The 72,089-nt window shown below is 33.7% G+C and overlaps 2 protein-coding genes and 2 long non-coding RNA genes across 4 annotated transcripts; 3 read left to right on the top strand and 1 right to left on the bottom strand.

Moving 5' to 3' along the window:
* The first annotated feature begins 30,240 nt into the window (after positions 1 to 30,240).
* LOC128557940 (pancreatic triacylglycerol lipase-like) lies at positions 30,241 to 34,613 on the top strand. The gene is made up of 5 exons (XM_053546617.1): positions 30,241 to 30,463; positions 31,755 to 31,868; positions 32,250 to 32,348; positions 33,791 to 33,902; positions 34,532 to 34,613. The coding sequence occupies exons 1-5, from the start codon at positions 30,241 to 30,243 to the stop codon at positions 34,611 to 34,613; spliced, it is 630 nt and encodes a 209-aa protein (XP_053402592.1).
* Positions 34,614 to 41,329: 6,716 nt separating this feature from the next.
* LOC128557568 (uncharacterized) lies at positions 41,330 to 46,726 on the bottom strand. Its single transcript, XR_008371249.1, has 5 exons — positions 45,656 to 46,726; positions 45,094 to 45,193; positions 44,496 to 44,594; positions 44,002 to 44,086; positions 41,330 to 43,337 (listed from the first exon to the last, which is right to left on the bottom strand). It is a non-coding gene; the product is annotated as an uncharacterized LOC128557568 (long non-coding RNA).
* Positions 46,727 to 53,630: 6,904 nt separating this feature from the next.
* On the top strand, positions 53,631 to 61,661 carry LOC123549715 (pancreatic lipase-related protein 2-like). Its single transcript, XM_045338032.2, has 5 exons — positions 53,631 to 53,766; positions 53,969 to 54,146; positions 55,539 to 55,770; positions 59,770 to 59,883; positions 60,038 to 61,661. The coding sequence occupies exons 1-4, from the start codon at positions 53,633 to 53,635 to the stop codon at positions 59,838 to 59,840; spliced, it is 615 nt and encodes a 204-aa protein (XP_045193967.2). The 5' UTR covers positions 53,631 to 53,632; the 3' UTR covers positions 59,841 to 59,883; positions 60,038 to 61,661.
* A 64-nt stretch (positions 61,662 to 61,725) lies between these two features.
* Positions 61,726 to 67,266, top strand: LOC128557567 (uncharacterized). Its single transcript, XR_008371248.1, has 3 exons — positions 61,726 to 64,556; positions 65,462 to 65,638; positions 66,335 to 67,266. It is a non-coding gene; the product is annotated as an uncharacterized LOC128557567 (long non-coding RNA).
* The last annotated feature ends 4,823 nt before the right edge of the window (positions 67,267 to 72,089 follow it).

The raw sequence follows: 72,089 nt of genomic DNA, 5'->3' as shown, positions 1-72,089 counted from the left end.
CACAAGACCAGAAGGAAAATGTCATTGCACATGTTTTATCTATCGCAAGCGATACTCTGAGATCTATGGTACCGATCGGGAAAATATATTCGTCCATTTCAAACGTGCATTTCTCACATAAAACGCGCAGTTTGGAAAATTGGTACTATGCATATTAAATAATCGGTAATTTATCTTCTATCGTATATGGGTCACATTTTTCAATGTTTCGTATTGCAGAGACACTCCGTGTATTTTATATTTTCATCAGTTATATAGAAGAAATTGGTTAAATTTCCCTACTTTCCGATGGGATGTTGGCCAAAATTAATCGTTCTGTGACCTATAAAGACACTTTGTATTCCATAATTAACATGGTCATTTTTCAATGAATGTCGCAAGCGAGAAAGGTTTTATACGTGACCGTAATTCCGATTTAACCTTTTCATATTTTTCAATCACAAGGCCTCCCCATATAAATGTATCAATGTCCTATTAACTACAACTCAAAATTAACAAAACAAGGAAAAGACGTGGAAAAAGGAGACAACATGTTGTGCAAATTTGTAACTTTCATGCACTCGGCAGAAATGCTGCAGCAAATCAATGATTTTAAATTTTATTACAGCATCTTAAAACTAAAAAGAATTAGAGATTTAGAAAGATTAAGTATGCTAATACAAAAACTGGAAAAGGAATGCCTTGACCAATACACAAATTAAAAGATCGTGGAAAATTCTTGGGTTTTCTTTTGGTAGATTGAAATATTTTCAGATAATTGATTTTAACGAAAAAGAAAATATCTCAAATACAATGTACAGTGTACACGTAAGCTAGAATCACACTGCCAAGGATGGGCTAGCGGATGAGTTCCGGATTTTTAACCTTATTAGAACCTGAATAAAACCATAAAAGCTCATTTGTTTTTACCAAAGTGGTTATCAAAACAATGAATCATACCCCCTCATAACTTTGAGTAGATATAAAAAGATGAAAAGGCATCCAAATTGTTAGCTTTATGTACCGGAGATAATTGGATCAGATAAATCCTTAGAGCTAAGGATTCAGAATATATTATATTATGTATATCAAATGTATTTAGCGTCCTTTTCATGATAAACATGTTCAAAGGCGTTTTACATAGTCAAGTCATCGTCTACTAGTATAGACACAGAGCGACTGTGAAAATACATAAGGCAAAGGCCAGTTCGGCTAACTAAGCCTAGCTTTTTGCAAAAAGACAGTCTTGGTCATTATCGTGTCCGGTGTATAGCACCGGTATTTCCTAGGAAGAACCAATATTGACCTCTTAGGTGAAAGATACACGTAGAATATCATCCATGTATAGCGTTATATATGAGCAAATGTAGTCAATATCGGAAAAAAACCGACACAAACAAAACAACAACAACAACAAAAAAACAACAGATCTGCATTGGTTCCAACATTAATACCAATTTCCTGTCGAAAAGGCGCATTTTGTGCGTGCTACTACTTGTTTGCCTGATGCAATCTTATTAATAATCTGCAGACAACTTTCAAGATTACATTCTGGCCTAAAGTAATGGCAGTGTATATTGAAGGAGTTGATTACCATCCTAAGCCGTAAGAATATATGGAAGTTGCTTTATTTGGCGATATTTCATTTAAAAAGGGTGACATTGCGTGAATACTTTTGAATGGTATTAATGATGTCTATGTGATTTTGAAGCATCTAGGGATACTATTTAATCAGCAAGCCTTATTGCAATCTTCTTACCCAGATTAGTTTGAATGAAGAAGTATTAAGTGCAATCAGCGGAACATTCTGTAGTACGGATTATATATTCTTCCGTCCAGAAACACGTTTACATTACAATAAATAACAAAATAAACTAAGACAAGTATTGGTTGTCTTTGAAACACTTCAAGGATCTAATTTTCAGGAATTTGACATCAAAAAATAAAATAATTATTCTAAATACGGATGCACACTCAAGGACATTCCGGCGGGTCAGGATTGAGGATGTGGTGTGGAGGTGAAATACAACCGGTGCGTGTGCGTTTTTCCCTAAAATCAGGAGAGCATGCATTTTGATAGCCTATTACCGGGACATCAGTGATTTTAATCAAAATAACTCAGCAATATCTAAGTGTGCAAAATGTAGTTTATACTCGACTGATATGTGCGCGTTGAATATGTATTACTTTTACATCGAACGATATTTGTAAACATGCCATTTAACATCAATCCCTATGTTATCATGGGCGAATTGGTCATTAATGAACTGACTGCTTACGCCAGTCTACAGTACTGTTGAATATAAGTGACTGCAAAGGTTGTGCATGCGGTCGCTTGCCATGGAAAACAGAAACAAAATGACAGATGCCCGGAATTGGTTGCAAGGGGTGTTCGAAATGTAATCTGACTTTGTCTGTAGTTTGCAAACATGTTCATTTTGTTAATAATTCCTGTTTAGTTTGGCTTAACGATGGCTCGTCTCCTTGTGTGAAATATCTCAGCACATCAGCTGAAAGGTGTCATTTTGACCCCCTTTTCGGTAAAAGGAGTAAATTGTTCCAAAATTTCAAAAAGTTCTTGGGTGTTTTTTAATCAAATTCCTATTAAAGAGCGCCTCTTTTCGGTTTTAAAATGTTGATTTTTAGGGATATTATTTACATTTTTACTGTATCAACTTGTATTTCAGCGTTATCAAGATTCATATTTCGCTACTTAAAAACGTCAAGTTCTGAAAATCAAAATAAATTAGCAGTTTTATTTTCAGAACGGATAGTTACGGCTGTTTACTTTTCATTCCTAAGATATTCATCTGCGAAAACTCGTGTTCGTTTTTAATAAATTTCACTACCTATGTTTAGAGTCAATGTCAAATTTCGGTGAGCTGTCACGAATATACAGACAATTTGATATAATTTACAGAGACACAATTACATAATGGCACTTAATTTAATACAACATTTTTTAGCCAGTGCGCCGTTTCAGCTGGTAATTCATACTACCTTTTATTGCTGGTGGATATCAAACGTATGTAGCAAAGTAGTTTGATTCCGATGATACAAATCAAATATGGTCTGTCCCAGTTCTTTATTTAACTTAAAAGAGACTGTGACAATCTCTCTAAGAGATAGATTTTATGCTAACGGTATAGATTTATCTTGCATGAATTTGTACGCTACTACTTACAATAAATCTTTATGTAAAAGTGATTTCTATCACTTTCAATTCATGTGTCTTCCGTGATATGACAAATCAAACAAGCAACTAATATATATTTCTTTTTGAAAATTATCAAGTGGTTTCAGTTTTTTAAACATGCCAATATGGCATTATCGTATTTTCAACTTTTGTCAACATATTGACCGAAACAACAAGAAAACAAAGCATTCTGTTAGAAGTTGCTTTTCATGGTCTCTTTGTCTGATTATGTCAGCTCATATGGAGACAATTTTGGTGTGCTCATATGTTAGATTAACATGCACTGTAAATTTGACAATGGTCGGGAGAGCTAGGAAATGAAGACTAGGGTTTCGATTTCTGGCTTCTCCTAATGCGATATTGCTATAGCCTCAGTGGGCCAATCTGTAAATAGGTACCAGCAAATTGTTCGGGGTTAGGTGTGATGGGTCCAAACTGTTTTTAAGATAGGGTCGCTTAAAAGCTCTGCAGAGCTGATGTTCATCGTTCAACGAAGCGATATTAAACAAAATTTACCTTTACATTTTTATCTGAATTAGTATTTTGCAAGTGAATATCGTAAGGTTATACAATGTATATAATATGCATACTTTTGGAAATGTAAAATTAAGACATTTATCAAAGGCGTAGCATATCTGTTTGAAAGTAAATATGCACGTGCTCGCAATCTCCTTAATTAACGCTGCCCCAACAATTTATTTATGTACTGCTTTCTTTTGACATGACGTGGTAAAAAAGTAATTTCTTTTATTTTTAATGTAAAATTTATTCTGTTGAATGTTTTTATCTCTTAATGACTTTTAAGTCTTTCATTCTTTACAATTTTATAACAGTGCAAAGATTCAGTTTTTGAAATATTATCATCCTCTGGCATTTAAATTTAGATTTGCATTGAATTCTTATATTTCATTTTATATTGGAATGAATTTGTGTATTTCATGCAAATTTAACGATAATTCATCTCAAATCGACTTATGAATAACATTATAGTGATAAATGTAACAAAAAACAAAAATACATGGATAAACCAAATTTATATGGTACGACGTGCTGAGATGTAAATAAAGCTTGGATGCATATACAAGACTTTATTACACATCTTATTATACAATATACTATACTAACAAAAGTGCAGAGGACAAAATCCAGCAACCAAGCCATATAACCGGAAGCAGGCATTATAACCGGAAGTGGGCATTATAACCGGTAGTAGGCATTATAACTAGATATTTAACCGCAATAGGTGAGTGATTTTACCATGTTTCGTCAAGGTAAAAATTTCGTTTACTTCGATATTCTATATGGATTTAAGCAATCGAGTAAAACCGTTATTACATTAAGGTGTAACGATTACTGAATGCATAAAGGGAAGTAATTGCATTAATATGCAAATTTGTAAACCTGTCAATTGTCACTGGAGTGAAATGACAGTATATATGCACATTAAATCACCTTTGGTGATGAGCTAGCTTTTCACCGACGGGATGATTTGTGTGGCACTTAAACGTTACAAATGGTGGCAGCGGTGGGATGAAGTCAACTGCCGGACTGGAGTTGCCTTACCCATGAATTTCCTAGGCCAAATCTCGGGACGAGATTTCTCGGAGGGGAAAGTAATGTAACGATTACTGAATGCATAAAGGGAAGTAATTGCATTAATATGCAAATTTGTAAACCTGTCAATTCTCACTGGAGTGAAATGACAGTATATATGCACATTAAATCACCTTTGGTGATGAGCTAGCTTTTCACCGACGGGATTTGTGTGGCACTAAAACGTTACAAAGGTATATAATAAACAACGCATCAAACGGCAATCGGACGTTCCTTTCATGATTATTAACAATTCTATACCTATCTTGGCACTCAAGCTACCCTTGTGCAATATAGATTTAGTCGTGCTACCGATTTAGTCGTGCTACCACTTCAGGCCCGCCATTTATAATAAATATAGATATTAAAGTTGATATTTGATTTGAGCCTTATAAAAGTTGTTTATGCTATCGTGAAATATGTGAGCAAGTCAGTTGTTGAAGTGTTTTGATGCATATTCTATCTCATAATGATCTTTGGATACACTAGTAGAAGAAAAATCACAATCAAACAAATTCTTGAAAATTATATTGAAAAATTGTTGATAGAATGGCATACCATATATTGATGGCTTCAATGATAACATTATGGCAAGATTCTCTAGTTTCCATAACAGAATGAGTTGCCTTTTAACTCTGAATAAAAGATGTTATTTCTTTGTTTAGTTTAAACATATTTTATTGCTTATAATACATGTATTTATATCATTACATCAACATAATTATGGATATTAACAATCGATTGAATTATAGCAATAGGATCGGACCACAAATTCTGCCAACATTAGTAAACGGCCCTTCCCTCGAAAATTAACTATTGCATAAAATTAATTACTTTTACGAAATAAACAATTATAACATGTATTACAAAAGTTTGAATGAAGAAAAGACTAAAGTATGACTGAAAATAAAATAGAAAGAAAAAATAGCTAGTTTAATGTTATATATGATGTTGATATTGCTATTTTTCATCATGGATCTGTTTCCCAGAAGCTAGGCAAGGGCAGGAGTAACTGTATTCGTTTGCGATAAGTTGAGGTTTGATTAATAATCAATATCAAATGTTAGGTACCGGTAGAAATTACAAGTCAAAGCTATTCTCACTGAAAACGATTAGAATTTATGATAAATTTATGCACCACCAAAGTAATTATTGTATTGGTTTCGTCTGAGTACATGATCCAAATAATAGCAGCGTATCATTTAAAGGATGAAAAGTTCTGGTTTCGTGAAATAGGTCGATTCTTTGTTCTCTAAATTTCATACACTGAAAGAAATAATGTTCAGCATTCTGTATGGGATACCCACAGTCACAACTGGGATTATCTCTTAAATGATTCCTGTATAAATCGTTATTCAGATTACTGCATCGGTTTCTTAACCTTGCATGTAATATTGAGGGCAGTCTTTTACCAATCAAAAAGTGTTTGGGGATTGTTGGTGCTCTGAACAAATCTTTTAGCCTTGATTTAAATATTTCTTTGTTTCCTTTGTTATGTAATATATCTCTCTCAAAAGTTTGACAATTTATTCGTGAAAATGTGAAAATTGTCTCATGTCGATGCAAGATATATTCAACAATCATTTTGTTTTTATTTTATCCCTTATTATATTGTAATATACAATTTGCAAAAATTATAATCTCAGCGCGGGAAACAGTGTCGCGAAAACAGAAAGTATGTCCAACGTTTGTGACGTTAAAAAGACGCACACGACATATTTTTCATTCAGTTATTTGTAGTCAAACATGATCGATTTCTCTTTATCACATAATTGACGTCGCGGGGGAAAAATAAAGCCATTACATAAAATTGATAATACATAGAGGATATTTGTTTGCTTTAGTGTAAGATCGAAATATATTTCACCAAGTGTACACTATATTGCAATATTTTCACGAGTGGCGCAGCCACGAGTAAAAATAAAGAAATAATAAGTTCCCAAACGTGGTTTATCATAGAATAACCCGTGTTTTGAGTTCTTATGCGTAAGAATATATCACGAAGGCCGTAGGCCGTAGGCCTGAGTGACATATTGTTTCGCATAAGAACGAAAAATTCGGGTTATTCAACGATAAATCACACTTGGGAACTTATTATTTCGATTCTAAGACGACATTCTAGTATCAACAGTGTTAGAAAAATGGTAACTACTTTTTACGACCGTGCTACTCACCTGGATCGGATGACGTCATTGCACGCGAGTGGTTTATTGCATAATAACCCGAGATAGATTTTGCTCTACATGTATATAGGTTATTTGCTGGTCGTGTTAGAATGTAAATTATGGTGTCACGAGTGAAATATATTTCGATATTACACTGAAACAAACAAATTTGCTATTTATTTTATGCATTTTAAATGGTTTTAACCAAATTATATTCAGTTTTTCCGCGCAACGTCACGTGCATCGCATCATAACGTCATAATGTCGTGAAGTCAGGATGTCTTTGTGGAAAAACTATAACTAGTTCTATTACGTTTCCAGATTTCTTTTACATTTTATTAAGATAAAATGTAAATATTTATTATCCTTTTATAGTTCCTATACATCATTACCTTTATTAAGAACATTTTGCAAGGAATTTCCTATCATCTTAAATCATTAGTTCCGAATTGCATAAATGTAGTTTCCGTACCAGTGAATAAATATCTTCAAAATGAATTTCACTATTATACAGTAAAATATACATGAAAATAAATTTATTTCACTGCTAAATTTCAGTATTTCACAGAAGAGCATAAAATAAACTAGTGTAATATAGCTTTGACGTCGTTTAAAGTATAGGAGACGTTCGTCAAATTGACTTGATTATAATTATAGTTAAACAAAAGCAGAACTTTTTATGTTTTCGACGGAAAAGCTTACTTGTAATAAAAGAATATTGCATTTTTGACTTTCCACACTCTTAGAATAAAATGATTAAAATGCTCGACAGCTCTGTCATCGTAATCAACTCGTTTAACAAATTCAATATGAAAAGACACACATTTGATATCTTTTATATCTCACTGATTAAACACATTACTTCATTAGTTAAAATAATAAAACAGAAAATACATTATTTTAATTTGAAATCGTTTGTTATTACAGTCAAGCATGCTTTAGAATTCTGCAAGTCTCTTAAGATATGCGAATGGATGTGGCACTCAAAAGCTGTACGCAGGTAATGTTGATTTAAAACATAGACAAGCCGGTTTATATTCCAGCAGCATTTCCAGGCTGCTTAGACATAAAACACGAAAGACATTCTGCTGTCTGTGAACTCACCAAATTGTAGAAGAGTGGCAGCAGTGTTTCCATCGAAGTGAAATCTAAAGGCCGGATATAAGCTGTATTTTGAAAAGCATGCACATTTTCACTAAAACCCGGAAATATGGATGTCACATCGCTATATTATGTGCTGCCGTACAGATGCCAAGATAAATCGCGGTCAAATTTGATCTATTTCTTTATGTCTAAGACGTTTAAGAATCGACTGAAGGGTGTTTCACTCTGAATCGATTATCAGGCGCGCAAAATAGCACACTGAAATCTTTCAGGATGCTAACAATTGCGGAGATGTAGCAAGGCGTTAAGATTCATTCCTTTGTAGGAAAGATCATTATTCATCATAGTAAAATGTATTGGCCTTGAAATATCAGCATCAAACCATATCTTAAAACCATTTTCGTTCCATCAAAAAGTTGCTAAATATGCCGGTTTCACATAAGGCGAATGTAGCATTTTGAGGGTTACTCGCCATCTCGGTATTTCAAAACGAGGCACAGACTGTTAGATTGAAACCACGTGATAAAAATTAAACAGGATAATTATGTTTACAATATATTGACAACAGGAAAGTCATTGTTCTTGAAATTCTTGTACATTAGAGCAGATGTCAATTTATTTATCATTATTTGCAGACGACGCGGTGTTGTTCTCTTTTAGTACAGAGAGGTTACAACAGTTATTGGACAATTAAGAAACTTATTGTAAGAAATGGAATTTAAATGTGAACTTAGAGAAAAACAAAAATTGTCGTTTTCAGAAAAGATGGAAGATTAAGGGAAACCTTTAACTGGTATTATGCTGAAAGGGAAATAAAAATTATTAACACTTTCAGTTACTTAGGGGTTGTTTTTTCAAGTGGTGGGTCTTTTATTCATGCCACGATAGCATTAGCCGGAAAAGGTCTACGAGATCTGAATTCTCTGTTTAGAGTCACTGAATATATTGAAGTACCTGTAAATATAATGTTTAACTTGTTAGATTCATATGTTTTATCTGTGTTAAACTGTTGTTGTGAAATATGGGGATTTTTAAAAGCAGACAACATAGAACACATTCATAAAATGTTTTGCAAATGGCTGTTAAATATAAAACGATCAACCAACACTATGCGGAACTAGGTAGATTTCGACTATATGTTAATCGTCAAACTAGAATTATAAAATACTGGTTGAAACTATATGGCTGCAAACAAAATAATTGTATCATAAAAACTAGTGTATACTTACCAACCATAATATTACAAATTGCTCGACAAAGGTACGAAATATTTTGCAAACCCCAGGGTTTCCAGATACTGTAGAATCTCGTAAATAAGCGCATATTCGAATATAAGCGCATATCAAAAATAAGCGCATGCGGCCTTAACGTTATTCCGTATGGGATAATAAGCGCATATCATTACCTTACCATAATTTTGTCCCGAAAGTAGGCGCATATCCAATTATTGGTAGTCAAATAACATACTAGTATGCAAAAAAGTCGTAATTATCGGTATTATACCGTGATAATTATTTATCATGAAACACAGATGACAAGTATTATTACCTGTTACATAGCCGATAGGTGTTAAAAGTTTATAAAGTCTATTGTCATGTGAAACGTTAATCGTTCAGGATAATCATGCTTTTTTAATAGCAAATGCTCTAAGTAAATGAAAATAAAAGTTTGATTACCAGAAAAGTTGTTTGCGTTGTCATTACAGTTTGTCATTTTTGTGTAAATCAGTTCCCTGATCTGGAGTCGGATGATGATCTTGACGTTGACGTAGTTCACTGCGCATGTCCATGTTTTACTTTCGTTTTCTCAACCAAGGTAAGCACTGTCAATTTCCCAAATATATAAAAAATAAGCGCATATGGCTTGTCTATAAGCGCATATTAAAAATAAGCGCACAGTATTTGGCATAAGTATAAGCGCATATCAAAAATAGGCGCATAAAAGTGCCACAAAAATTATTATAAGCGTATACGCTTATTTACCAGATTCTACAGTATATGGTTATTTCCCGAATCAGTTAATATAAATGTCTTTATTCCTTTGTTAAATAATCGACTTAGATATATATATATATATATCAGACGTTGGAGTTTAAAGCAGCATGCCTCCAGATCGTTCGACAACAAAAATGATGTCTTGAAATAAATGCTTATTTCTTAAGAAGGCTTTAAAACTTAATTACTGACAAACTTTCTGTTGCGGAAACACTTGAGAATTTGCTGATTTTACTACTTTTTACGATGAAAATTGAAAAGCGTTTGTCACGCTTTTACTCTAGGTAAGCTGTCTCGATTATAAATATCTATATGTTGATACGCCTCAATTTCTATTATTGATAGTTTATCTTGTCTTGTTTGTTTGTTTGTCTTTTTTCTGTGTTTGTTTGTTATCTGTGTTTGTTTAAAACTTTTGACATGTATATTCATATATACATGTATTTGTAATGTGTAGTATATTGTTTTTGTACATAACCATATAAATCTGTAAATTTTGTATATAGAGCAAACTTAAATTTGACGCCTTTTGCAGGTCTAATTTCATTTTCGCTTTCGGTATTAGGCTTGCCTTTTCATTAAGGTGTTAAATAAATGATATCTCTCTCCATTAAAAGTTCACAATATATTCCATATTTAAAACTCTACAGTTTCTAACCATTAATCAGTATTGTGAAACTGTTATAAAAACTCATCTGATGTTTCCTTTAATCATATTTATAAAAGTAATTTTCACTGATACTGTTCTCTTGCAACATGTTTTCTTTAATCATACTTATTACAGTAATTTTCGTTGCTACTGTTCTCCAGTAACATGTTTCCTTTAATCATACTGAACAGTACTTTTCATTGCTACTGTTCTCCAGCAACATGTTTCCTTTAATCATACTTATAACAGTAATGTTCATTGCTACTGTTCTCCAGCAATATGTTTCCTTTAATCATACTGAACAGTAATTTTCATTGCTACTGTTCTCCAGTAACTGTTATACATGTAGTTTAAAATTTTCATTTATTACTCATTATACATGTATTATCGAATTAGAGTTAAAAAAAAAAAAAAAAAAAAAATTATGGAAGACAATAACAATGGCCGTTTTCCAATGTGTCACTGTTTGTTAAATGTATGTATTTGTATATATTATATGCTGTTAATGCTGCCCACATAAGTGGGACTTAACATTTGCTTGAATAAACTTGAAACTTGAAGTCATTATTCACTACTTCAGCTATACCGCTATTGGTTACGACGACGGGAAAATGTCTTTATTGCCGCGGCGGTCCGGGGTTCGATTCCCGACGCGGTCATCTTTGTTTCTTGATTTGGAACTTTTAGAATATGTTAGAAACAAAAATTCATATTCTAATGTTCATAATATGATTAAACTTCAATTTGAAAGAAAGATTATTTTTTAGCCAAATCTGGAGGCATGCTGCTTTAAGCAGGTTCTTGTTTGTTACTTTATAGACATATCAGTACTAAAGTCTGTCCCACTTATCTGGTTAACATCATTTTTAAAATTATGATATGCGTTATGATGCCTAAAATATGTTTTTATATAGCGCAGATCCATATCTCTAGGCACTTTTTTCATTTTTCAAAAAAAAAATTTTTTAAAGTTGATATGTTCAATTTTGTATTTTTCTCCATAGACCGTAATGCTAAATGACGTCGCGTTGCTTCTTGTATATAAACAATATGGCGGCGCCCAGTAATACTTTTTTTAGGGGACAACTCAAAATTATCGACGTTTAAATGTATTAGAAAAAACTCGGGCCGAGTTCACACTGTATTGCTAAAAAAGTCTCACTGTTGTTTTATGAATTCAAATAAATGTTATTAATAAAAGATGATACGGGAACAATTGGCATGTTTAACTTCCAGTACGTGTTACAGAGTAATTTAAACATATTTTTGATGTTTGAGTATTAATCGTTAGTAGATCAAAATGTTTTTGTTTTAAGATTAATGTTAGGGTACCGTAAAGCAGAAAAAGGTAGAATATCTTACCCTTTCTCATGCCCAGCTTAATTTTCCCTCGTGCGTAACTGGGATATTTTTTTTTTTAAAGAAAGACAAAAACAGAAGAACATATCTTAGATGATGCCGTATCAGGAAGGCGGTACACGATGTTGAAAGTTCAGACTTTGATGATGAAAAGCCGAACCTACGATGATAAAAAGTCCAAAATACACTGATGAAAAGTCGAAAGTATGCTGGTGAAAACTCGAAACTACGATGATGAAAACTCGAAACTACGATTGTGGAAAGTCGAAACTAAGATGCTAAAAAGTCGAAACCGCGAAACCAAGATGGTGATAATACGAAATGATTTCGACTTTCAGCATTATAGTTTCGTGGTTTCGACTTTTAAACATCGTAGTCTCGTTCTTACGTTGCTTCGAGCTCACATACGTAATGTAGCGCATACGTTATGTGGCGATGGCCCTACCGGAACCGTTCCGTGACCGTGCGTAAACATCATGCGCGGATCCAGCCATTTTTCTCAAGTGGTGTTCCGACCGAACCCTTACCATGGCAAACATGTGTCTGTTTATATTGAGGTTATTTATGTAAATGGTAGCCGTTTAGAAATAAAGAGTTGTCAATAAGTATTTGTTGAACATGCTAAGAGGAAATAGCGGGGCATACTCCCCCTGAATATTTTGAAATTCAGCGCTTCATTTGCGGCATTCTGGGACGTTTTAGAAGCATTTAATAACATATTTTCCATTGCCGTTGAATATACAATATACCCCTTATTTTCACATTTTTATGAGCTCACCTGTTAAATCAAAAGGTAGAATTATTCGTATCTTTGAGATAATTAACATAAATATGAATCAGCGCTCTACGTGAAACAGCCTCATACACTTTGAATGCGGTCCCTAATGTTGCCTTTTCGAAAAATCATTTTCTTTCCTTCTTCTCATCTTTCCTTTTTTTTAGGATTTTCCAAGAGGTCCGGACTACCGGATCCTCCCCCTTCTGGAGCCGCGCTTGGTAAAGCTTACCATTTTTACCATAAAAACAAAATTTCGGCTCCATTTAAACATTTTGGTAAAATTAAATATTTTCGAAATTGTGATTTTAGAGCGCTATTTACACAAGAAAAAAATTTGACAATATTAAAACTATAAAATTATGAATTATTTTAAACTTTCAAAACCCTTAGAGATGTTTAAATGGTGTAGATCTACATTCTAAATCGATCTGGCTCTATGTACAGCATTTGACCCGCGATTCACGCTCTGAACATTATGGAGTTATAGTTGGCTGGAGCGTAGCTGGCTTTTTCATCCTGAACAAAAGTTTGTGCATAAAAATAGTCTGAACCACGGGAAGACGTAGCCATATACCTTTGCTTTTTTATCGTTAAATTTGTTTTATCAGTTGTCACAAGTTCAAACGAAGATGAAATGCAGACGGAGAGAACTTTGCTTGAATATAGCTTTAAGTCACGATCTAGTATCTCAGATGTGAAACCGTTGATCCCATCTTATTTGTAAATACACTTTATGTGTGTGTGTTTTTTTATCACGTTTCTTTAAAAACAGTTTCGATTTCGCTAATGCACGGGATCCCTCGCAGTCGGCGAAATTTGCCTGTTTGTCTAACAGGATCTCTCTTAACTCCCTTCACCCGGCACGGGAACCCTCCCTGATACAATTTTCTATCAGCACCGGCGCCCTCTCAATTTAACTTTAATGTTAAAATTATGAGATAGTATTCATATTATATGCACAATAGTGTAGACTTACAAGTGTGGCCCCTCTTTGTATCAAATCAAATTGTACAAAATCTAGTTTAAGTGATTTAAGTATCATTCTAAAATATTTTTAACATTTTCTTTTTATAAACAAAGAAGGATTTTACCGTGTAGTGTTTGCCGATTAAACATGTTTCACAAAATGACCTGCAAGCACTGTCTATTTTCCGAAAGTTGCAGAGCGATATTTTGCGGGGCCGTGGTATACGAGCGAGATAATAGTTAAACTACTGGTATCTGTTTTTATTAATCATTGAAATAAAATTAATAAGCTCTAATTACATGTTCAATACGGGTTTTTAGATTACCATAAGCTCCTATAGCCTTACCCCTCTTACCATTCCATTTTTATTGCATATTTAGCATTTTTATTTTTCGTTTTCTCGGGTATCTGCAGGCCAAGGCCTGCAGTACCTTATAGAAGCTACGCCACTGGTTGGATGGACAGTAAGGCAAGTCTACTGTGACGTCATTCAGTTTTATGTCATTTGTGATGTCACTTTCAAATCGGACGCGATAGAAAAGTGAAGTAGATTCTCTAGTTTTATGGAAATTAATTTTGGAAAGGGTGATATATCGAGGATAAATCTTTGAAATACATAGGATGGATTTTTAAATCGTAGAATACAAGTTATTTTTTGAGCCATGCGTATGAAAAATGGTGTAATCAACGCATTGTTTCATATGTATGGTGCAATTGGTGCCTGAATATCATCTAGAGTGCCACTGACTGAGTGTAGTTGTTCGAAATAGAACAGAAATGAAGTTGTATTCCGACTGGACGGTGGAAAAATAAATGGGGAATTGATAATTTGTAAATCGGACCTTGGGATACAGCATACAGTTAACTTGCAATTTGCAAGTTGCATGTGAGTAAATGTGTCTTTCTTGCATTTGAAATTTGTTTTGAATATACGAACTGTTCAATCTGTTGATCTTTCAAGGTTTTTCAGTACAAAAACGACGATTATTCATTTTTAAATCCATTTTGAGCTGCTCCCTAAGTAATTCACGTGAACTTTCATGTCCTCCTCCTTTTTAGAGAGTAAACGCCAATGGCGACCGATTTTTTACAACAGTGAGCTGCCGTTGGAAAAATATATGTGGCATTCATTTAGCAATTCGAGTTCTTAGAGAAAAATTCTTGAAATTCTCGAGGGTGACTTTTTGAAGTTTAACTAACGCTAGTTACTTTACCGATAGCTGCACCAGTTTTGTCACAGCGCATCCAAGTTGATGTTAACCTATGGGATGGGACAGACTTTAATAGAATGTACATTGTAAACACAGATTAGAAATATGTATATCCCGAGGTTCTGTATTACTCGACCTAGCATGTACAATTTATATCTTTGTTAAACTCAGGAAATAAATGTGTGTTGACTAAACTGGCACTATGTTGTATTATTTTGAATGTGATTGTATATTATTACCTGTATTTATGATATCTACATGATTTCTTGTGACTGTCATACTGATGTAATGATGATTGTATGCTTAAATCAATAAATTTTGTTTAATTCTGTTCTGTTTTGTTCTGTTAATCATAAGTTACTTTGTGTTATTTACTTTTGTTATTTATGATGCTTCAATTATTTTGTGGATGCAAAATTTCACAGTAAAATACTATTATTTTGATACTTGGTACAGTACCCCGAACTTGCTAACCACCTGATGTCAAGTCGGTCAGTATATGTTGACTGCAAATAGATTTCAAATTAAGTCTAAATGTACTTTAAAATATCTATATTTACTATTCGTAAAAATACAAAGTTCCTTTAATTGTAATCAGCACATAAAGCTCTTCAGCAGACATGACATTTTTATCATAATGTATCTTTGACAAAGATCATTTCACGTGAGCAGACGTAAATAGCCAATTTAATGAATTCACTTGGACTTATTTTAATAATTCTTAATCACAAGAACTTCATCGATATTCCAAATGATATCTGGCCTTATTGCTTTAGCATTATTTAATTTACAACACTTTTCAATTTATGCTTAATGTTTATCGCCAAACGATCAGAATATATAACAACACTGACTCTGCGTACAGAACGACTTTTACAGTGATGTAAAGAGAGATAGATAAATGGAAACACCGTTCATTCCATATGTGTTTTCATAACCTTAAAATAGACTTCCGTTACCAGTTGATGGAACTAAAATACCAGACACTAGGAAGAGTATCAATTATTAATAAAGAAAGTGAAATGTCGTGACATACCATCTATTTTAGATTATAATTATGGACAAAATATGCAAAGCAAATTAACCATCCTCTTTCTTCTAAACAATGTCTCGCTAAAAATGGCCAGTTTAATACGAGTATAATTATGTAATCAAGTAGAGTATCTTTAGATCTAACCATTCAGAAAAACAAGGCATATAAACGATAATATTCCTTTTTTAGCTCGTCTGATTTTTGAAAAAATCTACGCGGTATTGTCGTCACTTGATCGTCGGCGTTGGTTATTTTTCTTGTTTAGGTCCACCTTTTCTTAAAAAAATATAAGCGCTACAGCTTTGAAACTTTGCACACTTGTGTACCATCATTAGGGGACTATGTAGGCCAAGAACTATAACTCTGATATGCATTTTGTCATAATTATGACCTTTTAGTACTTAGAAAATTTGAGTTTCTTGGTTAAATTTTTTGTTTAGGTCACCTTTTCTCAAAAAATGTAAGTGTAAGAGCTACAGCTTTGAAACTTTGAACACTTGTTCATCATCATTAGGGGACTATGTAGACCAAGAATCATAACTATAACCTGCATTTTGTTAGAATTTTGGCCCTTTTTATACTTAGGAAATCTGAACTATAACTCTTTTCTTACATATTGGCCAGCACTTGCAGACGAGCGATGGCACCCGTAGACGGTGCTCTTGTGTAATTATATTTGAATTATACGACACATTTTCACAGTGAATATCTATTTTGTATGTGTGACTGTAACAATACAATATGTTATGCTATCTGATTGTTGGTATTTAGATTCATTGAAATAACATCATGATATGACATGAACTGAGCAGCAATCTTATTTGTTCTGATCTCCTGTTAGTTTTCTTTTGATTTTAGGTAAAACCATATTCTTCCCCTAGTTTGTTTTCATCATTTTACACCCAACACGAATACAGTAATTTTAGTCTTACAATTAAGGAAGCTGATCCCATATCGATAAGAGAATAAGTATAGTGTACAACAAAGACTATAGTCGATATATTAAGAAACCGTTTATTATTGTGCCATGCTGATTCAGGCAGGAGTCACCTCGTTTTCACTACTTTTCGTAACTTATTAAGACTATTATATTTCAGAATTAAGGGTAGTATGTGTAATCATATCCTGTCATTCTCAATCCTATCAAACTATCGGAACGACTTACTCACTTGTTGTTCAATTTTACATAGTGTGATAAATATATCTTTTGCATCATAAAATGATTTATGTGCACCAGGGACCCCTTTCCCGGTTCCGGGCATCTGCACGTTGTCTTGGAGCCGCATACTACATCGTGCTTGTTGCAGAGTAAACTCTGCGTAATTAATGAAGTTACCTTCCGTTTTGGAAACGTAAAATATTTCGCAAAGTATTTACGTCTACAGTGTACAATCTTTGCAGTTTGTAACATTCTTTTATAAATAGCTCTGGAAAAAATGAAGGCATTTCATCGGATCTTTTATTAAAGACGAAGTTAACATAGCATGTCCCATAACCCTCACTGCTTTTTTTTACACCAAATTGTCTATGTCTAACTCGACTTAAATGTTTACAGTTTTGCTACCAAAGAGAATGACATTGAATATATTTATGGAATTGGTGAGGGGGGGGGGGTCCCAGTTAGGTGTCTGGCAAAATGTTTTTTGATTTTATTTATACTTTGTGGTAATATACCTACATGTATTAAGTTTCATTAACAAGTGTTACTGTTAACAGTTTTGACTTACTTTTATAGATATTCACATTTAAAGTGGGTGGGGTAATCTGACATCTGACATGTGACCAGCCAGGAACAAAATTTCTGTTATTTTTTTTTAAAAATGGTTCTAACTTTTACCTGAAACTTTCATGATAAAATAACTATGCAATGGACATTCACACAACATGTTGCATTTTAAATTGTATTGAATACTTTTTTCATCATAGAGCCACAAAGTGGTCTAATCAAATTTACTGATTTTCAATGGACGAACTTTACCCAAAAGCTAAAACATTTCTATTAGTTGAGATATTAAGGTGTTATTTTCAGCAGATATTTTAAACTAAATAAACATTAAAATGACAGTATATCAGTATACTCTGATTAATATTGGAAGAGTGGTACACTCTTAAACTGGGAAAAAGTGGGTGGGGTAAATAAATATTCGAAGCAACACTACAAAAATTGTGCAGTTGAGATAAGATGTAGTGCGCACGAGAAAATTAAAACTTAATAAAAATAAATACATGTCCTTAACATACCACCGTACATTATCCTTTGAATGTATATATGAGTTTTTCATATTGATTAAATACCGCCTTAAATATTTATTAAGATTATTTACAAGTGCGTTCTACATCATTATATCATTTTATCGCTCATACAAGTAAATTCTACACGACAACTTAACATAATATGCGTTCGTTTTCCTTTTGCCTTTATGGCATAAAATATAAGTAAAACAATAGATGTGACACTCAACATCCACAACTGCTTAAACATTGCAATCATAATATTAAAGATGATTTACTTAGCTAAATATATCGAAACAATATAGTTATTTTCAACCTACGTAAAACTACAAGAAAGCATTTTTATCTTAATTGGGGTTTAAAGCTACATCTCAAGAATATTTAAGATACAGTATAAGCTTTGATAAAGGCATCTATAAGGGGCGATTATTACCTCCCTATAAAGATAAAATTTTCTTTTTCATTTGCAGTAATTGATAGTAAATTGACTTCTCAAGACCAACAAGCACATTTCCGTCTTCCCAGTGGTGTTCGCTCTAGAAGTTACATTGTGCATACGGTGCAATGAAAAATATTTTGATGATTTAATGGTTTTAAACATTGTTTTTACAACTGCATTTTATATACATACGGTGTTCAGTTAACATTAACAGTGTTGCTGATCCTACCAGTATTAACATACATATGTATAGCAGGTACTGTACATGTAATTCTTATATTCTCTGCAAGTGACTGAAAGTCCCCCGCATGAATCAGACATGATACATTATAATTGAGCCGTGCCATAAGAAAACCAACATAGTGGGTTTGCGAGCAGCATGGATCCAGACCAGCCTGCGCATCCGCGCAGTCTGGTCAGGATCCATGCTGTTTGCTAACGGTTTCTCTCATTGAAGTAGGCTTTAAAAACGAACAGCATGGATCCTGACCAGACTGCGCGGATGCGCAGGCTGGTCTGGATCCATGCTGGTCGCAAACCCACTATGTTGGTTTTCTCATGGCACGGCTCATATAATCTCCAGTATAAATCACCATGCTGAGGATATGACTCGACCAGGGTCTCAGTCTGGTTTATTTCCCTGTTGAGCTAAGTAAATTGGCAGAGATGTACGGTAACAATGAAACATATTTCCATTCATTTGGTCTTTCTTTGAATCGACCAGGATGTCAACCTACAACTTCCTGATTTTAAATATTTTGTATTTTCCCTTAGAGCTAAGTAGACGGCAGACATGTACTGTAACAATGAAACATTCTTTTTCTAATTAATTTAAAACGGATATGGCATTCTTTCTTTTGTTACATGTTCTTTTACATCAGTTTGAAAAATGTACTTCAGAAAAGAAGCTCGTACGCTTTTAAATAAGTATGATAGGGGTTCATGTGGTGTTAACACAAAATGCATCAAACAGAAATTATTCAGAAATTAGTTAATGAATCTCAAACGTTTAGCAAAAAATGTTTCTTATCACAATTCCGCATACCTGCAGGAATTAATCCCTTCAAACTGTCAATTTCATATGCAGCATGTATGAATTATTTTAGAATGAAAACCTGCTGTGTATGTGCCACCATAATGTCACTGCCATTGGACCACAAATCTCTTTTTTTTTGGTAATCAGACTCCGTTGAATATTCATTTTTCCCAAAGTCGTTTGGATATAAAAACGATGTAAAGAAATGCCATTGCATCAACTGACAGATGTTGTTTGAAATACGATAAACATGACTGTAAAAGCTATATATTTTCTTAAACATGAAAACCTTTTTAACATAATTTTGTAATATCAACCCGATGATCCTTTTTGGTGTGAAGTTACCCGTTTATGTTGTCAAAATGAGTGTGTGGTAAATCTTTTTAGCTCTTTTCAATTCCTCATCCGAAAATTATTTTTGTTTAAGAATGTTTAATTTTATGCGCCGTTTTAATTTTTGTCGTCTGTAAAAATTTATACGTGCGCTGACAATAACATTATAATGGACTATTTATAAAAAATGATCATAATAATAATAATATTTTTGATAGACTAATTTATCGGAAAACTTATTGTTATATTTTTTGTGTGTAAAAATCATAATATCTTGCACGATGACGGTGACATCGTCAAGTCAAAAATGTTTTTAAAGCTGCCTCTGTATTCTTTGAGCTGTGCAAAATTACAAATTTCACTAAGTTATGTTTAAAACACAGTAGCTTTGGTTATCATGAGACATTTTGACATTCTTGTCTCGACCTTTGATTATAAAACTTTAATCATGACAGATATTAAATGACCAAAATATTTTGGATATAATTATACTTTTAAAATTACTTGATGCACATGTAACTTTAATTTAGTCAGAATTTTACTTTGGTCAAATGTCAAATCACCCAAACATTCCATTTAAATATTATTTTCAAGTAAACATCTCCAAGAAGAAAAACATATATAATTAAAATTCAGTAAATCAATCTATTTAACTTGAGTGTGATTATAAGGTTTATTATAACGGCAGCTTAATCTAGGATGTTGTATTCGACTCTAGTTAATATTGCCAGGCCAGTTTAATAAAAAAACTGAAGAGATTATAAAAACACAACAGAACAGGTACCAAGATATAACTGAAACAAACAACTATTTCTCTATCAGGTGATGATTCATGAAAAATATTCCAGGCACAAGTATGATACGGAATCGGATTTCCATCCAGCGCAATATGGATTTTGATTTCTGTCAATTCGTCCAATCCAGTAAATTTGACTTGCAATTTTCCGTAACGTCATGTTTTAACGATATTGGTCGAAAACGATTTTAAAAATATTTCTCGTTCTGGAATTAATTTAGACTGCCAATAATTCTTATTGAATAGTAAATTTTGATTAAATGTAATGACGACCACACGAAATTGTCGTTAAACCGCCTGAAGTAAATACAAGTTAGTTAGGTTTTCCGTGACTGGAAGACATTGGTAACCATAACAACAAATTCTATAGATATGTTTATCTTACACGATCATCCCTCTTATTGATAGGTGCATTACAATATAACATCCAAGAACGGTTAGAATAGAAAAAAGGGCAATTTATTGTGTTTGTTTTCTCGCTTTTCATGTGAAAACAGTAAAATTCTATTATCTGTAACAGACATTCGGGAACTTAGATATCTATCTTTTGTGTATTTGGTCCGAATATATCTTCACATAAAGATAAAACGATGACAGCATAGATTTTTGCAGAATCTTAGAAAATGGAGAAATTACTGAACCGTTGAAAGGATTCTTTTAGACTGTCAAAATTGATATTACAATAGCAAGTTAGTAGTCTGTGAAAAACAGATCAATATTGCAAATGTAAAGATACCTATAATTTAGATGAGTGAATTCTCAGCTGAGGTTCTTTAATATATAATTTTAATGATTTGGAGAAATAGAATGTATATTCTTAAGATCATCATAAGCGTTTTTGGTACGATATCAAAATAAATGAATCAGTAAAACAGCATTTTATTCATCTTTTCATTTCCCAAAATCTATTTTCTTTTTCTTTTCTGTATTGGACTTATGTATATTAACAAAAGGGAAACCCTCTATTTATCGACATTTTCACAAACATAGAAAAAGTAAATCAATTAGATAAGGACGAAACAAACGTTTAAAAGAAAATAGTGGGAGACCGCCTTTGAATGGTTCACGCATGTATTTAGGTAGACTAGCTCCTAGACTATGATATATCTTTTTTTACATTTTTATGATTAAATGTAGTGAACTGAGCCAGTCTATATTCTATGTCCAATATCATTCCTCTGTGAAAATCTCTAAAATAGACTGGCTTTTGTCTCTGTGAAATTAAATTCATCAAAAAAGGAAAAATATAGAAATATATTATTATCAGTCTAGTGGCTAGTCTAGTATTTAGGCTACCAACGAGTCCCGAGGGATTCTGAAGATGTTATAACACGAACTGAAAATGCGCTAATGCTGTTCTAGCATAAAACGCGTAAAAGCAATAAAGGAATAAATTGTGTCTCAACATCAATGCTATATTCGTTTTAAATGAATTGAAAAAGAAAGTTTCATTGTTACAGTACATGTCTGCCGTCCTCTTATCTTTGCGGGGAAAAACAAAATATCTAAAATTAGGAAGATTGACATCCTGGTCGATTCGAGGAAATATATAGTACTATATAGCTCAACAGGAAAAACACCATAAATACTTCAAATCGGGAATGTGTAGGCTTACATCCTGGTCATATCCTCTAGCTATGGTGATTTTTACTTGAGACTGTATCATATATTACGTCCAAGCTCATTCGTCGTCTACCTCTGATTCATGTGGAGAACTTCTTAGAATAGAAGTATTACATGTACAGTAGCTGGTATACATGTATGTTAATACTGGTAGGATTCTGGTAAAAAATCCAGCAACACTATTAATATTAACTGAACACCGTATATATAAAAATGCATTTGCAAAAACAATGGCTAAAACCATTAAATGTTCAAAATATTTTTCATTACATCGTATGCACACTACATCTTCTAGAGCGAACACCACAGGGAAGACGGGAGTGGTTTTGTTGTACTGAGCTTGTTGCTCGTGAGAAGTTTATTTACTATCAATTACTTCAAATGAGAAGGAAAATACTGATTTTTATAGGGAGGTATTCGCTCCTTAGAGGTACTTTTATCAGACCTTATAATGTAACTTAGGCATTCTTAAGAAATAGCGTTAAACCACATTGAAGATGAAATGTTTTCTTGCAGTTTTAAGTAGGTTGGACGTATCTATATTGTTTTGATATATTTAAGTAAATCATATTTAATATTATGATTACAATGTTTTACCAGTTGTCGTATGTTGAGTGTCATATTTATTGTTTTACATATATTTTATGCCATAAAGGCAAAAGAAAAACGAAAGCATATTATATCAAATTGTCGTGTAGTATTAACTTGTCTGAGCGATAAAATGATATATCGATGTAGAACGCACATGTAAATAATCTTAATAAACATTGAAGGTGGTATTTAATCAATATGAAAACTCAGGGAATTTATTCTGTTAAAAAGATACAGGAAGTAGCAGACATATTTTGGATGAAAGTTTTGAATGTAGTGATGCATTCTTGGTAGGGCAGTTAAGTGTGGCAATATGTCTCTGTAAATAATTACGAAGCCACAACAGATTTGCTTTTGATTCATAAAAAGTAAAACATCCCCAAAACGTGTCAAAAACAGCGGTTGTATGCTAGAACATGTAGTTACATATTGTTCAAAACCGTCAAATAAAGTTGAAACATTTTTCTTAACATCTAGATCCAACATCTATCACCATAACAGGAACCAAAATCTATGGTTGTATCACTATAACAAGACCTGTTGTGGGTGCCAACATTCATATTCAGTGAATAAGAGTATAATTTCGTACTCAAGTGCACCATGTGTAAGGATGGCCGTAGGCAAAATTTGTTGTCATGTATAAATATGAACATTTATTATTAACTTGAAAAAAGTGTAGAATCAATTTTTCAAGCGCTTCGGCTCAAGGGCACGGTTATGGCTGAAGGTCAAATATCTCAGTTCAGGATTTGAGTAATATTTCGTGTACGCTCCTAAACCCATTGGAGAATAAAACCTGGTTTAAGGATTGTTGCGTCAGTGTAAACACTCTTTAAATGACAAACATGCAACACCAATCATTTGGTTCCGACTAGTGACGTCATAAGCTTTATCCAGAAACTGGTATACTTATTTCACCTAAAGCTCCTCAAATTGCTATTAAGAACACTGCTTGTGTCGTTATGATATTTCTTAAAATAGTACAGAGTAATAGTAGCAGTAGCAACAGTGGTAGTAGTGGGTGATGATGAAGACGACGATGATGACGATGATGATGGTTGTGATGATGATGATGCCATAAAAACGTTACAGCATCAAAAAGCATGGACAGAATCTGCAAGAAAATGTGATTTTATGGTTAAGACGAATAATTATGTCACATTTGAAAATGTGAAGAATAAGATCTTGTTATTCGCACGTGTGTGATATAGAAACAACGAGGCCCTGCAATGCCAAATTTCACGAAAGAAGCCCTGACAGGTTACGTTTATCAGTGACAGTAATGGTAACTCTGAAACATGTTCCAGTGGTATATTTCAATTATGATTATTTCAAACATTTATTTGTTTTAGAACTACCGTATTCATATTGCTTTTGTGAATTTTGATTTAATAACGCGAGGAAACTTTATTTTATTTACATTTTTCATGGTATTGTAGAATTAGCAAATCAAGTTATATCACGCTATCGTTATTATTTGTTATAACTGCTAAACAGGACACGCGTATGATCTAATTTTATTTTTGTTTTAAAAGAAAACTTGTGTAATTTGAAATTAACGTCATAAGGGATGGTGAAATTGATGTAAGTGGCCACTTATGCGGATTTTAGTTTAAATATCCGTAACAGTTGATAGTCATATTCGATACACTTCGTGTTCATGAGAATTTCACATTTGCACTAACACATCAGGCCTTAAACTATTACCACCAATTACATATGTCAACGGCGTTCACAGCTAAAACTTGATGCTTAAATGGCAATTACTTCGTGCTTAGGCTACATCATATATAAGAGAACTTGAACCAAAAACGTATGCATACATTTATGAGCAGCATGGGACCTACACAACTAGTACTTTTATGGAATTTATTTCTAGGTAAAAATCTGTATACATTTACATCTATAATAATCTATTATGCTTGTTGTATGTAACATTATCTGCTATGATAACGTTTTGACAGAAAGTAGGGAAAATCATCGTAATGTTTACTTTGACTGTGAATTCAATACATATACATTTACAATACTATTTTATGATTGCTGTACATAACATTGTCTGCTTTCATAACATTTGAAAGTTAAAGTAGGGACGAACAACGTAGCTTTTAATTTGACCGATAACTCGAACAAATTTTGCCGGTCCCGTGCAGTTCGAGCGAATGAAGTTTGACTGTACTATATTCATAACTGATTTATTTTGTATATACATTTTTGTACTCTGATTGTATATATATGTCATGTCGTTATATGAGATACAATAATTCTTGTTTTAAAATATTAAAGATATCAAGTTTGTTTTGTCGTTCAGGAATAATTGTACCGGTACTTATGTATAACTAAAACATGTTTCAGTACCTATAAGGATAGAATGATAAATATGGTACAAGAATCAATGATATAAACGATATATTTAACTGCTGTGAGATGGTAAGTAAACTACATCTGCAGAAAAGCTCGCCTTTAAAATACGTTCATCCAATCTTTATTTCTTTAAGGTCCATAATGCTTTAAATTTTTATCTTATAAACAGATGAAACAGCTTTCCAAATAGATGTTATGTGTACTTACATGGATAAAAAAGCACTACTGGTTTGGAACCAGTAACCGGACACATTTTTATATTTATGCTCCATTATTTCCTAAAACAACATTTAACACAAATGATGCCCACACTGCACAAACGTCAGCTCTTTCCGCATCCGATGTTGTTATCAGCATTGCGTTGTGATGTAAAATATGGGTTCCATAGGGCCTCAAATGGGGTCCAAAAATGAAGTTATTTTCCACGTGAGGTAAACCAGTAGCCGGACAAATATTTTGACGATGTTTTGCTGTTATTTTGATATCGAAATAAGTAAATACACTATTTTTACACATTTCTTTATCATTAATCTCTCCAAAAATGCACATGAAAGAAAACCCGACGTTCAATAGCAGCTACGAAAGCAAACAGAGGCTGACTATAAAAACTCGAATTTCGTCTAACACGAATTCTTGATAATTCCAATAGATATAGAATAAAATTAGTGCAAAAATCGACAGCCCTGCATTTTATGTATCTATTGCCGTGAAATTAAAAGTAGCACATGTTATCAGCAGACAATCAGTATGTAGTTTAATTATTTCTTCCCCATTTTGTACCTCGGCAAGTCTAAACTACTGCGCATGCGCAATGCTATCTTTATGTCCCGTTAAGACAGAAAGTTGTTTTATAAACACAGATGAGGTGTCATCATAAAACCTAACATTACACAGCCTTGTAATACAGTGGTTTGTTGTAGACATGAAAAACAAGCACCCAAATGATCAAGATGAAACAATCACGTGAATAATGCCGAAATAAAGCGGTTATTACATGTGTCCGGAATCTGGTCCTGTCCGAATACTGGGTCCCAACCAGTACTTTTATCATAATATTGCACATAAACTGTTATAGTCATAACAGGGAGGTAATAAAAACAATAGATTCAATAAAACATTCTAGTATATTCAGCAATATCCAAATCTTTGACAAATGTTATAGAAAGTAATTATCAGATATAGGATTTAACTAGAAATTTATTTATTTTATGTTCATAACGGAAAATGTGGCAGCCACATCTTAAACAAAGGCAATATGAATCTTTAAGGAGTTGGACCCGTAAATCCGTGTGATTACTTATCCTCCGTATACTATTTCAGTATCCTTCCGCCTAAACAGAAAAAGATTTTTCATAATAACCGGAGAATACCGAAATCACTTATCGAGAATACGTAAACGAACGGAATTTGCCGATTGTCATTACGGGGTCCTTTACCTCAAATGTGCAGGCTATCGGGACGAGGCACAGAGACTGCCACAAGTCGCATGTTTTCTTGGCTTAAAGCGTAATATTTGCTTTAGGAAATGTGATTGACAAAATCTGACAGTGAAAACTGTTAATGGCACTTTTTGTTTCGACACTTATAAGCAGGAAACATCATATTTCGGCCTTATTTGTGAGTAAAATGTTATCTATTTCTTTCAAGCGACATCTTTACATATGGGGTCATGCGGGTTCCACCCAAGGTCAGGACAGGCTGAGGTATGCTACGGAGAACTTGGTTGTTTTAATAACGAGGCTCCCTTCAACAACACTCTTGATCGATTACCTAGACTTTTCAAAGTCCGATTCATGTAGGTATTCAATTATTTTTACGTTATGAACTATCACAAGTTTTAAATAGTACCATGTAACCATAATCATTGCCATTGGCAGCGTGAAAATAAATGACAATGTATATTTACCTCCTATAATAATATTAAGCAATATATCCCATGTCTTTGGTGATTTTAAATAACAAAAAAGCAATAAAACCGATATCCGTTTCGATTTCAGATTGTTTACGGAAAAGTGCAAAACATCCAGTATCTTGACCATTGGTTTCATATCTAATCTAATTCACTGTAACTTCGATCCTACACTCCCTGTCAAATTTATAGTGCACGGTTTCGGACAGACTGGGGAACATCAATGGGTCCGGGATATGCCAGCCGCACTTATTAAGAATGTAATATTCACAGCTAACAGTTATGTTTTGGTTATAAAGTAATTCTTAAAGAAAAGTGCTATTACAAATCATTTCGTGAAAATGATAAGAACAAGCTATTTTATTTCCCTTCTGCCAATTTACACAAAATGATCATGTATTTTGTTTTATACACTTTTGAAAGGCTTGTCGGTCTATCTTAACATCTATTGCCCGAAGTACCGAGGGTCAATCGTTTTGACTATTTATTTATTTATTTGGGTTTTACGGCGCACCAACACAGTATAGGTTACGTTTTGACTATTGATCGGCAAGCTGTTCAGTAAGTGTTTGATTACATGACAAAAAAAAAAAAAAAAAAAAAAAAATCAATGAGTTACTTTTCAAGGTTTGACTTAAGCCCAACAAAATATGGTGTTGAACTTTAAGCCGGTGTTGTAGCACAAGACTGTGTACCGGTGATTTTTAGGAGGACCATGAAACCATATCAATAATTGGCTGATTTAAAACATGTCAGGCAGGATTTTTTCCTATAGTCCAACGTAGTTTCCTGCTTTGCTGCTAGAACTTTTACTCCAGTTACATACATTTATTTATAGTCATGTCATTGTTAACATTATTGATAATAACATGTTCAATGTTTGTGCAAACAGTTTGAAGGTACTTCATACAATTTTAATAATCATCGGACATTCTAGTATTCATTTTATTGCTGTAAAAGAAAGTCTTCTTAGGTAACCGTAGACAATACTATCACGGTCCCTGCGGGTAACCACAGCACTGAAATATTTAATAAAAATACTTCTGGGACATATATGTTTACACATAACGAAATCTCATATTATATTATTGTAATTCCTAACAACATCAGTGATGTACATGTCTTTTACATAATGTAAATCAATAGTAATGTGTAACATTGTATTATATATGAAGACAGACAATACTAACACGGTCCCTGTGGGTAAGCGTAGACAATACTAACAGGTAATCGTAGAAAATACTAACACGGTCCCTGTAGGCAACCGTAGACAGTACTGACACGGTGGGAACAATTCTTACACAGTTCATGTAAAAAATCACGGACAATTCTAACATACTTCGGACAATTTTAACACATTCCCATAGGCTACCAGTGACACTATTCTAACACAGTCCCTGTAGGTAACCACAGACAATTCTGTCACACTCCCTGTAAATAACCAGTGACAATTATAACACAGTCGCTGTAGGTACCACAATCAATTCTAACACAGTCCATATAGGTAGCACAGACACTTTTAACACAGTCCATATAGGTAGCACAGACACTTCTAACACAGTCCATACAGGTAGCACAGACACTTCTAACACAGTCCATACAGGTAGCACAGACACTTCTAACACAGTCCATATAGGTAGCACAGACACTTCTAACACAGTCCATATAGGTAGCACATACACTTCTAACACAGTCCATACAGGTAGCACAGACACTTCTAACACAGTCCATATAGGTAGCACATACACTTCTAACACAGTCCATATAGGTAGCACAGACACTTCTAACACAGTCCATATAGGTAGCACAGACACTTCTAACACAGTCCATACAGGTAGCACAGACACTTCTAACACAGTCCATATAGGTAGCACATACACTTCTAACACAGTCCATACAGGTAGCACAGACACTTCTAACACAGTCCATATAGGTAGCACAGACACTTCTAACACAGTCCATATAGGTAGCACAGACACTTCTAACACAGTCCATATAGGCAGCACAGACACTTCTAACACAGTCCATACAGGTAGCACAGACACTTCTAATACAGTCCATATAGGTAGCACAGACACTTCTAACACAGTCCATATAGGTAGCACAGACACTTCTAACACAGTCCATATAGGTAGCACAGACACTTCTAACACAGTCCATATAGGTAGCACAGACACTTCTAACACAGTCCATATAGGTAGCACAGACACTTCTAACACAGTCCATATAGGTAGCACAGACATTTCTAACACAGTCCATATAGGTAGCACAGACACTTCTAACACTGTCCATATAGGTAGCACAGACACTTCTAACACAGTCCATATAGGTAGCACAGACACTTCTAACACAGTCCATATAGGTAGCACAGACACTTCTAACACAGTCCATACAGGTAGCTCAGACACTTCTAACACAGTCCATACAGGTAGCACAGACACTTCTAACACAGTCCATACAGGTAGCACAGACACTTCTAACACAGTCCATACAGGTAGCACATACACTTCTAACACAGTCCATACAGGTAGCACAGACACTTCTAACACAGTCCATACAGGAAGCACATACACTTCTAACACAGTCCATACAGGAAGCACAGACACTTCTAACACAGTCCATATAGGTAGCACATACACTTCTAACACTGTCCATGTAGGTAAGCACAGACAATTCTGACACAGTCACTATAAGTAATCATAGACAGTTGTAACACAGTCCATGTTGGTAATCATGTAAAGTTCTAACACAGTCCCAGTAGGCAGATACAGTTCTAACAAGTTTCCAGTAGATAAACAGAGACGGTTCTAACAAAAGTCCTGTTACCAAACAACTTGCAAACATTAATAAGAAGGAGATTGGTTTTAATTTTCTATAAAACAGGAACCAATGTCAGTGATCGCGGTCGACTGGAAGGGTGGATCAGGTCTCCCCTACTATCAGGCAGCTGCAAACACACGTCTGGTGGGAGCTGAAATATCCAACATGATCAAACATCTGCATGCCCAGTATGTTATATCTCCGAAGAAAGTACATATCATAGGTTACAGTTTGGGAGCCCATATTGCTGGCTACGTTGGAAGAAACTTAGACAAGATCGGCAGAATTACAGGTATTATGTTCAATTCGCATGTAATTAATGCTTAAAAGACAGATAATACATTCTATAAGATGATCGTTCGGAAGCATAGAACCAAGGAATGCAGACTCCGTTCGGCTGTCTGTTCATGGGAGGTTACGAAATTTGCATCATCCTTCACGTTCCCTAGCACCGGTTTAAATAGTATACTATCGTAGTAAAGGTTAAAGGTAAATGTAAATTTTATTTACCGCCGTTTTGTGAAACAATGACATAAGCTCTGTAGAGCTTTTGAGCGATTCTATTATAGAAACAGATAAAACAATTTGTACCTTACCTCCAGCAATTTGCTGAAGCCCACCTATAGCTAAGCCGACTGTGGCAATTGCAATAAAGCGCCTTGCCCAAAGACACAATGAGGAGTCGATCCCGGGGTCTTTACCTCCGTAGGAAAGCGTCTTAACCCTCTAGACCAATGCGTCTACAAAATTATTTGTACTCTATGATCCCAAAGGACCAGGAAATACAACAAGTAATGAGTCCCAGTAGGGGAAATTTTAACAGCATCAGGAATCTATGATAAGAAATATAATCTTGATAAACATTTAAAAGCAATGCAATTGTTAAAAACTCATATTGGTCATTATTGTTTAAGACAGATATTCTAAATACTACATATAAGTTTGTATTATTTAGCGATGATTTTTTTTTTTAAAAAGTCTAGATGAAAAATGGTATTTTTTCCTTTGCGTCGATTTGCCGTAAAATTTAACTCATTTATTCATTAGAATTGATCATTACACCATGCCAGTCAGTTTTAAATTTTCTTTATTATGTTCATCAACAACTTATGACCCGAAATATGTCGCCGCCTTTATATTACTTAGCCTAGCTCTTTGCGAATAAACAGTGTGGTTAACGTTCCCTGTGTATAGCACCTATACACGCAGAGCCGTTTTTCACGAGAATAACCAGTACTAGTCTCTTATTCAGGTAGAAGACACCCAAGAGCACGCCAGAAATGTCCAGTGCCTGCACCGGATTGGAACCCAGGACCCCTGGATTAACAGTCTAGCGTTTAACCACTATACTACCAGACCACCTACATGCATTATTGTTTCTAACATGACAGTACTATTTCTCGTTGTGAAGTGGAGGAAATGGAGTACAGTATACTCCGAACTATTTCAGTTGTGTTTTACAAAGACACGTAACTGTACATTTTTACATTCGAAAATTCGTTACCTGTTACGACTAAGTAAAACAGTTTTGGAAAGATAATCTAATTTTATAAATTGAGCTACATGCTGACCTTTTTATTTAGGGTTAGACCCCGATGAGCCGGGATACAAAGATACGGATCCGTTAGTTCACCTTGACAAGACAGATGCCGAATTCGTTGACATCATACATACCAATGGCTCCGGGGATTCTTCTGGTAAATCTAGAAATCTTTTTTTATTAATTCAGAATATTTTAGAAAGAAACTACCATTTTCAAATTCTGATTCTTACGACAGTCACAACAAGTTGACCTGACGCACGTACTCGTACTTTTCTTGAATCAAAGTAAAAGCATTTATTTTTGCCCGAGAAGCATTACATTCTGGTAACTGAAGATTTATGTCCAATAAGGCGTGTTTATCATCCGTTTGGAGCAAGTTCAATCCGGCCATCGCCGTCGGTGTAGACGCATCTTAACGTTTAAATTGGTCTGTAGGGGAAATGAATTGTCAGTGATTCTTGTTTATCATTAGATCGTTAGAAAGTATTTTGGTTTGTAATTTGAAATAATGTTACACTATTTTGTATATGCGTAGGTTTTGGTTGGATGAAAGATACTGGTCACATTGATTTCTATCCTAATGGAGGAGAAAACCAACCTGGCTGCTCTGAAAATTTTATGCTTTTATTAACAGGTACGTCAAAGTTTTGTATCGACTGTTTTATTGTGTCCTCCTGAATTCAGATAATACCGATTACACATAATTAAACTTACAAGACTACCAAATAACATGGTACGAAAATAATGCCTGCCGTTACATGTCTGAACTACTGTTGAAAAATGGCGTTAAACCCAAAACAAATAAACAAACAAAAAAAAGAGTGCTTTTATATTTTATCTACTGTTTTAGATAAGGGCATATTAGAATCGAAATAATGTATAACAGTTATATTATTAACTCTGCTTTAAATCAGTCTTTTTTTGTCAAAATGGAGATTTTTGTTTAAACTTTATAGTAAGTAGTGACGCCAGTGTTAGTATATTATTGAAAAAGCCATAGAGCTTGTATGTAATATTTGAATTGAATTTTTTTCTGAATAAACTATACGCTCTCGTGAAATTATTCCGTGGACGTATAACCTCCTCCCATGTGTTAATAACGTTAAAACACAGTTTTTCTATACATTATTTCTTAATTTTATTTGTACAATTTTAGTTTAAACACGCAGGTAGAATTCATTTGTTTTTTCAGCTAAAAATGGGAACACTTTAAAGCAAGCTGATACATGTACTAAAGCTTTTGGGTTGGATTTTCCACCGACAATATTGATGCCTTACTCGAGTATTAACATGGTATCTCAGTAAGAGTAGTGTTTGTGTTTGTTTCAGCGTCGTTTTAAGATTTAGTTCTATAATAAGTTGATGTTGTCTATTTTTAGCTGCTTTAATTCGCGAGTGTTAGAGTTGTTCGGGAATATTGGAAAAAAAAGACATCTGAATATACCCCAGCCTATTAAACAGTCATATTCTTTCAGGTACCGGTGGAAGGTCTTGTAGCCACAGTCGTTCAGTCGTTCATTCTATCTATTCACCGAGTCCATAAACTCAAAATGTTCTTTCTATGGATATTCGTGTGGTAATATCAGCGATCTTGACGCGAACAAGAGGAGCTGCCTCACGTGTCCTCGAGGTGTTTGTCCTCAAATGGGTTATAATGCAGACAAGTCTCTAGCACGTGGGAAATTTTACCTCCGCACAAGAAAAAAGAGTCCGTTTTGTGGTAATATATATATGTTTACTTAGTACTTTACTTGTGAAACAAACTTTCGCCCATGCTTTATTGTAACGAAATATTAAGTAAACTAACATAAATGTATAGCCGTTATTTGTACATGAGAGAAAATGGTACAAAATGCAGAGTAAAAGTCCACGCAATTTTTTTATCCAGCTTCATATAGTTAATGATGCATACTTATCAATGTTGTACAACTTAACTTTAAATAAGATAAGACATATGGAAACTACACTTACTGGCCGCGCATTTATTCAAGGTGAACTTTAATATACACTTTTGTCTGAAAACTGGAAAACATTTTATAAACTGCATAATTGTTTTCATGTATATGTACATTAAAGGATATAACAACCAGGTTGAAATTGCCTTTGGCAAAATGGATTCAACCAAAGGAAAAACAAAAATTGAAGTGATTGGACAGGATAGTAAGTCAGACAGTGTTGTCATAGAGAGGTATGTGTAGACTAAATACTTTTGCGTATCATATTTATATGTGCTAAAAATATTCTTACGTCTTTTCGAATAACAAATTTTCAATATAAATGAAAATTGTGGGCTCAAAATGAAAAAGAAATAGTAATTGTCATAGTCAATATAGAATCATTTAACACATCTATGATTACACTGATATATAATATATATCCTGGCTTTATTAATCTCTTTCGGGGCCTCCGTAACCGAGTGGTTAAGGTCGCCGGCTTCAAATTAGTTGCACCATACCGATCCGGGTTTAAGCCTTAAATCGTAGCTTACGGAAGGTCGGTAGTTTTACCCAGGGGCCTGTCCGTGATGAAATAATGCCCGGAGGAGCATCTTTGGTTTTCCTCAACCATCAAAGGTGAAAAGTCGTCAAATAACTTATAATTGTGTCAGTGTGACGTTAAACCCGAAAGAAAATTCCTATACCTATATGACTACTACAGTTTCACAGAAAATGCATTTAACCTAAAATATAAAAGAACAAATATTTAACGGTTTTCGAAATTTAAATACTATTGAGATGGATATAAATCGCCTTAAAGAGGAATAGATAAATATCATGGTTTGAAAGAAAAAAAAACATTCATACGTTTCTTTTGCAGCATTCACTTCTGCGGATACAATCAAACACTTGTAGATGATGGCCGTCAGCTGACATTGTTCAAGATGAACACTGACTGCTAACGTGGATTATAGAAATGGCCACTCATGGATCGACCATACAAAATAAATGCTGATGAATAGACCATGTAGATGGATACTTATTTAGTGACAATAGTCATAGAAACTTATACTGATAAAACGTAAACAGAAATAAATATTACAGATATAAGATACTAGTGTATTAATTATTTCGCCTTTGGCTGATGAAACGGAAGAAAACGGACACATATTTCCGCAAATTTCATTCCTTATTAAGTATGTGAAATTTTGAAAAACTCTTTTGTTGAGTGCGACCCTTGCGGCCATTTCTCTTAATTGTTGCATGTGTTTACTACATGAAGTTTTTAAATTCGAAAAGTGTATTATTTTACTCTGTTGATGTCTTAACAAATATCTTGCCTGTTGGTCTCGAGTCAATCATTAAATATATACCTAAAAAGTTCAGAATGACCCTCGCATAAATATTAGTTAAAAGTTATTCAATTATGTTATAAAGCTTCTAAATAATAACACATTTTACAACAAAATTGATTATATAAAATAATTATCCTTCAGCAAAAATACTTAACATTTTTAGCATCTGGATTTGTTAACACGGGATGGTTACTTCTCAGTATCATTTAATGATATGAGTATCATATTGGTTCTGTAAGCTTTTTAAAGTATAAAGCGTAGCATGAGCACTGTCTTAAACATGAAATTGATCCTCAATTTAAAGCAAAACCAACAATTAACAGGAAGACCATTGCATCCACCAATTTCTATATGTATTGCTGATGTTGTCAAGTGTGCATTCTAGTGAACAAAGAAAAAAAGCTTAACCAAAAAAAACTTGCACTATACCCGTGTAAGTCTAACCTAATTACATTCCGAAACTAGGGTTCTGTCTCTTGATTAACACATTAATAGTTACAGATTGTAAATATGTCTTTTATCGGAATCCGCGAATTTCAAACATGTCCCGTTTTTAGTTAAAACGTTATCAGATACATATGACTCATCTAAGAAATGACGTGATAATGGCATGACTAGAACATGTTGAAAACATGTTTAATCTTTTGTCCAGCAAAATTTAATGTTAAATTATTAAAAAGGAGATAGCAAAAATATTTTTTTTCTTATAACCGTTAAAAGTTATGCTTTTCGTGCTTGGACCTCAGAAAAGGCACTTAGTGCGTAAGTTTTAGTTTATACAATCGGGTATTTTGTCACTAATAACATAGCATTTCCATTAAGGAACTACATGTATTTTATTTAAACTGTCCCGTCTAACAACTAGTGGTAAATGTGGGGTTGGCATACCCTGAACGAGTTAAAACCCAAAAATGTTACTGACCATTCCAGGGAGGTGTCCCTTTTTTGTAATTGTACTTGTACCGTTTTATATGAAATGTATATTACTTTGCATGTTTGTGGTTTTAACTACCACAACCCATTTTTCTTCATGATATTATTAAATCAAATTGAATACCTGTCTAAATAAAACACTAATTGTCTTTCGGATGTAACTTTAAATTTGAACTTGTATTTACATATCAGTTATCTCGCCAAACACGTTATATTTATTACTTAGTATGTTTACTGAAGATATGCAAATGGCTTCTTCTTAAAATCGAGGTCCCTTATAGTTTTGTTGTTAAACTTCTGGAACTGAGTATTTTTTATCACAAAAAATAAATAAAACAAAGTAAAATAAAATGGCTTACTATATTCTTCTAGCCGAGCCGCCCGTATGAGCCACCGGTGGCGGATATTCATAAACTAGAAAAACCTGTAGGGAGTTGACTGCATCCGTAATGATTCAAATCATATGCATAACATTTAAGTACTTACAAAAGGATCATCGTTTAACTTTATTTTTTTTTATTTTCTCTTTTATGACATACATACAAACATGTTACACTTGTTTTTGTATATTTCTACAGACCTATCAAATAATAACAAAACAGAAATGATATCTTTGAGATACATAAAGCAATTGCAATAATTTCCCGTTCAATTCTGTTCATAAAATTGTTTTGTATGTCAAAAAGTGTATCCACTTTGCATGATAAGGCGCTAAAAGTGAAAAAAGTTAATACCATATAAAAATAAAAGGAGAGAAAGAAATAATAGAGTATACCCATGTGCGCTCATGATTACTTTTAAGTAGTTTATTTTAAATATTTTTTGCATGTCTCTCAGTGCTGTACGTGGTAAGGATACATACTATAGATTTAAGAAAGACCATTTCTTCAAATGATAATCAATTTTATTTTGCATAATTGCTATTTCTTTTTCTAGACAAATTCTGATATATAAATAGGCTAAAAACTGGTCGATTACGGGAACCTTTTGTCTATTTTTTCATTTGAAAAAAAGTTATCAAATAAAATTAATCATGATTTTTATGATATTGCTTTTTAACCCCTTTTGAAAAAGGCCAAACATATATATTCTAGATTGAAAAGGCATTATACTCCCTTTGCTGCAAGCAAGCTTCTTAGTCTGTTCCACAAAATTTGAACAAGATTACATTCCCAAAATATGTGTTCTATACTTTCCACTTTCATGTTACAATCAAAGCCTTGAGATGTCTGGCGGTTGCGGGTTTTGGTAGAATTATTTTCTGTTTAAATGCCAATCTATAAATATACATGAATGAGAAACAAATACAAATGTGCCTCATATCTAAGATGAACTCTGCCTGACCTAGCTTGTGTTGTAACCATGGGCTGGAAGATAGATCTTATTAAATCTAAATGGCCAGTGTGAATGGATACAGATTGAATCAGATCTGCTTGATCATTGATAATTCATCCGCATTGTTCATGAACGGGACTATTTTGTGTAGCACATGAACATCCTTTTTGATTTGGAATACAATAAAGATGCTATATGATTGTCAGAAATACACTTGTAACTTTGGTAGCGGGGTAAACCCGCAACCAAAAATGACATAAGTTTGTTCTAGACAATTTCACTTTGAACAAATACTTATAAGTTGGAACTATTCGCATTAAAAATCTATACTGGAAGTTTCTAATTTCTGTGTCTATCGTTGCTTTAAAAATTTGTCCATAAACTATGTTTCATTCTATGTTATTGTTTTCCAGAATAGTATGTAAATCTGATGTACCATTTCATATGTCCCACATTTTTTATCATGTTGATGATATTGACTGAAAATGAAAAATTGAAATTTCTTTTATGATTTTATTTCTGGTTTTAGTTTTACGTTTAATTGTTTCGGTTTAATTGTTTGGTGTATAGTGTTTTGTTTAGTGCTTTTGCTGTCTGAATTTTATTTTGCAGGTTGTCTGTAGGAGTGTAGATAATGTTTTCTTTTTTTAAGTAACTCTTATAGGTCCGGTTTAATGCTGGTGATAATTGTATAATATTTTAGGAATTCGTTATTTTCCAAACAAAAGAATAAAAATCATTTTTCTTGTAATCAAATAGATGTTCTAAATATTTTATTCATGCCATTCTTTGTAATAAAACATTTTTTTCCATTCCTTATGTCAGAGTTATTCCAGATTATCTATTTTCTACTGATGTCATTTATTTTAACCTTTGTAATGGTATGCCATGTAATAAGAATATCTTTAAGAAATACACAATATACATTTTTCAATGTCTTTATCATTCAAATTATTTAAATTAAAGATTTATCGAAATTTAGTTTTAAGCCCGATACATATCCAAAATTAGTGATGACATCAAGAGAATGTAGCATCATCTGCAAAAGTGTTGGTTTAATTTCTTTACCATTGATCGTCACTACTTTAACAGAATTATCAGTGTTGTTAAATTCAATACATATTATGAAAAGCAGAGATGATAATGGACATCCTTCTCTTACACCCCTCTTTATAGGAAAGGGTTCGGACAAGTTTCCGTTACGCTACTTGTATCGCTGTAAAATAATTTTACCCAATCAATAAAAGAAACACCAAAATTTAAGTGGTGAAAGCACTGAAACATGAAAGCGTGGTCGATGCTATCAAATGTTTTTCCAAAATCTGCAAACAGTAGTAGGCCGGGTTCATTTTTTATTTGTAAATATTCCATAGTTTCAATAGTAACCTAATATTTTCACAGATGTATCTGTTTTTTTCAAAACTCTTGTTTGTGCTTTATCTGTTATGGAATTTATAAATTGTTTAAGACGATTCGCTATTGATTTGCTTGCAATGTTATAGTAAACATTTAAGAGACTTATAGGTCGCCAATTTGATAAAGACAATGTATCTTTTCCCTCTTTTGGTAGTAATGTAATTTAATTTCTTGTTTTTTGTAGGCCTGTTAGTTGTTTTGTTCTATTTGAATAGTTAATTGCTTTAACGTAGTGTGTTTTAATTGTTTCCCACCCAAAATTGTAAAGTTCACTAGTAATTCCGTCTGAACCAAGACTCTTTTGGTTTTTCATTTCTTTTAAAGCTTCTAAACATTCATATTCAGTTAAATACCCTTCACATGCTTCTTTTTCACTTTCATTAAGTTTTTTTATAGGCTGATTGAAGAAGTCATAATCTGTTTTTTTTGTTGTTTTTTTTTGTCGTTTCGAAAACAAATTCACAAAATGCTTTTTCTACTTTAAGAATGTCGACTTGATAATTTATTTCACCATCAGTTCAAATTTTATTCTGAATATGTTTACCTCTCTGGATTTTTCTTTTCTAAACTTACGAAATATTTAGTTTTTTTTTCATTCTCTTCAATGCTTATTGCTTTGATTCTTACCAAAATTCCATTTCTTCTTGAAGCATTAAATTTTTCAAGTTCTTGTTTTTTAATTTCTAAACCAACTTTATTATTTTCTATCTCATCGTTTAATGCTGTTTACGCAATGAATGCTTAACATGTAGGAGACCAGTCGGTACGCAGTGATTGAAGATTACACTATTGCCTTTGCCAGCATAATGAAATAATTAGAAAAAGGCATCTCACAGCATAAAAATAAGTTACATTTCTAATACATTGCACTTACAATGATACACTTGCGTTAATGCAATAAAAAGCGGCGTATGGTCCCTAGTTAAAATAATAGGGTAACAAGCTATTTTACTTGTTGTCATTAACTTTTGAAATTTACAAACTTTGATGACTATTTTCTTATGTAAATTCTTCGTACCTTTTTACAGACGGTATTCGTTTGAATTATTTGATATCATGCCGAGAAATTAAATACGTTTAAAGCTTTTGGCAACAAATCTCGTCCACTCACTTTGAAATGCTGGTATAGGATAAAAATAAACTGAAACAGTTCTTATCAATTTTGACATAGTTTCAGCTGTAATAGACTTGCACTCTTCTAAACATGAGAAAGTGAGATCTTCGTTTTCGGAATCGAAGTCAGGTAAAGTGGTAGGATACTAAATTAGACTTTGAGTCACATAATAGGATTGTAGGATACATAACAATGATGAGGTTATTTTTAAACGTTTATGTTGCTTTAAAGCACATTTCTGAATTTAAAAAGATTAGATTTAAGTTGTTGACGGCATACTTTTAGAGTGGTGCTGTAACTGTTTTCAAGTTATTCCCCTTGATTGTCTAGATCAATACTGTTCTTTGGGGTTCAGCAATATGTGAGTTATGCAACTGCGGAAGTTAAATGATTCTTTAATCAGCACAAGTATTGACTCACTATCCTAGACCATTAAAACCCGACCCGTTAGTCTCAGCAGATAGGTATAGAGTAGCACAATGAATCGAGAGGCCGAATCGAGAGGCCGTAATCTGAATCACCGTGGGGTGGAGGAGGGGTCGGGCTGTGTGGTGTGTATGGTCTCCTTGACGAAGGCAGTGTTTCTGATGACATTTTCCTTCCATTTTTAAGAAAATGTGCTTATGTTGTCAGTTATTTGCAGATGATATAGTGATAATTTCTGAGTTGCTCGGACCTTTGACATTCTGTTTGGATGCAACCGCCGCAGTGATCTGTAAATACAGTTTGTCGTTACTAACTGATCCGTATATTCTAGAGCTCGAAACTTCGAGTTACTATCTTGCCCATTTATCCACAAAATTTGAGCGTCTGTCAAAGGCCAAAAATGTAATCGACGACCTTTGACTCTTCGAAGTGGAATCATCTATCTATACATACATATATTGTACCGAACATATAGGGTCTTGAACATATAATACCATACACCATACATCAATGTATGACCAACCATAGCCTCTCGAGCTTCTCCAGATTTCAAACTGTATCCAGACCTTCATTTACATGTATAGTGTGTTCAGGTGGTAGGGTTCGAGCTAGGTCGAAAACCTTCCAGATATGGTCAAAATAGCGAAATATCTAAGTTAAAATACTTCTCGGTCACCTTCTATGACCTCTCCTCAAAATCTAGATCTGTCCATGTACCATATCTTGGTCAGACTCCTAACTACACGTTAATTTAGCGCTTATCTATCTTCCATTGCCATAATGAAGGCATTGTACCTAATTTAAAGAATATTTAAAAAATGGAATAAAAAAGTAAATATTGTCATATATGATGTCATTGCATGATTCTACAACTTTTATTTTCAATGTTCTGTCATCAGTAATGGAATAATGTTCAAAAGATGATCAACAACAAATAGTCCTACCTGTGTAAAGGAAAGGTAACTGTGTAACTACATATTGGTTACTTAAGACAGTACTAGTTATCTCCCTTATCAATTTGCATATAAAGTGTCAGAATTGACCCTAGATTGACCTATGGTCTGTTTCATGTAGCAATCAAAGAAAACACTGATGTTCTTAAATATTTATTTAATTCTGTTTATATGAAATATAATGATTTATATAATGTTTTATGAAAATAGTACAGGTATGTTAATGAAAGTGATAAGTATGTGGTATTGCACTTCGGTGACAGTAAAAAATATGAATTATACAAAAATGGAAATTTTCATGAGATAAAGAACATAGCCACAATTGATTAAAACATAAGAACATCAAAAATAATCCAACCAGTTTCTAGGAAAAGGCAATTTCATAGTAACAGAGAAAACCAAAAAGTACTGGAAAAGAGGTCAAATGTTGCCTTATTGTACTACTTCTTACTGTTTGAATAATGCCAGTTCAAATCAAAATACAACATTTTTGGAAACTTTTATGAAAGTTTTATGGAGGCTGCTGAAGACCAGTAGCCTGTAATGTGATATAAAATCTGAAATACAAAACGTTGGACTAGTACAGTGGTTACATCACTGTAGTGTTTCTAAAGTAACCGTTCCACTATCCAAGTTGACAGGGAACTTAAGGAAATTAACCTGCAAAGTTTCGTGAAGACTAATCAATAATATATTGTCCAGACAAACAAATCAGGATAGGCACAGGCACACCATTTGGACAACTAAGTCTTCATTTCCGTAAACTGGCACAACAAAAAGTAATGACAATTTAAATTACTGAAAACATACTCATGACAAGTACAAAAGGGCCAACATGTCTGAGTCATAGAACTTTCTGATCTTATGATGCTTAATGAGGTAACATGTTACACAAAATATTGCTATGGTAAGAAAAGGGTAATAATTATGAAAAAAGCCAAATGCAGTTATGGAACTAGTGCATTTAATGTCAAATTATTACAGTTTGCAATTGTAAGACGTTTGTTACATTTTTCATTAACAAAGTGGAAGGCGCTTTAGGTATTTTTATGACAAAACATGTCTCCCACCTATGTATACCTTTAGCTGTGGCGGCTATTTTGTGCAGCAAAATGGAAAGTGTTGGTGATATGCAAAAATATACTTAGTACTGATCACTCCTGTGAAGTTTCATCAAAATCTGTTAAGTAGTTTTAACCTGTGAAAGCCAACAAGATTTTTCTATTTTTAGCTATGGCTGCAATTTAGTGCATCAAAACGAAACATGCAAGCGATATGCACAACACTATGCTTGGTACTGATCAGCCCTGTGAAGTTTAATCAGAATCTGGCCAGCAGCTTGTCCTCTTAAAGCCAGACAGGCTTAATGCTGATAGACGAGAAGGCATAATTAATACCTCTCCCCACCTTTAGATGAGACATAATTCCGAGATAAAACCTTACATACAACACTTTACAAAATCAGGATGCTAAAAAATGGATGTGCAATACCTCTACCTATTCTTTAGTGAAATGAAAAAGGACAAAACACAAGTAATATGGAGGAGTTATGGGCCATGACACGTACCATAAACAAATGTTTTAAGACAGAAGAAAATGCATTGATTAGTTCAAAAATTTACATTAGTGTTTTAGTTCAATATAAACTTTGTCATACTAAAATAATATTGCAGTTATAATGACCAATCACTTTTTAGATTTATGAAAGAAAAAAAACAACAATTTATGCCAACCTTAAACTTACAACTTTAAAAGCGAAAATTATCAAACGTTTTACTGTGGTATTGCATGAAATTAAATTTTGTCACCATACAAATAATTAATGATTTTAATAATACTGATCACTATGGTCTTATGTTTGATTTGTGAACATACTGTGCTATAAACTGAGACAAAACAGTACTGATACACTACAAGACACAGTATTTTGAAAATTATAACAGTGTCATGTTTACATATTCTCAAAGTTTCTGAATCACATTTACATGCACGGCTGGACAGGTATTGCTGCTCTCTACATGCGTGTCCTACAATAACAGCAAATATGTAACAAAGTTGATTCAGAAGGCTCCTCTATACTAAACTGTGCAAGCTGCAGACACTGATCTTGAACAATAGCTGAACGGTGACACTGAAGATTTCACAGGTAAATATCTGAAGAAAGAATTGCATATTGTAGTTACTCTGTATTCGAGGTGTCTGCAGCTCTATAATATTCAAAATATGTATATTTCTGAATATAAGTAGAATAAAAGTGTTACTAGATTAATAAAACTTCAACATATCTTATGCATAAGACCCATTTTAGTAGAATATATGAAGAGGCCAATAGTGACCCTAAGTCACTCACTTGACCTTACTATTTGACCTAAAATATATGTATGACGCTTTTTATTTTGGAATATTATGATGGCAGGCTATATTTTATTCTATAAATTAAATACTTTGAAAAAAAAAACACCTTATACTTGACATTTCATAATTTATATCTTACATTCACCTTTTTAAGCTTGTAACAATAGAATTGTGTTTACCTTTTTAATTAATTTCAGGAGAAAAATGTAAGATATTTGGAGAGTTACATTCATAAGTCTGTAATTATTTGGTACTGTATAATTTCTAATTGTGTCGGTGCGACGTTAAACCCAACAAAATAAAAATAAATAAGTATAATTTCTTTTTGTAAGTGTAAAGTTTATATATCATACTTGACCCTTGGTCTCATGTGAAATAAACTTTACACAAGCCTCTAGAAGTGATATATACCAAATCAATAACTGAATTACATTGTAACTCTTTGAATATTGTAAACAATTACCTGAAGGTATCAATATCTGTGTTTAATTAAGTCATACAGATCAACACTGGCATTCTCATCATATGAATCCACAGAACATTTTACACTGAAATAAAGAAACAGCTTCCTACATATTTTGTACTTCAATTACTGAAATTTACAGATTTTACATTAAATTAGGACTCTAATCCATTGAAAACATCAAGTGACAGATATCAAGAAAACATTGCATTAAAAAGATATTTAAACAAAATGGTTAATGCTATAGTGTATTTAAAAGCTTTGAAACATGGTTAGTGGCTGACAATAGTAGTTCTTTTATCTCTGTATCATATGAAAGACTAAGAGATAAGAAGTCTGAATAGATATCTTTACCTAAGACAAAATTTCTCGATTCAAAATGGTTGGCTGTACCATCCTTCATGAAACTTCATAAAATCATTTTAATGACATTTACAATGTGTATCTGTTAAGTGTTTAGGGGAATGTAATTTTAATAACTGGCATTATATTACCCTAGACATGTTCAACTTGTTAAAGAGTATCATTTGTACATCATTGTACCATCAGACCATCTTTCACTATTGTCAATCTGACTAGACATGTTGGACACCCTGAAATATACAAATGATAAAATCTGTGAACAGTTAACAATCATCATGCAAAAATCATAACACCATCTTTATAAAATCACCTTAACACCTTGATCTTAAAAAATATTATTATTTCAAATTATTATTGTCCATTAACGTATAATGTATCCCATCCATAATCATTACATGACTCCTTATATAATTTACCAGTTCATAGTTTGGAATGGCTTCCAGTCTAAATCCAGAAGTTGAAGAAAAACAAATTATGAAAGTTTATTTATGGTGTCATTTAAAAGAATGACCTGCCTGTTAATTGTCAACTGTTTGCTCTTTTTAATATTGATAGGCAATTGCATTTTATCAAATGTTGTCTAATATATATATATATCAACTGTCAACAGTTTATATGACGAAGTGTTAATTAGATGTCACTGACTTGTTTACTCTCAATATGTAAATTGTAAAACATTGTATGAGATACCCTTCCATCCTGTATAAATTGCCTTTAAAAAGAAATTACATAGAAGTATTATCCCACTGTTTTGACTGCCCCTGCTGTATCTAACTTTTCAAGCTTCTGCAGCCACTTTAATGTGTCATCTGTTCGCTTGTACTTCTTTCTGAAATGAGGTAATTATAATATAATATTTCAATAACTTATAATAAATATATTATATTATTCTTTTCCTACAATTTGCAACAGTTTATTTTGAAAATTCATTTAACTCAAATACATTCTGTTCTGACTACAGCTAAAATTCATAGAACAGACTATAAGCTAATATAAGGTCAAAGGTCACTCTAAAAGGAAAAATCGGTAAACTTAGGCCCAGTTAATAACAGATGCTTTAAATAAGCTGTCACTTCACACATTAATTTGCCATAGGATTATGTATCTACAAACAAAAAACAAGAAAAAACAAATTAATAGAAAAAACATTTTTGGGCAATTTAAAAAGCGACAATGAAAGTGAAAGTAGAAAGTCAATATTTTCTTATCGACTTTTCTTTCATAATTTCCATTTAAAGCGTAACAGTTTACTTTCATACTGTATTGAATAATCCATAAACATTATACTTACCGTTTAAATGCATGAAAAATCCTCATGGTACCCGTAAACCTATAATTTGTTGATAACCTCTCAGTTTTCGGCTGTTTTCACGTGAAAATACGAAACCGGTGTTGACATAAATGTTCTACTTCCGGCGGTATTCGATTGTGTAAATCGCTCTAGTACTATGCCTACATGATAATGGGTTCAAACTAGGTCGAAAACCCTTCCAGACTAAAACATGGTTTAGGCACCTTGGGTCTTTCTCCAACACAAAAGCTGGGAAGTTGCTATATGACCTATAATTGTGTCGATGCGACGTTAAACCCAATAAATGAATAAATAAATAAATAAATAAACGTGGTTTCAATAGTTATATTTTATATGAACAAACGCTAGCCGGTTATCTTAATTATATGACCCTGTAAGGCTACCCGGGGAATAAAACAGGTACCTAATCTTGGCCAGGACCTATACATCAACGTAAATTATTGTAGCTGTAACACGAAATTTAGACTTATTAACTCGAAATTTCGAGTTAATAAATAACATACACTTGGCACTAATGCTCTTCCGTAGGAAACAGTACCGATTAAGGTAAATTACACAGGGCTGAATACAAGTCGGGATATCAGTCTTAACCGGGAATCGAAATCGGATCGCTGGCGTTGTAGTCCAACCTCCTACACTCCCTAATAAACTTGAGATGATTTTACTTTTCGTTATGAAATTTATCTATTTTTGGATCATCAAAGCAAGTACATTAACTAGCGCATCTGTTAACTAGGGCATAATTGCCATAGTTGCGAGTGATACATTAAGAAGATTGTAGCAACAAAATTATTTCAGAACTACGGTGATAAAAATAAAGCTCCAGATACGGTAACGACGAAACACAGTGTTAGATTTATGTCTGTTGGACAGAAGTTAATGTCTTACACGTAAAAGGTCATTGTCTGGTGACCTTTAATATGTGATTAGGAAAATGAAGGTGATTATATGAGAACACGAACCGTTTGATCAATGGATAGAAATTGACTGACAGCCTAAATGTGGAATTTAACGATTTGTGAAATTTTATTTGCTAAAATTTTTAAAATATTGTGCCTTTTAAAAAAAAAAAAAAAAAAAAAAAAAAAAAAAAAAAAAAAAAAAAAACTTGATACATGTATTATATTTGATAAGTATTTTGCATTCAAACGGTGTCAAATGGTACAGTTTTTATAATATACTGATACTTGTTTTCGTGAACTTTTTATGGTTGTATGATCCAGATTGTAAAAATACAACCGAATTTACATTTTTTTTATTTTAAGCATTTGAAATGCATGATTAAATTTTCCAAATGAATAGTCCAAAAACTGCAAAATTGCACAGCAAAGACATTTGATGGATTTCGATTTGCTTTCAAATTTGAACAAAATTCAGTATTCAAGAAGAAATGAATGATGAAATTAAATTAAGGACGAAGCAATAATCAATACAAAAATACAAAAGCACGATATGGGTAATATCTTTGCCTTATTTCATACGCAGGGGCCACCGTGGTAGAGTGGTTAAAGCCGCTGACTTCAAATCACTTGCCCCTCATCGATGTGGGTTCGAGCCTCACTCGGGCCTTTGAATTCTTCATGTGAGGAAGCCATCCAGCTGGCTTACGGAAGGTCGGTGGCTCTACCTAGGTTCCCGCAGTTGTTGAAATAATACACGGAGGGGCACCTGGAGTCTTCCTCTACCATAAAAGCTGGAAAGTCGCCATGTTACGTATAATTGTTAAACCAAACAAAATTAATAAAATAGATTATTTCATACGCACGTACACAAGCAAAGAGAGAAAGAAAGAGGTATTTATTGTTTTTCTCATTTGACAGATACTCTTATTTGTTTGAATTTAAATTTCACTTCTTTTATCTCTCTTCCAAAGTCAATATAATATCCTCTTAATAGATAAATACACATCTTTATTGTCTCCTCATAGGGAGAATATAGCAAATAAATATATACATTATACATCATATAGAAAAAACAGAGGACATATTGACAGACTACGTAGCAAACAATGACATTATATAACATTCATACCGACAATTTCTTTTATATAAGATAAATCATTAAAAACAACAAATTATTACACTTTACATAGGATTACTGAGATGTCTCGAACCCTGTATCTTGCCGAAACGAAACACAGTTTGATAGGGAATGACAAGGCAGAAAATTCTCAATGTATATGAAACTCATGTACAAGACTTAGGTTGATTATCCACAACGTGGGAGACAGTTACTCTCGATGTACTTAAATGATGCAGTTAAAGGAGGTGATTAGTCCTTTTCATGTACATAAACCAGTATGCTTTTCTGACTATAAACATTTCATTAATTCTGTGTTGGACAGAAAGCTAGACAAACCAGATAGCACTTTAACAATTGTTTATCTGGCTGTACCTGTATTATGTCAATATATTGCTTTTTCCCAAATGTATTGAGTAGTATTTCTGCTGTTCACGGAACAAAATGGCAAAAGATGTTTAACTAGATTGTCCATCTATTTATAACATTTGTATCAAACAACATTATGAGATTTGGACAGAAGTGCGCCAATTATTTTTACAGGTACTTGCATAGACTTCAATAAGGTTCTATCAGTAGCAGATAAACACCACTGTATATATGGAAGGGAATAACCACAAAAAGTATATGCATAATGATTGCATGCGCATTTGTAAATGGTAGTCATTGATGTATCACGTTGTATGTTGATTGCACTCTCGTCATGATACATCGTGTTCATTCATGCAATTAACTGCTTTTGCAACATGTCATCATACTTATTTGTCTTACTGACAAATGCATGCTTGCAAGTGGAAAATTCCACAATTCAAACTTGTATGTTTTATCATAACATGGCTTTAAATCTTGTTGCCAAGTTTAATATTAGCGTTTTGATTAATTTTTTAAATTTAGAAAATCTACACTTTATTCTACCGTCTAAATAACGATTTCGTTATTTAGCTATTTAGCGGAATGTTATAAGCAACAAGAGATAAGACGAAAGAAACATGCACCATCACGTTCTTGAGATAGCATCAACCATTTCTTAAAATAGCTTATAACATTTACATGAAAGCAAAATACGCATGGCAGCAAGCATAATGCAACTCGCACGTTTAATGTTTCAAAATATCGAATTATGACGCCAGGTGTCGCTAGCCCGTCATAAATAGTTTAACAACTTCTCCCTGCGCACTGGCTTAGATCAAGGTCACACGTAGTTTACCTTGGCAAAATAGTAAAAGAACCTGATAGATTTTTTGGTATAAGTATTTTATCTATCGGTAAGTAATTGGCAGAAACGAAGATTTGGACCCTGTACAAAAAGTGCGGTAGTGTGCCATATTTATTGTGGTAATCCGACCAGCATTTCGGTACGGAACGGGACAATACATTAGTCAGGCCTGTCGTCATTTTTGTGCTAAGCAGGTATAAATTTACAGCCTACAGTGATTTCCCGCCTTTTACATATATCTTATGCTATAAAGGCAAAATAAAACAAAACCGAACTCATAATATATTAAATTGTCGTTTAGAATTTACTTGTATGAGCGATAAAATGGTATATTGATGTAAAATGCACATGTAAATAATCTTGATACATATTTAAGGTGTTATTTAATCAGTATGAAAACTCATACATACACTCAAAGGGTAATTATTCTGCTAAAATGATATAGACAGCAGTAGACATATTTTGCATGAAAGTTTTTGGATGTAGTAGTGCATTCTTGGTAGGACAGTAAAGTGTGGCAATATGTCTTTGTAAATCATTACGCAGGCACAACAGATTTACTTTTGATCAATAAGCATTAAAACATCCCCAAAACGTGTCAAGAACAGCGGTTTTATGCTAGAATATGTAGATACATATTGTTCAAAACCGTCAAATAAAGTTAAATTTTTTTTTTCTTAACATCTAGATCCAATATTTATCATTATAACAGGAACCAAAATCCCTGGTTGTATTGCTATAACAAGACCTGTTGTGGGTGCCAAAATTCATATTCACTGAATAAGAGTCTCATTTCGTACTTAAGTGCACCATGTGTAAGGATGATCGTAGGCAAAATATGTTGTCATGTATAGATATGGACGTTTATTATTAACACGAAAATACGCAGAATCATGTTTTCAAGCGTTTCGGCTTTAGGACACGGTTAAGGTCTCAGTTCAGGATTTGAGTAATATTTCGTTAATTAACGCTATTATTTGTTATAACTGCTTAACAGGACACGTGTGTGACCTATTACTACTTTTGTTATGTAGTTTGAAAGGGATGGGGATATTGATGTGGGTGAACACTTAAGCATATTTCTGTTTAATTTCTGTTTAAATATCCGCAACAGCCGTTACATTTCGTGTTCTTCTGCACTAATACACCCCGGTTTATACTAAAACCACAAGACACTTATACAATTGAAGTCTTCAATGGTAATTACTTCGTGCCTAGGTCACATCATATATAAGCGAACTTGAACCATAAATATATGGATACACTTATGAGCAGCATGGGACCTTCACAACTAGTACTTTTATGGAATTTGTTTCTAGGTAAAACTGTAAAGATTTACATCTTTAATAATCTATTATGCTTGCTGTATATAACATTATCTGTTTTGATAACTTTTTGACAAAAAACATATTAGATAAAGTAGGCTAACTATCGTAATGTTTACGTTGACTATTAATTCAATACATACACATGTATACTGCTTGCTGTATAGTCACAACATTTTGACAGAAAACATATTAGATACAGTAGAGAAAACATCGTAGAGTTTACTTTGACTGTTTATTCAATATCTGCTGCTATGTTTCGTGTTTATATGTGCGAATTTGCTTTGTGTATTAGATGATTATACACGAATTTTTAATATCGATTAATCTTTCTTTTTCTTTCCTCACAATCATGAATAAAAAGTGTAAAAAAGAAAACTACATTGCCATGAAAATTAGCGTTATGGTGTATCATTTATCAACAAATATTTGCATGAAATTATTCCATCCATTCTATTTATCATGTAAATCCGAATTTAGCTTGCTATACAGTCGGATTTCTTTCGCTCGAACTGGGATAATTTCAACACCACCCTTTGCCCGAATTTATCGCCAGGTCCAGCCAAAATCCCTATCTTGTATATTGTTTCGGTGGCTCGAACTACCGATAACTCGAACAAACTTTGCCTGTCCCTTCGAGTACGAGCGAATGAAGTTCGACGATACTATATTCCTAACTGATTTATTTTGTATATACATATTTGAACTGTCATTGTACATCTTTGTCATGTCGTCATATGAGATGCTTGCATTATATTGGTCTATACCAGTAGAAACAGTGGTCTATACCAGTAGAAACAGTACGATTTGACGCGGCGTTATAACGTTTGCTCTTTTCATGACCGCTTTTAGTTGACAAACTTATTGTTTCATGTATTTATGATGACAACGGATGAGTAAAAACAAAGAGATAAAAAACCAGATTTGTTTCAGGCTCTCCTCTTCATCTATCATTAGATTTGACCACGTGTTATCGGGAGAATTTTTAGTTTCAAGTGATTTGCCAGAGTCAAAATATTTATTCCTTCGTAAATGTTTACTTCATTGGAAATTTACATTTTATTTTGTTTTATTCTGTGGCGTAATATTTACTAGTGTGTACCAAACTGTCACCCAATGCACTCTATCTCAGCTACAGTGTGTGGCCATATTAAAGTACGCAAAAGCGACGTCACTTTGACGTTGAATTTTGATAACGTGAGGTATTAACTACGGTTACTCAAAACTTTGTCAATCAAAAGTAACTTACTTGTTAATATTTTGTAATAGATCCCTTTGCCTTTACAACAGCCCGCAGACGTTTTGGTAATGATTCGTACAGAGCTGATACGACGGCTGGATCAATGTCGTACCAAATATCCTTCACAACTCGAATGAGGTCGGCCCTGTTTTTTACCTCGTCAAGTCTCTTTTCAAGGCAACACTTGATTGTCCTCCACAAGTTTTCTATAATGTTAATGTCAGGTGACTGACTTGGCCAATTTAAACAAGAAATATTTTTCGATTCTTTCCAAGTTTCAGTCTGGTTTGATCTATGCACCGGGCAGTTGTCCTCTTGTAATACCCATGGCTTTCCAATAAAATTTTTAGCTACAACCGGCCACAAATTTTCATCCAAAATACGTATATACTCTGTAGAATTAATATTACCGTCAACCTCGGTAAGTGTGCCGACACCATGAATAGTTATGCATCCCCAAAACATGGCCGAAATACCAGCGCGCGGGGAGTGGTCAGAATATTGCCCAACACATTCGGGTCTGTCCTTTTCTTCAGGCTTTCTCCAAACATAAACCTTTCTGTCTTTACCTAGTTCAACCTTTGTTTCATTAGAAAAAATTAACTTACACCAATCTTCATTAACAGTCCATTTACTCCTGCTTTTACACCACCTGACTCGTTCCCTACGATTTGTTGCAGAGATAGTTGTTTTCTTAGCAACCCTACAACGATGATACCCTTGTTCTCTCAACCTACAACGAACAGTACGAGAGGACACTTCCTTGGTTTCTAAAGTATTGTTAAATTTCACTGTAAGGTCCACCAAAGTCTGCCGACGATTGTTTTTCACTAACCTGAACAACGCACGATCGTCTCTGTCGTCTGTTTTTCTTACCCTCCCGGTTCTTTCAATGTTTTCTATTGTTCCTCGTTTCCGAAACCTCTTGAGAAATTTTTGAATTGTATTAGAACTTCTTCCCATAAAATTTGCGATTTTTCTAGAACTAAAACCGTTTTCACTTAAATTTACGATTGTTTGTTTATCTTCTAGGGTGAGATCTTGACCTCTGCCAGGCATACTTGTTTATGACGTCATACTAGTGTAATTATTAAATGACGTCATCAAACTGTCGGAAAAATAATTAAACGAGCACTTTACTCTTAGAGAATTTATAATTAGTTTAGCGATTTGATTTAATAAAAAGATTTAAAGCAATGACTTTCTTTAGAGTCGTGAAAAATTAACGTTATGTATCTAACGTTGCGTACTTTATTATGGCCACGCACTGTATGTCCTGCCAAGAAGTGCACAATTTTCTCGCCTATTATAGCGGATATGATGAAATGTACGCAATAAGGTCTGCGATTTTTATTTTAGAATTCATACATAAATAGTGAAGGTAAATATTAACTTATATGTTTCTAAGTATATTTCATAAAACACAGGATGTTAATTTTGTGAGCAAGTCAACTCTTATCCAAAACCACTCGTGCTTTAACTTATGATGTATTAAAATACTGATCTTCCTATGCTAATAATAAATTGAGATTAAACTATTGTTTTAAAAAAATTGAATATATCAATTTAGGTTTGTCGTTCAGAAATGGTTTTACTCGTATTTATGTATAACTAAAACATGTTTCAGTAACCATAAAGACAGAACAAAAATAATAATGGTACATAAATCAATAAAATAAGCAATATTTTTAGCTTCTGCGAGATGGTAAGTAAACTGCACCTGCAGAAAAGCTCGCAGTCGTGATTTATTTCTTAAGGAGTTTGACACGCACTGACGATCGGCAATTTCCGTGTGATGACGTATCCTCCGTATACTATTTATTTTAGCATCCTTCCGCCATAAGAAAAAAAAAATAAATAAATAAACACCGTAGAATGCCGAAATAGCTTATCGGTAATACGTAAATGAACGGAATTTGCCGATTGTCATTACCGGGTCCTTTACTTTAAATGTGTAGGCAATCGGGATGGGCCCAGAAACGTGCACAAGTCGCATGTTTACTTGGCTATAAGCGTATTATTTGCTTTAAGAATGTTGATGGACAAAAACTGGCAAATATCTGACAATGAAAACTGACTTATAAGCAAGAAACATCATATTTTGGCCTTACTTGTGAGTGAAATGTTGTATATGTTTTCAAGAGACATCTTTACATATGGGGTCATGCGGGTCCCATCCGAGGTCAGGAAAGGCTGAGGTATGCTACGGAGAACTTGGTTGTTTTACTAACGAGGCTCCCTTCAACAACACTCTTGATCGATTACCTAAACGTTTCGAAGTCCGATTCAAGTAGGTGCTCAATTACATTTACATTATGAACTATCACAAGCTTAAAAATAGTACCATGTAACCGTAATCACAGCCATCGGCAGCGTGAAAATAAATGAGGATGTAGATTTACCTTCTATAATAATATCAAGCAATATATTCAATGTCCTTTACGATTTCAAATAATAAAAAGCAATATAACCAATATCCGTTCCGATTTCAGATTGTTTACGGAAAAGTGTAAAACATCCTACGAATTAAACACGTCGACCGTGCCTTTCATATCTCATCCACTTCACTGTAGCTTCGATCCTGCACTCCCTCTCAAATTTATAGTGCACGGTTTCCGGGAGTCTGGGGAAGATCAATGGGTCCGGGATGTGGCAGCCGCAATTAGGAAGGTAATATTCACAGCGCACAAGTATGTTTTGGTAACGAAGTAATTCTTAAAGAAAAGTGCTTTATTACAAATATTATCGTGAAAATAACAAGAAAAAGCTAGTTCCCTTCTATATATCTGCATCTGCCAATTAACACAAAATGAGCTAGTATTTTTTACAACTTATGAAAGGCTTGATTGTCTGTATTAACAACTATTGCTCGAGGCCCGAAGAACCGAGGGTCAATAGTTTTGACTACTGACCGACAAGCTGTTCAATAAGTGTTTTATTACATGAGTAAGGAAATAAAAGTCAGTTACTTATTTTTGTCAAGGTTTGACTTTCTCCCAACAAAATATAGTGTCCATGCAGTCCATACAAGTACGTTTGACCGGTGTTGTAACACATTAGTACTTTTTAGGAGTCATCTCATAAGTTGGTCCACGAAACAAGATCAATAACTGGCTGATTAAAAACATGCTACGCACGGATTTTCCCAATATTCCAACGCACTTTCCTACTTTGCTCCTAGAACTTTTTTTCTTTACGTGTCATCATTTATATACATATATTTATACCGTCATGTCAATAGCAATAAAAATTGCAAAACATTAATCAATGTTTTATCTCAAACTTAAATTTAAAATAACATGTTCAAAATTTGTGCCAAACGTTGAAGAGACAAAGTATAATTGAACATTCTATCATTCAATATTATGGTGTAAAAGAAAGGCAGTCCAAACGGGGGACTACAGACAATTCTAACACAATCCCTATAGGTAACCAGAGACAATTCTAATACATTCCATTAATGTAACCAGATATATTCTTAACTAAATTCCTGCAGGTAACCAGAGACAATTCTAATACATTCCATTAATATAACCAGAGATATTCTTAACTAAGTTCCTGCAGGTAACCAGAGACAATTCTAACACACTTCCTATAGATAACACAGTCCATCTGTGTAACCAAAGATAGTTCTAGCACAGTCCATGTACGTGAGCACAGACAAATCTAACACACTTCTTATAGGTAACCAGAGATATATCTAACACAGTCCATGTGTGTAACGAAAGATTGTTCTAGCACAATCCATGTACGCGAACACAGACAAATCTAACACACTTCTTATAGGTAACCAGAGATATGTCTAACACAGTCCATGGGTGTAACGAAAGAGTGTTCTAGCACAGTCCATGTACGTGAGCACAGACAAATCTAACACAGTCCATGTAGGTAATAAGGTACAATTCTAACACAGTCTATGTAGGTAATCAGGTACAGTTCTAACACATTCCTTGTATGTAAATAGGAATGATTGTAACAACCTCCCACCCCCTCCTGTAACCTGACAACTTGCAAACAGTAAAAAGTATGAGATTGGTTTGAATTTTCTATAATTTTAAATAGGAATCAATGTCAGTGGTCACGGTTGACTGGAAGCAAGGATCAGGTATCCCCTACAATCAGGCAGTTGCTAACACGCGTCTGGTTGGAGCAAAGATATCCAACATGATCAAAGACCTGCGTGCCAAGTACGGTGTGTCTCCGAAGAAAGTACATATCATCGGCTTCAGTTTGGGAGCCCATATAGCCGGCTACGATGGAAGAAACCTTACAGACAAGATCGGCAGAATTACAGGTATTATGTTCAATTTGCAAATTATTAATGCCTTAAAGCCAGATAATACTTTCTAAAAGATCGTTCGGACGCATAGAACTCAAGCTAGGAATGCAGACTGCGTTCCACTGAGTCTGTTCTTGGGAGGTTACGAAATTTGCAACATCTCTCACGCCCTCTACCACCGACTTAAATGGAATACTATCAGAGTACAGGTGAAAGATTAAGGCATATTTTATTTACCGTCGTTTCGTGAAATAATTAACATAAGCTCTGTAGAGCGACTCTATTATTGAATATATAAAACTATTTATACCTTACATTCCTCTATTTGCTGGTACAAATCTAAGGCTACGGGTACTGAGAATGTTGCGATAAAGTGTCTGACACACCGCAGTGAGGATTCGAGATCGGGGTCTTCACCTTCGTAGGAAAGCGTTTTAGCCCTCAGGACCAATGCGTCCATAAAATTATTTGTACTGTATGATCCCAAAGAACCAGGAAATACAACAAATAGTGAGTTACAATAGGGGAATTTTTTTACAGAAACAGAATTCTATGATAAAAAATATAATCTTGTATAAACAATTAAAGCAATTGCTAAAAAACATATTGGTCATTATTGTTTACTACCGATATTCTAAACACTACATATATTTATATTGTTTTTAGCAATGATCGATTCGTTTTTAAATTCTAGGTGAAAATAACCCGCCCGCTTAGCTCAGTAGGTGGAGCGTCGGTCTACGGATCGCGGGGTCGCGAGTTCGATCTTCGGGCGGGGTGTATGTTGTCCGTGACTATTTGATAAACGACATTGTGTCTGAAATCATTAGTCCCCCACCTCTGATTCATGTGGGGAAGTTGGCAGTTACTTGCAGAGAACAGGTTTGTACTGGTACAGAATCCAGGAACACTGGTTAGGTTAACTGCCCGCCGTTACATGACTGAAATACTGTTGCAAAAACGGCGTAAAACCCAAAACAAATAAACAGACTAGGTGAAAATGGCATTTTTCTTCGCGTCGATTTGCCGTAAAATTTAACTAATTTATTTATCAGTAATTGTCTTTATATTATGCCATACCAGTCATTTTTTAATTCTCTTCATTATGTTCATCAGCCCTTTCGCTTAGCTCAATAAAGAGCACAGATCTACGGATCTCTATGTTACGAATTCAATCTCTAGGCAGGGCGTATGTTCTCCGTGACGATTTGACAAATGACATTGTGTCTGATATCATTCGTCTTCCACCTCTGTTTATATGGCGTCCTTTTCTTGTCCAGTTAACTTAGCCTAGTTCTCGGCGAATAAACAGTGTGGTTTTGAGGGAATAACAAATACTGGCCTTTTATTTAGGTGGGAGACATTCAAAAGACACTCATGTCAGAAATTTCCAGTGTCTGTACAGGATTAGAACACCGGACACCTTGATTACAGTGTAGCTTTAACAACTGTTCTACCAGGCCAACTGCATGCATTATTGTTTTTTTAAACATGTATCATTTCTCGCTGTTAAGTGGAGAAAGTGGAAGATAAAACCACACGCCAATTTACATGTTGCATAGATAAAGAAAGTCAGCAGTTTTTAACACACGCGGGTTTATTTACAAGATGAACTATACTTAGAATCAATTCGGGTATAAATACGTCAGCTTCTTGAACCGTTTTGTCCCACGACAAACCTTTTAATAATTTTCACTTCCATGTTACTTCAATTTAAAAACCCCAACCCTTTCCAAATCTTCCAAATTCCCTAACCCCCTCTCCCTAACCCGATCGATCTCTTGTTCAATTATCCGATTTCATCTATGTTAAACAGCAAATCTATCCTGCGTATTCCGTCTCTCTTTTCATTTCTCTTTCTTTCTGAGCCTTTTTCTGCGTATTTATACCTTTTCAAGGACTTACATCGCAGTAACATATTTATAAGTATTTCAAAATACTCATGATAGCAATTTCAAAAATCATGCCAATAAAATGCCCATTATGCACTCATATAACTGTAAACAACAAATGTAGAATCAACCAGCCTTTGGTATTTTCGTAAATAAAAGTAAGTAAGTAAGTAAGTAAGTTATGTATTATAGTGACATGTGTAAACAGTTTTACATAACTAGGTCATACAAATACATACAAAATACACCCGGCCCAATGGGCCTATAAGTCACTTTTAAACAAGTAGTCATAAATATTTACATGAAGTCACAAATGAATACAAAATATTTAATGTAGTAATAGCTCTGTATTTAAAATAAAATATCAAATTATAATAGTGATGTAATATGTTTGTTCAAACTTGAAATCGATCTATTCGTAATCATACGATGCAAGTAATATTATCTCTACTGTTTTAGAGTCAAATTATCCATATAGACTATGACGTCTGTACAAGTACGCTTTGACAATGTACATTGCCAGTGTGCGAGGTTTGTTATTAATCAAATAAATCAATTTTCCAGAATCAGTCTTTGAGTCGAAGTCAATTGTACCATATAGTTCACTAAAATATTCACGACGTATGTGTCTATAGAAAGAGCAGCATATCACAAAATGTGTCTCGTTTTCGATACAGTGGTCATTACAAAAAAGACATATTCTGTCTTCTACTCTTTCCCCGATGTACCGGCCAGTCTCAATACGTAGTGGTAGAATACCACATCTTAGTTGGGCGAGAAGGGATCGTTCATTTCTTTTCAGATTTAATTTAACATAATTTTCTGTCTCAAAATCTGTTTTGAATGAAACAGAAGTTCTCAATTTAGACACACTCTCAATACCGTTTTTCCATATACAGCTGTAATAATGATTTATCTTTTAGAGTGCTAAGTCTAGATTGATAACGGTTTTGTTGTTGAAAGACTCGTAAAGACCAATTAAGGATAACATTTCTTTTAAATCACTGCACCGATTATTTGTACACAATCTGTAATCCATTTCAAATACATTTCTTGTCAATTGGTTCTCACTAAACGATAATTGTCTGTTCCAATAACGGATAATATTATTCAACCGTCTATAGTTTCCCGGGAGCCATGCGACGTCTCCTGTGATGGCAAGTACAAATGCGAAACGATGGACACCTAGATAATATCTGATTGCCCGATGTTGAATGTTTTCGAGACATTGAAATTTCCGGTTTCCCCAAACGCCCGAACAGTAATCCAATATTGGTACTACACACGAGAAGTACAGTTTTTCAAAGGTTTTGATACCGAGAGACCTTTAAATGGTGAACTTTAGAAATGATTTTTCCGAGTGCTCTCCCTGCATTTTCTCCGAGAGTGTCAGCGTTGTACATGAAGTCTCCGTTTCTGTTGAATACTACTCCTAGATATTTATACGTCTGAACAATTTCTAGGACATTGTTTCCTATTTTGAAAACATGATTTGTCTCTAATGTTCTGCCTTTCCGGAAATGAACACATTTTGATTTAAATGACAGGTACTGAAACAACAAACAAAATTATAATAGGTATAATCTAATAGACTTGCTGATTCACTTCGCTAAAGCTGTAAACAAAAACAATATACTGATCAAGTAAATAATGTTAATAATTTTTGAACAATTAATGGTTCAATCGAAAAAAATAACAAATATTTAAGGTCAACCAAATCCATTCTGTTGAGAAGTTCGCAATATCTGACCGGTAATAATAGTAAACAGCCATCTAGTCTTCTATACCAAACTTAATGGATAAAATTAATCATTCCGCCATTACAAAATTTACTGGAGGTGTAAACATCAACAATGACCTAAACATGAAAACAAATGATTAGTATTTCTAAGAGGTATTTGAATTTTCTATCCTAAACAATATTTGATAAAATAAACACTATGGTGAATTAAACGAAAGCTGACCTGCGCTCTCGAGTACAGTTTTCTCCGAACTATTCCGGTTGTGTATTACGAAGAAACTGTACATTTTACACTCGAAATCAATTATATTTTATGACTTAAGAAAATTGAAAGATAGTCTAACTTTATATATTGAACTACATGTTGACCTCTTTATTTAGAGTTAGACCCCGCTGAGCCGGCATACAAAGATACAGATCCATTAGTTCACCTTGACAAGTCTGATGCCTAATTCGTTGACATCATACATACCGATGGCTTCGAGGATTCTTCTGGTAAATTCAGAAACCTTTTTATTAAGTCAGAATATTTAAAAAAGACACTAGCATGGTAAATGAATTGTCCGTGATTCTTATATATCATTAGATCGTTAGAAAGTATTTTGGTTTTAAATTTAAAATAGTACTAAAGTATTTTGTATATGCGTAGGTTTCGGCTGGATGAAAGATACTGGTCACATTGATTTCTATCCTAATGGAGGGAAGAATCAACCTGGCTGCTCGGATAGTTCTATGTTTTCATTGACAGGTACGTCAAAGTTTTGTATCGATAGTTTTGATGTGTCCTCCTGAATGAAGCCATCACCTATTACACGTGAATTAACTCTAAAAATAAATGTTACCTGAATACAATTCTGTTAACAAAACTCAAAGTATGTCTACAAATTTACCAGACAAAATTGAACGAAAGAAATATATGTAAATCTTCGCGCGTCTTATGAACAAACTATACACAGCTAAACACTATCCCTTGGTAAAAATGTAAAAAATGCAATTGAGATAAAAGCTTTTGATGAAAATTAGTTAATAAGATATATTGTCATGACAGCAGTACCACAAGCAATTTTAATGTGCATTTACTGTAGAATACTAATACATGTATATATATTATTAGCTATTAAACTCACCTGAACATCTTGCAAAAGTCAACTTTTACTTTAATATCTTCTCTTCTGACACTTAGTCAGAATTACGCCAAACTTGGTCTGTAGCATCCTTTCTTCCGCAGATTTCTTCAAATGGTTCTGCTTGATTGATTTTAGGGACCGCCAATTCTAGATATAGGAAAACCTTTAAACGACTTTTTCTCACGCACTTCTTGATGAGTCACCACCAAACTTGGTATCTAGCATCCTTATAAGGTCCTCTCTGAGATTTGTTCAAGTTGTTCTACTTCTCACGAAGCGACTGATCATCACCAAACACAGTCTGTAGCATCCTTGTGAGGTCCTCTCTCAGATTTTTCAAATGGAACCAGTTGATTGATTTTAAATGCCGCCAGTGTTAAAAATATAAAAAAGAAAACAAGTTTAAACGATTTCTTTTCATGAAGAAAATTGCAGGATCATCACCAAACTTTGTCTGCATCCTAATATGTTTATTTCTCTCTTAAATTTGTTCAAATGGTTTTGCTTGACTGATTTTAGGGCCATCTGAGCTAAATATGGAATCAAAACCGTAATACTATTTCTGTTCTTGAACCACGCCTGCTTAGCTCAGTAGGGAGAAAGTTGGTCTACGGATCGCGGAGTCGCGAGTTCGATCCTCGGGCGGGGCGTATGTTCTCCGTGACGATTTGATAAAAGACATTGTGTCTGAAATCATCTATATGTGGGGAAGTTGCGGAGAACAGGTTTATACTGGTACAGAATCCAGGAACACTGGTTATGTGAACTGCCCGTCGTTACATGACTGAAATACTGTTGAAAAACGGCGTTAAACAAACAAACAAACAAACAAACTTGATTTATTATACTAAACTGTAGCATTGTCTTGTAAGCTTCTCTCTCAGTTGCGTTGAAATGGTTCCATTCGACTGATTTAAGGGACCAACAGCAGAAACAAGAAATATCTTTAAAAATGATGGTCGGCGAATTGTAATAAGGAAAGCAATTTAAAAACTAAACACCGCACTTTAACAATTTGAATGGTTCTCTTTTAATTTTTCGCAAAAGTTTCGTAGGGTTGCAATTTTGTTTCGTTTATCCTTAGACGAATAATTACAGCAGTAGTTTGATGAAGATTCATGAAGCGGTTCATGAGAAGAGGTCATTAAACGTGTTTATATTTTTAGCTAAATTAGTCACTATTCCCATTTGTAACAAAATAGCAGGAGACCTTACGATATTGTTACACATCGAGTTTGATAAAAATCCATTACATTTTAGTGGTTAATGCGAAGAAAGGCATATCTACTTTTAGCTATAGTGGTCCCTAATAGGGCCCAAGTTCCTATATAAATAAATTTGGAAGAGGACCTTATAATGATGCTCCAGACCAAGTATGACAAAGATCCACCAAGCTGTTCATGAGACGCTGTATAAAGGCATTTCTAGTGTTAGCTCTAGCAGCCCCTAAAAGGGGTTAAATGTCCCAGCTGAACAAAGTTGACTGCGGGCCTAATAAAGATGCTACAAATCAAGTTTGATTAGAATACATGAGAAAAAATCAAAGGATTTTTTTTATTTATTATCTTTATTTATTTCTAAAATAGGCCAACTGATCCCACTTTAACAAATGCATATTCGCTATTCATGAATCTTTGGACAATGACGTCACACTTGTAAAAAGTGAAGGTCAAGCAAAACATACAATTGTAATTATGTCATTATTTCTGTTTCATAAGCAAAGTTTGACCGTAGTCATATCACATAGATAAATTGTATGCAGCGTACCTTCGATTCAGTGTAATGAGATTCAGTCATTATATAGCATATATATAATAAAACAGATTTCAACTGAGTTCAATATTTTCATGCCATACTAAAGAACAATATTCATATATAATAAATCAGTTAAATAATTTATAACAAATATATCAAACCAAACAAGTACTCATTTTAATATGCAATCTGAATAAGTCACAAAAGCAAGAAACCTTTTCATATACAGACGACAATTGTAACAAGGAAAATCTTTTAAAAAGCACTTCTCTACATAAAAGACTCTTATCACACCCTTATTCATGTGATACGCAGACCGTATTCAGCTCTTTCTTTAATTTGATATATGTTGGTATTTGAACAGGTTTTCATCATATTTATTAAACTTACTTATCATTTTGAGATATATCAATATTCTTGCTAAATATACTGAGCCAAAGTTAGCTTTAAAACTGTGAACAGCGTCGTTTAGGATAAACGCTTTGTCTACATTTCACTCAGCGTAGCACAATCAACAGAGTGAAAGAAATTGACACTCTCGTCCAATCAGGCAGAGCGTTGCATAAATCTTCCATTTTGATAAATTATCTATAATGCGTTATCAAGTAGTTTGATTTGCAAACTGAAGTCACGTGGCATAGGTAACGAAAACGAATTTAGACGGCGTCGCCGAAAAATATTCTAGTCTACTAGCGGGGAAAGTATACATTTGTCCGAGCGCGCAAAATCATGTAACCTGTTATAAGGATGTCTACCTGCCTTAGCAAGGTAGACAAACATTAATTTTCTATAGAGTATAAGGTCTATGTTCATTAGTTATGAAGAGAAGAAGGGATAACCTTAGATTTAAGATATTTAAAGAAAAAATGTGAAAATGAAAAAGTATATTAGAAAATAAGTATTTCTTAGTTCTTAGAAATTTAAAAGCTTTCTTTCTGAAAATCGGACTGGCAATGAAATTCTCAGGATATATAGCTGATACACTTATCAGTTAGTACGCTAAAATTACAGATCTGCAGCCAATTTTTTATATAATATATTCTTTATATTCCAATGCTTCTTTAATGAAGTTCTGCTAAGGATGACAGCCCGAATTACAAAACCCTATGGCTGCCATCTGCTTGGCTTTTAAGTAATATGCAGGACACTGTGAAAATTATCTCGTTTAATACAGTTCTATTTTAACGCAGTATTTCATTTGATGACCTGCGAAAATTGTTATATTACCACAATTATTTCCTACCAACAAAGAAACATGTTAGAGCTGTGAAACTGAGGTGAACAATCTAGAGCCATCATGACCCTCCTGTTACTTTTATCATTTTTATTTCAACAAGAATCTTCCATTAGAATTGGTGCATCATTTACAACAAATTCAAGTCGATACAAGTGCTATAACTTGAATTTTCCACATACGATGATGGCGTAAACGAGTATTTCACAACAGATTCAAGTTTGTATTTGCTTTAGCGTCTTTTTATGATTTAATTGTTATAAAACAAGTTATTTGTTTTCAGCTGCTTTAATTCGCAATTGTTTAGAACAGTTCATGAATCATAGCAACAAACATCGTGAGTATATCCAAATTTATAATTCTTTCACGTGCCTTAAGGTGCAAATGGATTGTCTTGTAGCCACAGTCGTTCAATCTATCTATTCATCGAGTCAATAAATTCAAAATGTCCTTTCTATGGACACTCGTTTGGTAGTATCAGCGATCTTGACGGGAACAAGGAGAACTGCCTCACGTGTCCACGAGGAGTTTGTCCACAGATGGGTTATAACGCAGACAAGTTTCTAGCACTTGGGAAATTTTACCTCCGCACAAGAAAAGTCCATTTTGTGGTAAACTGTATATTTATACTTACATAACTTGTAAAACAAACTTTCGCACATGGCTTACTGTAACGAAGTATTAAGTAAACTAACATAAATGTATAGCCGTTACACGTATTTGCAAATGTGTGAAACTGTTACAAAATGCAGAGTAAAAGTCCACGCATTTTTAGTACATCAATGTTGTTCAACTTGACTTTTATTATGACAAGACATGTGAAAAATACACTAACTGATCGCGCATTTGCTCAAGGTAAACTTTAATATTTACTGATATCTGTAAACTGGAAAGCATTTTATAATCTGCATAATTATTTTCATGTATATATACATTAAAGGATATACCAACCAGGTTGAAATTGCCTTTGGCAAGATGGATCCAACCGAAGGAAAAATAAAAATTGAAGTGATTGGACAGGATAGGACGTCGGACAGTGTTGTCATGGAGAGGTATGTATAGTTTTGTAACTCCATCATGTTCTATGTCTGACCAGTACCACAAGACAGTACTACCAGGAAAATTGCAAGGGCCGTTATAAAAACATTTTATCCAAAATAATCTATGCAGCTTTTGGTTATTAGACTGTGTCTTTTTTTGTCATTTATTCAAACATTCGGAAAGAATTCTTGCAGATTTCTACCCCCTAATCATTTTCCAACAGTCATCAAGATAAACAATATGTGAAATTTTGTGAAATTTTACTTTTCAATGATTTCAGAGAGTAAAACTTTAAAATGATTAAGTGATAGGGATCAAGACTTTCTGGCACTGATTTAGAAAATAGTCTTGTAACAACACCCGCCTCTTCACCCAGCCACCCCCACAAGAAAAAAAACAAGCAAAAAGAAAAAAAAACAAAAAAAAAAAAAAAAAAAACAAACAAAAACAAAAGAAACGAAAACAACATAGAAATAAGATCGAGGAGCTGTATGGCAGATGCCTCTATTTTCAGCATGTTTTCGGTCTGTTACGTTTCCTTTAATATATTATTTATATTAATTTGTATGTTTCTGGTGTTACTTCCCTATACCACACTTTTTTATGCTCTCCACCTTTTTTATTCACCCTTTCCTCTTCCTCTTCTTTTACTGTATCCACAATTTTGTCTTCCATATACTCTAAATTTACGTATGTAAGCATTTAGAGTAAGTCCACTATATTCCTCCCATTACAGTTCTGTTCTTAGTGATTGACCTTCTTTGCGATTAAGTTGTCATACACAGTGCTTTCAGGGAGTCTACTTATTTTAAAATGTTTATATCCCGAGATTAGATAGCTTAATGACTGAATATCGCATCTTCTTCTCAGACGTGTTTTAAATTCTCTAGTACCTTTAAAAGAACATATTTTGTAGTGGAAGTGACCCATTCGCGTCTGGAAGTCAACGTGACGTCATTGTATTGAACAGTATGAGAAATGATGACATAGTAGAGGTGAAGTTAACATTCCAGGAGTATTGGTCATTCTGGTCCCATAGGCCTTCTGTCACTATTTACAAGCTCACAATAACTTCTGTTGTAGATGGTCGAAGGTACAGACTTTTACTCAATACTTCATATCATGTATATTAAATACCTTATCTTATCATGTTTATGTGTGCTGTGAATGTTCTTTCCTCTGTTTAAATAGCGAATTATCAATATAAATGAAAATTGCGGACGGACTTTTAAAAAATAATTGAAAAGGTAATAGAAATTATCATCGTCAATATAGAATCAATAAACACATCTATGATGGCACTGTCTTATAATACACATTTTGGCTTTATTAATCCGAGTGGTTAAGGTATCCGTCTTCAAATTACTTGAACCTTACCCATGTGGGTTCAATCCTTACTCGGGGCGTAGGATTCTTTATGTAAGGAAGCCATCCGATTGGCATACGGATGGTCGGTAGTTTTACCCTGGTGCCCGCCCGTGATGAAGTAATGCATGGAGGAGCATCTGGGGTCTTCCTCCACCATCAAAGCTGAAAAATCGCAATATATCCTGTAATTGTTTCGTTTGACATTACACCTTAAAGAAAAAAAAAGAAAAAGCTATACCTGTACCTGTAGGACTACATGTATTTCACATTAAACGAAAATGCGCTTATCCTAAAATATAAAAGAAACATTTATTAAACGGAGCAGTAGGAGAAATTATGTTGAGATATAAATCGCATTAAAGAGGAATACATAATAATCTTGGTTTGAAAGAAAAAAATCATTCATACTTTTCTTTTGCAGGATTCACTTCTGCGGATACAATTTAACACTTATAGATAATAAGCCCGTCCGCTTAGCACAGTAGGTAAGAGCGTTGGTCTACGGATCGCGGGGTCGCGAGTTCGATCCTCGGGCGTATATTCTCCGTGACTATTTGATAAACGACATTGTGTCTGAAATCATTAGTCCTCCACCTCTGATTCATGTGGGGAAGTTGGCATTACTTGCGGAGAACAGGTTTGTACTGGTACAGAATCCAGGAACACTGGTTAGGTTAACTGCCCGCCGTAACATGACTGAAATACTGTTGAAAAACGGCGTTAAACCCAAAACAAACAAAAAAACTTATAGATAATGGCCGCCGTCAGCTGACATTGTTCAAGACACTGTTCAAGATACCGACTGATAGCGTGGATCTTGGAAACGGCTACTTTCTGATTAAGGAAAATGGCTTCTCATGGATCTACCGTGACTGCTGATGAATAGACCATGTAAATGGATACTTTATAGTGTCATTAGACTTAGAAACTGATAATGATGAAACAAAAATAGAAATAGATATTACAAGATATAAGATATGTGTTGACATATAGTGTTTTGCTTTATTAAGTAACTAATGATAAGAAGGTTTATACATGTTGCAGTTTTTTGATTTCTCAGCAATATTTTCGTTGTAAAAAGTATGCCAAAATAGTAGAGGTAAAAGATCCCTAAATCAAAACGTTGTACTAAGTTTAATAGTTTACTCAACAGTTAGCTTTATAACAGCATAATTGGAATAAAATACTATTTTGTATATTTAAGTTTAACAAAAATTCTATTTTTCAACTCCTCAGTGTGTTACCTTCTACTCGCATGTAATCACTGCTTTTCTTGTGAATTCTGCTAGGCTTTTACGTACAGATATAGCTTAAATTTATTGTCTGACTTTGATTTGCAGGCCCGTAGGAAGCATTTTCAGATGGGGGTGGGGGGGGGGGGGTGAAGGGCGGGGGCACATATTATATAAATAAGGCGACCTACAACAGACCCAGCTCCAATGACTACAGTATTCAGGGTTGTCAATAAGTTTTTGTTGAACAGGCTGAAATAGAAAAGTAGGCGACTAGGTAGGGGGTCCGGGGGCATGCTTCTCCTGTAAATTTTGAAATTCAGCGCTTCATTTCCTGCATTCTTGGGCATTTTGTGAGCATTTAAGGTCACTTTTACCACTGCAATTTTATATACAATATACCACATACTTTGACATTTTCAAATGAATACAGTATAATGAGTATAGAATAAAACCCCTCACCTTTTCCTTGGGCTTGGGTCCGTCAAAGAAACGCTTTTCTAAGGCTTTTCTTATCATTTTACATCTCTTTTTTTATTTGACACTTATAAGGTTAACAATACACTTATAAAACTGCATGTCTGGTAACAGGTCACATCTAAAATGGACTCGCAGTCAAAATATAATTAATTGCTAAGATAATTACCATAATCGGTCAAATTATTAGGGGTGGGGTGGGGGGGGGGGGGGGACTGGCCCCCCTGTTTCTACGGCCCTGATTTGAATTAAATAATTCGATAAAACGACTGCCTTTGATTTAAATGTGGGTATATTGCTGGCTCACACACCTCAAATTCCTGGCTCCCAGCTTTATCTTTAAATTACAAAAAGTAAACCAACAACCTAGAACAGTATGTCGGTTCGTTTATAAAAAGTGACCAAACGAAAGCTAGCTTACAAAAGCCATAGTGCCCTACTGGGTCGCGGCCATCTTTAATGAACAAAAATAGCTAAATAACAAGCAAAGGACCAATCTGTCGCAAGTAGAATATTGCATCAATCGCTTCTTCCTAACTGCAGAGACGAGCGTAACAGTTACGGAAACGTTGTTGAGCACTCAGAAGCTTGCATGTTTTAGGATATCTTAACACTGGAAATATTTAATGGGACTGGATACATGTTAATTTATATTCATTTTTTCCAGACTACTACCTTCGGTATAATCTGAAGGGAAAATTTATAGGGATGATAAAGTAAACGCTTTCTCTGACTTGCAAAATCTATCACACATTTGATCTGGTATGTACACGAGTACATAACATTCAACATCTGCAAAATACACTTATTTTGGAAATCTCATTTTCAATTTAAGACAAGAGGAAATTTGAGTACAGAATCAACAGACGATTCAAGTTATGGTATGAAGAATAATGGTTGAAGAATCCATTATACCACAACACTTTTGTAAGAATACAGTTTATCTTCTCACCCCCCTCTTTACATCCCATTGGGCGAAGCTATATAACAGTATTCATATAAAACTTGAATATCCCATGTATTTACCTACAAAACGTATAAAAGCAATACCTTTGGATTATCTCGGCTTGGGCTGATGAGACCGAAGAAAATGGACACATACACTACTGCAGGCACATGCCATTAAAAGGGCCATGAAATTGGCCTTAATTTTTTCAAACTTTTTTAACAGAGTTTTAACAGGTCACCATTAAAATTCACCCATTACTTCTTACTATTTAATGGGATTTTCATGACCATAGTTTTAATGCCATACATTAAAAAGCCATGAAATAAGTATATTAAAACCCTGGTAAAATATACCTTGTTAAAATGACTTTGATGGCCACGAAAAGCTGCTTAAAGTAAACCATTAAAATAAGTTGACAGGCTCCTTAAAACTCCGTGAAAATTTTTAATTGGCAAGAAATTAATGTGCCATTAAAAATACCCCTTAATTCCACATTAATAAGTAAGAACTAATGGGGCCATTAATTTTTTAAATACTCTGTTAATGGCCGTTAATTATTAAAAAAATATTAATGGTCTCATTCAATATGCCAGATTCAATTTTAATGGGTTCGTAATATTTTAATGGTACATCAAATTAAGGGCCATAAAAATTTGCCATCAGAATTAGACATCTTAAGATAATCAACTTCATATTTATATTTGCCGTATTGATTTAAACTACGTATTACTACACGTGTAATAGTATCTATACATATGTACTGTTTTGTAAAATGCTAGAAGAATATTTGTCTCTTCTTTTTTCTCTCTCAATATTTTGTAATGTAAACACATGTAACAGCCTCGTACATATTATCATATTGTATCCTTATTCTGTCATATGTTCATATGAAATGAGAAAATAAATGGATATTGTATTGTATTGTGTTGTATTGAGATGGGTTTAAAGGTACCTGTTTAATAGATCAAGTGACCATGTGGGAAGTTTTAACTATTCACATTATAAATTTGACAAACATTCTGATCAAGTTTTTATTGGTACAGACATTAGGCATCAGGTTTATTCAAAAAGCAGCTGTTGATGACAATGTCAGCGCACAATGGGCTATCATAACTTAGCTCTACTTCAGTACTTTGTGCTCAGGTGCATGAACTTAAACAGCTAAGAGCAAATGTTTGAGGGATTGCATCACAAGTAGCTTCCCCCTCCCCAATCAAGCGTACCACACTCTTTGATTCATTGGAACGAAGAAGCGATTGATCTGCCCATGCCCCAAATAAATTTAAATCAGACTGTAAATCTTCACAATAATGTGTACTGTTCACTTCTCTATAAACCTTAGTTTCTACTCAAGGATTGGAAAATTAATTTAAAAACCTAAACTGGTCTGAACACATTTTATAATGTAAATTCCTTACCCCACCCATTTTCTTATACAAATGCTGATTATTTGGACAGGAAAAACAAAAAACAGAAAAAGTGACATGCATCAATACATATTTATCCTTACCAAAATAATGTAGATTGATGTTATCAAATAAATTAATGTGTTTTCATCCGACTTTCATTAAAATAAATCCGATTTTTTGTAGGAACACAATTTGGCAAACATCTGAAAAAAATGGCGTAACTGCATGAAGGGGGAAGAACTTTAATGCAACTAAATATAACATCATGATATATTATAGATGATGTGTGCGTAGTATGTATTTATTGTGATTAAAGTCCATTTTAGAACATTATGGGACTAGAATTATAAGCATTCAATGGGAGTGCAAGCTAAAAACCAAAAAAAAAAAAAAAAAAAAAAAGAAAATATACGAATCACATTTTACAGAATGAAGGATTTAATGGGCATCAGATTGCTGTTAAAGACAATTAAGTTTACCCTTAAATAAACTTGTACAGAACCTGAACATTTAATGGGCATTAAATCAAATTTAAGGGCCATAAATAATCCTGTTAAATTCAAAATATACAGAATTTCACTATCTTTTCAAAGCCAATAACTCCTTTAGCTACCAAACTAAATTTTTAATGGCAAGATTCATGGTCAAAATGGGTGTTTTAGTGGTATTTTAACATGTAACCCATTAACATTGTGAAACCTGTTAAATAAAGTGATGCAAGAATTAATGGGATTTATTAACGGTTTTTCCTATTTTAATGGTTATTTTACTGGGTTTTAAACCGTGTTTAATGGTATGTGCATCCAGTAGTGATATTTTAACAAATTTCATTCTGGAGGTCGTGGGTCGCGTCATACCAAAGACGTGAAAAATGGTACCAGTAGCTCCCATGCTTGGCGCTCAGCATTAAAAAGGGAACGGGCTTCTCTTCTCTCATACCCTCGCGGCGGCGACGGATTCCATCAGGAATGAGTGTCGAGAGGAATTAATATAAATTGTAGAACTTGCTTCACAATCAACCTAAAATAAATTATGTAACTTTCATTTCCTTATCAAATATGTGAAACTTTAAAGAACTCTTTTGAGTGCGACCCTTGCTGTCATTTCTCTTTAATTGTTGCACGTGTTTATCAAATGAAGTTTTTAAGTTCGAAAAGTGTATGACTTTACTCTGTTTATGTTAACAAATATCTTGCCAGTGGGTCTCGATTTCTGTGAAGAAAGCCAATCATTAAACATGTTCAGAATGACCCTAACATAGATATTAGTTAAAAGTTACTCAGTTATGATAGTAACACATAATAGTAAAAAACACAATATAGTAATACATTGTACAAAGAATTGATTATATAAAATGTAATCAGCGAACAAATACTTAAAAGTTTTGGATTTGTCAACACCGGCCGGTTACTTCTCAGTATCATTTAATAATGTGAGTTTTATATTGGTTTTGTAAGCTTATTAAAGTGCACATGAGCAATTTCCAGACATGAAATTTATTCTCAACTTGAAAACAAACCCCACAATTAACAGGAAGACCATTATATCCACCAATTGCTATATATATTGCTAATGTGTGCATTATAGTGAACAAAGAGAAAACTTAACCAAGAAGAACTTGCACTATACGCGTGTAAGTCTTACCTAATTAAATTCTGAAACTAGGTTTCTGTCTCTTGATTAAGAGTATTAATAGTTACAAGTTGTAAATTTGTCTTTTATCGGAATCCGTGAATTTCAAACATGGCCCATTTTTAGTTAATAAAAGCGTTATACGAAGTCAGATGCATATGTCTCATCTAAGAAATGACGTAATAATGGCATAGACTAGCCCATGTTGAAAACAAATTATCGTAATGTATTTTCACACAAACATTATTGTATACCAAATTTCAGAAGAGATATCTGACTCATAGTTAAAAAAGTATTTAGTGTTTAATTATAAAACGGTAGATAGCAAAATATAGTGGATTTTTGTCTTGCAACTGTTAAAAGTTATGTTCTAGGTGCTTGGACCTCAGAAAAGGCATTGAGTACGCAAGTTTTAGTTTATACAATCGGGTATTTTGTCACTAATAATAGAGCATTTCAATTAAGGGACTACTTTAT

This window comes from Mercenaria mercenaria, chromosome 6, assembly GCF_021730395.1.
Source record: "Mercenaria mercenaria strain notata chromosome 6, MADL_Memer_1, whole genome shotgun sequence".
Taxonomy (NCBI): domain Eukaryota; kingdom Metazoa; phylum Mollusca; class Bivalvia; order Venerida; family Veneridae; genus Mercenaria; species Mercenaria mercenaria.
This window is presented reverse-complemented; position numbering and strand designations above follow the sequence as displayed.

Excerpts from the sequence above, each read along its gene's own strand:
- LOC128557940 (XM_053546617.1), top strand. The coding sequence starts at position 30,241 with ATGTCAGTGATCGCGGTCGACTGGAAGGGTGGATCAGGTCTCCCCTAC. Across the intron at positions 30,464-31,754 it reads CAAGATCGGCAGAATTACAG|GGTTAGACCCCGATGAGCCG; the intron begins GTATTATGTTCA and ends CTTTTTATTTAG. Across the intron at positions 32,349-33,790 it reads TTTTATGCTTTTATTAACAG|GATATAACAACCAGGTTGAA; the intron begins GTACGTCAAAGT and ends TGTACATTAAAG.
- LOC123549715 (XM_045338032.2), top strand. The coding sequence starts at position 53,633 with ATGGGGTCATGCGGGTCCCATCCGAGGTCAGGAAAGGCTGAGGTATGC. Across the intron at positions 53,767-53,968 it reads CGTTTCGAAGTCCGATTCAA|ATTGTTTACGGAAAAGTGTA; the intron begins GTAGGTGCTCAA and ends TTCCGATTTCAG. Across the intron at positions 55,771-59,769 it reads CAAGATCGGCAGAATTACAG|AGTTAGACCCCGCTGAGCCG; the intron begins GTATTATGTTCA and ends CTCTTTATTTAG.